This window comes from Marmota monax, unplaced genomic scaffold, assembly GCF_021218885.2.
Source record: "Marmota monax isolate L192 unplaced genomic scaffold, Marmota_monax_Labrador192_F-V1.1 WCK01_AAM20220418_F8-fsc00022, whole genome shotgun sequence".
Lineage (NCBI taxonomy): Eukaryota > Metazoa > Chordata > Mammalia > Rodentia > Sciuridae > Marmota > Marmota monax.
In genome coordinates this window covers 8277022-8349110 of record NW_026695215.1, presented here as the reverse complement: position 1 = coordinate 8349110, position 72089 = coordinate 8277022, and the positions used below count along the sequence as shown (strand labels likewise).

Sequence of the window (72089 nt, the reverse complement as noted above, 5' to 3'; positions counted from 1 at the left end):
GCTATTCTCAGCATCATGGAGAAGTCTTACCAATGTTATGTTGAGCAGAAGAAGTTAGATGGAGATAGATGTTAACAGTTTGCTCTTTGCATATGATGTTTAAAAACTATACTGCTTGGATATATCCATAGATAGAAAAAAATAGAAAAAACAGAAAACCAAGCATAAAGGCATCTCTATTTGGAATGCAGGGCGGGAGTTATAGAAAACAGGTATTTGGGAGGCATCAGATAGGGCAATGATTTTTTTTTAAACTTGGATGGTGTTTACATGGACACTTGTTTTATAAGTATTTAACACTGTGTGTATTTTATATACTCTTCTATATGCATGCAATATTTCACAATAAAAGTGGATTAAAATTATTACCCGAGTCTCTGTTATTCGAAAATTTTGAATTTTATAATGAGAATCCTTCTTGGTAATTAAATAGATAATCCCTTTCCAGGAAACTTTATACTTTGAAATGATTTCCTTTCGTTTCTAATCTTTAATTATAACATTCATCAGATCCAATAAATTAAGAGAAAAATTCAAAACATTTTGTTTCTGCAGTCTCCAAAACGTTCATCTTAGGTGTACTGTCACCGAAAAGACAAGGTGTCCCCAATTCACTCATGCCACACATTTGTTTTTTAAAGAAGAGGAAACAATCAAAAACATGACTGATGGTTTGATCTCAGAAGGGAATTATAGTATGAAAATACCATTAAATGATAATTAAAACAGCATCAGTTTGTTCAAGATAGATAGATAGATATAAAACTGGCTTCTGGGTGACTTCAGATTCAGGGGGAAGAGTAGGGTCAAGGTTAACAATGGGAGCAAGCAACCTCGGGGATCTCTGAGAGAAAGCCAGTCCAGGGCAAGAGGAAAAAGTCTTACCAAAATTAAATGTGAGTTGGATTAGAAGCCTAATTAAAGCTGTGAAATAATTTATTCACAGAATAAAGTATTCTTCATACAACATATTTGACTCCTAGTCCTTGAAATCTGGAAAAATGCTATTACATCTTGACATTAACTTTCCTTTAATAACTAAGCATATTAGAGAGGTGCTTACCATCATAGGGTAATAAGAAAAATTTTGATAATAATTTATCGATCTTGAGTGAAATCCTCCTCTGTCACTTGCCTTAACTTTTTATTGTTATACAGGATGCACTCTGAAACTCTGCTAAGGTTTCCTTCCCCCAACACTTTTCTTATGACCTAAAAATGTTTGCACATGCATTTTTATACCTGCTTACTTTTTCTTGTTAGCTAACAAAAGGGCCCATGCCCTTGAAGGGCTTAGTCGTTGTTGTACTGAGGGGTTAGGGCAGCTCAGTAAGGATGCAAGGGTCACTTGCTTCTTGGCACATTAGGCAAACTCTCCAAACTGCTCTGATGGATGGATGCCTAGCCATATTCAAACTGCAGGTAGAATTTAGTTTTCAACACCATGGCTTGTATTCCCTTATTATTTTGGGATTATTTCTCTATGACAGTGTTCAATGGTTTTGCAAATAGAGGGGAAAAAAGAATGCTTGGTGTGGTTAATATTAACAAATCTTTCAGCATGGATTTTAAAAAGCTCTCTTCGTTATACTTCAACTACTTGCAACATTCCTAACTCTCAGGCAAGTTCTTTTTGTTTGTTTTGTTTTGTTTTGTTTTGTTTTGTTTTACACTCTCAGGACTATTCCATTTGCCAAAGCAGCTTGGGAGCTAGAAAGGGATAGCCGAGTCAAGACACTGATCTTACTAATGATATCACCAAAGCAGGTCCTTGTGTGTGCATAAGTAGGAATTAACCTAAACACAGGGAGTGGCTAAGAGATGGAATTTAATTTTCAACTTGAAACTCATCTGTCAGGCAGGATGATTGTAAGGATCCAATTGAATTCCTCTTAACCTTCCGAGAAGATTAATTTTAATTCCCATTAAAATTCCAATAATGTTCTTCATGGAAATAGAAAAAAAAAACAGTCATGAAATTCGTTTGGAAAAATAAGAAGTCCAGAAGACCCAAATCCTTAGCAAGAAAAGTAATGCAGGAGGCTTCACAGTACCTGAATTTAAATTATACTACAGAGCTATAGTAACAAAAATGGCATGGTATTAGCACCCCCCCCCAAAAAAAAAAGATATAAAGACAATGGAACAGAATACAAGACTTAGAGACATACCCAAATCAATACAGTTATCTCACTAGACAAAGGCACCACAAATATACACTGGAAAAAAGATATCCTCTTTAACGAATGGTGCTGGGATAACTGGATATCCATATGTAGTAGGTTGACATTGAACCCCTATCTCTGTACAAAACTCAAGTCAAAGTAGATTAAGGACCTAGACATTTGACCAGAGATCCGGTACCTACTAGAAGAAAATGTAAGCCCAACTTTCCATCACATTGGCTTAGGAACCAAATTCCTCAACAAGACTCCTAAAGCACAAGAAATAAAATCAGGAATCAGTAAGTGGGATGGCATCAAAATAAAAAGCTTCTTCACAACAAACAATCAAGAACGTGAAAAGACAGCATACAGATGGGAGAAAAACTTTACCACCTGCACCTCAGATGGAGCATTAATCTCCAGGATATATAAAGAATTTTTAAAAAAATAACCCCCAAAAAACAAATAACCCAATCATTAAATAGGCAAAGAAACTGAACAGACACTTCACAGGAGAAGAAATATGAATGATAAAAAATATGCTAGAAAATCACTAGCAATTAGAGAAATGCAAATTAAAACTACATAGAGATTCCATCTCACTCTAGTCAGAATGGCAATTATCAAGAATACAAGTAACAATAAATGTTGGCAAGGACGTGGGGGAAAAGGTACACTCATACATTACTGGTAGGATGGCAAATTGGTGTCAGGATCATGGAAAGCAGTATGCAGATTCCTTAGAAAACTTGGAGGAAACCACGATTTGATCCACCTATCCCACTCTCAGCTAATAAAAAAGGACTTAAGATCAGCACACTACAGTGACACAGCCACATCAATGTTTATAGCAGCTCAATTCACAATAGCCAAGTTATGTAACCAACAAAAGGGCCCTACAACAGATGAATGGTTAAAGAAAAATGTGGTATATATACACAATGGAATATTACTCAGCCATAAAGAACAATGAAATTGTGACATTTGACGCTAAATGGATGGAACTAGAGAATATCATGCTAAGTGAAATAAATCAGTTCCAAATAATCAAGGGGTGAATGTTCTCTCTGATATATGGATGCTAACCTATAACAAAGGAAAGTAGGGAGGGGAAATATAGAAGTTCATTGGATTAGAGAAAGGGGAATAAAGGGAAAGGAGGAGGAATGGGATTAGGAAAGACAGTAAAATGACACATGCTATGCTCATGTATGAATACACTAACCAGTGTAACTCTACATCATGTACAACCACAAAAATGGGATCCAAATTGGAGGGTTGCACTCCATGTATGTATAATGTATCAAAATATACCCTGCTATCATATATACCTTAAAACACCAAATAAAAAAGAAGATCCTTTAGCTAAAAAACATAACAATAATAATAAGCCTTAATCCTCAATAAACAGGATTAATTTGTTTGAATAAACAAAAAGCCCTTTCCCTTCAATTGTTTCCTTAATTCTCTCTTTTTCCTTCCCTGTTAAACTTCAGAAAGTATATTTATTCTGCTAACCCCCTAATTACTCTCTGATTACCATGGGGCATCTGCCCCTCAGCCTTACTGAAACCACTTTTTCTGGGTCACCAACTATTTGCAAGACACAAGCAATATTTTGGGAGGCTCATATGTTTGAATCGGACACATAACAGCCCTGTTTAAAGCCAGAAGCAAGCCACAGCCCACTCCCTGATTTTGTATGGCCCAGGAGATTAGAATAGTTTTCACATTTTTAAATGGTTAAAGCAATAAAAAATAATAATAATACTGGATGTAGCTCAGTGGTTAAGGACCACAGGGTTCAATCCCCTGGACCAGAAAAGAAAAAATAATAATACTTTATGACATATGAAAATGATATGAATTCAATTTCAGTGTCCACAAATGAAGCTGGATTGGAACCTAGCCAATTTGTCCCTCAATGGCTACACCCTGCATGCACAGTTGAGTGGCTACCACAGCGACAGGGAAGTCACAAAGTCTGAACGATTGACTCTCTGGGCCTTTGCAGAAAGTGTGTACCACTGCCAACTTAGACTCCCTCCAGCTGGGTTTGGGGATGCCTTTTCTGTAAAAGTTCCTACTTTTCTGACCAGTCTTGCCTCAGTTGCTGGGATGATGAAAGAATGTCACATGTGCGAAGCCCCCCAGGAAGGATCTGTGTCCCAGTTCACATGTGAATCCATGTTCACTGGCATCTCGACATTTCCTTCGCTGCCCACCCCTTGGGTGCGTGTGGTCCCCAGGGTCCCTCCTTCATTCCAGCTCTCGCCTTCCCTCACACTCTAATCTCAATCCCTGCCATACCCTCAAGCATCCTCTGCTTGCTGAGATCTAATGTCTTTCAGGGAAAAACAAATAGCACACCCAAAATTAAACCTGTCCTACCTTGAAAATTGGCTCCATGTTTTGCATTGCTGAGCTCAGTGAACAGCATTATCATCTAGGCAACCTCACAACCCCAGTCCCACATCCACTTCCTTTCTCTCTCCTTCACCCTTCACAGCCAACCAGTCCAGGAATCACTTCCACCGCATTTCTGACACTGTCCCACCATCCATAGAGCCACCCCTTGAAGCCCTCTGCATTTGCCTTCTAGAATAGCTAACCCACCTTTCTGGCAGCAATCTGATGGTTTTTCAATCTATCCTCCGTGTTTCCTCCAGAGCTGCTGCCACCTTCCTATATAACAAGTGGGATCACAGAACTCTTTCAATGACCCCCGTGATTCTCACTGCCCCCTCAGGATATGGTCCAAACACTAGGTCCCACCCTTTCAAAACCCATTCATTCCCTCAGCCAGTGTTTATTGAGCATGTGTTTTATGCTCAGCATTGTGCCAGAGGATGAGTGGAGCAGTGAAGAAGAACAGCACATTCTCTCTTCTATGGGGATTCCAGCCCATCAGAGGTGATCAATACTAAAGTCATAGATAATGCAGAAAGTAGAGAACAAAGGACGGGGTGCAGAAAAAGTCAGAAAAATAACTATTCTAATCTTCGCAATATACCAAAAGAGAAGTCCAGGAAATTACCAAGCAGCCAACATTAAGGATCATTCCACGCACATTGCAAAGGTAGATTTTCACTGTGTCATCTGCCAATGTAGTGGTCTCTCTCTGGAGGACCCTCCCCTTCTGGGCATGGCCAAAATCCTTCCTCCTCTAGTGTGGGAGGCTGCCCCAACTCATGTCTGCCGTGGTTGGTTCCAGCCTCCCTCCTCATCCCTCTTATTCCAACAGCATCATAAACTCTCACTTACTTGCCACATGGATTATGACCTTCTTATATCCAGGTGCTATGTCTTACTGATGCCCCCATGACTAACCCAGTAAAAACTACAGTTTGTTTAATTAACTAATTAATTGTGTCTTTTCTGTGACTCAAGGTCATAAATTGATTTATATCCACACTATGATAATAACAAGTGGTTGATAAAAGAAAATAGTAAAGAGATACTTAAAGAAGATAACAAGCTGCTCTTGGATACTAACATGAAGAACATATCCTTTAGTAATTTGCATTTTTAAGCAACTAATTTTAATATCATGACTTTTCTCATTTTATTCACAAAAAAACACATGATTTGCCTAAAAGCCTTATTGAGCTATTAAAGCACAATTTTTAGGCAATATTTTTTTTTTAATTTTAGCATACTCAAAGTATACTTTAGTAACCAAAAATTTCTTTGCTAATAAATATCAAGAATAATGTCCTCAAAATAAAATATTTGAGGGGCTGGGTTAGCAGCTCAGTGGGTAGCATGCATGAGACACTGGATTTAAATAATCCTCAGCACCACATAAAAATAAATAAAATATGTGTCAATCTACAACTAAAAATAAATAAATAAAATATTTTATTTATATGAATAATATGTTTACATCTTATAGATATTAAAGTCATACACAATGCAAAAAATAAAGAATATAGGATGGGGTGCAAAAAAAAAGAGTCAGAAAATAATTATTATGATAACTATTCCAATCTTCACAATATGCCAAAGGGAAGATCCAGGAAATTACCAAGCAACAAACATCAATACTAGGTAAGAATAAGAACAAACAATAATAGAAGCGATCAGGAAGTACTTAGGCAAGAACAATTTAATGAGCAGTTAGCAGCATGAGTTCACATAGATTGTGGAATCCAAACCAGTCAGGAAGGGTGAGTACTAGGAGTGTAAGCCACAGGAACATGAGTTTGTCTATTTTAAATTATACCAATGGCAATGTGAAAAAGTGTCAGGAATTAAAATAGTCCTGAGAGGATAAAGATAAAACTAACTCTTGGCTAATACACTAGAAGAAACTGTCCTTTGGCCACACGCGGCTCTTTAGAAGACTCCTTGAACCCAGGTAGGCCTCCATCATGGGACTCCAAGTAGCGGATATGAGTGTTGAATATCTCAACCCCTCTCCCCACTGACAGGTGCTCAATCCTGCTATGGAGTGGTTTTCAGGCCAGCCACCCAGACCATCTCTGTGTTGAAAACTAGACTGGGTGAAGCTCTGAAAGCATGGCAGCTGTTAGCCACCAGGGCCACAGATGAGTGTCATAAGTTTTACTCCTCTAAAGAGGTCTTGCCTGCGTGTAAGGTTTCAAAGCAAAGAAAAGACTTTAAACTTGACTCTGGAGTCAAGTTGAAAATTTTAAATGGTAAGAAGAATGAAATGCTGGCATTTGCTGCTAAATGAATAAAACTGGAAAACATCATGCTAAGTGAAGTAAGCCAGTTCCAAAAAACCAAAGGTAGAATATTGTCTCTGATATGTGGATGCTAACCTATAACACGGGAGGCTAGAGAGGGGATGTATAGAAGTTCATTGTGTTGGACAAAGGGGAATGAGGAGAAGGGGGGGTGGGAATAGGAAAAATAGTAAAATGACTCAGACATAACTTTCCTATGTTCACATATGAATACACGACCAGTACATGTACAAGCATAAAAAATGGGATCCAAATTGTAATAGAATGCACCCCGTGTATGTATAATATATCAAAATACACCCTACTGTCATGTCTATCTAAAAACAGCAAACTATAAAAACATTTTAATGGGCCTTAGGCAATTCAAGAGGAGCTATCTAACCTAGCAGAGCGCAGGCCAGCCACAAGAGCTCTTCTCTAGAGAGACCTGCTTTCCATGGATCCTGATGAACTTCTGCTGGGAGGAAGAATGGGAAAGCCAACCAGTGGGGACATAAGTGTGCTCTGTCCAACTGGGGCACTCTCAAGGTGGCCAGATGCCAAAGTACTGTCGCCCAAGCGGACAGTCTGATAACATGACCTCCAGAATGGGTAAAGGACAGCCAGCACTCTTGTCTGAACAAACTATTAGACAGTACAGAAGGCACTGCCCACCAAAACTGAACCAAAGAAAGAAATATGGTGGAGAAATTCCTGGATTGTATCATGAAGACGCAGTGGAAATATAACTAAAACTGGGACAGACTGCCCTCCTACCTTTCCTCAGCCAACTAAATTCAAGCACAATTCTACAAATGTCACTCGTTTTTCAGAATTTTTCATCTGAAAGTCTGTTGATTTTTTTTTACATGGGTCAAAATATATATGCATCACCATCCTAAATTTGTAGCTTATTCTTCCCTGGTACTTCATTTTTCAGTACCTTCTCTTCCTATGTAAGACTTTCTTCTTTTATAGTTAAGTGTTTCAGTAATTTATACAACTCTGATAAACGTCAGTTCCTCTGTGCAGAGTACGATGCATTTATTTAGTGATTATCAGTAATGATGCTCATAGTTTGAAAACATTCACATGTAACAATTCTGCAGGGAATTTTATTTCTGTCATTTTTTTTTCATTCTTTCCTATCATCTATCAACATTTCAATTGGGGAATATAGTGTCCTTGACATTTTTAGAAAGTGAAAGTAATTTAGTACTAAAGTGATCCATCTTTTACTACATTTTATGTCCTCTTTTAAAGTTAAAATAGTTTCATTTCTATTAGATTTCTCCTCTTTCCTCATGAACATTTAAATAATTTTAATACAGTTAATTAACTCATATGTATTACAACATATAACTTAGACAAAAACATTTTCTCTTAAGAATTTTTTTTCCTAAATTCTATATATCCTCTCACCTTTACCAGAATATTGGATAATAGTTAAAATAGTCTCAAGTTCTGGTGAATTACAGAACCTTACAAATGTTCATTCCATATGTCTATAAATAAAGCTGATAAGAAATAGAAATCCTATCTGATCAATGATCTCTGAAGTTTATAATTTTTTTTAAAGTTTATATTTGTAAAAGGTAAAAAAGAAGGATAAAGCTATCATTTGCTCATCCTACATAATCCTTTCTGATAGTACACTGTATTGATAATTGAAATAAATCACTTGGTAAGTAGACTTTCCTCATACATACCATATGTAAAACTCAGCTATATTAATGAGGTTTGCTACATTACCCCATTCAAGAATATTCAGTAATTCTGTGTTTTGGTCAAATTCCTCTCTTTCTCCACATTTTTGTAAAACAACTTAAAGCAGAGATATGAATTTTAGTAATGTTATTAAGTGGATTTCTATCTGATCAAAAAGAATCCTTAGTGACTATTTGAATTTGGATGACATGTCTGTGTAAAATCACGAGAGTTAATTTGAAAATAGCTAATATTTATTTATCCCTAACTAAAGACCAGGCACACTTATATTTTTGTTTTACCTGTATTAATTCATTAATCCTCATTCACACTAAGTGGTATTATTACTCACATTTTACTGATAACTGAAGAACAGTTTAAATAACTTGCCCAAGTTCACACACTAGCAAACAGGATTTAGGAAATTCTTATTTTAAGTGACAGAAACTATCAAGACACCAGCAGGCTTGGCCAAGCTATACTGGTGTCTCTTGACAGAAGGGAAATGGATACTAGGTCTCTGGCCTCTTGGTTAACATTTCAGCTCATGAACTCATGCTATTCTTATATTTTCAAAAACAGAGCATAATGTTCAAAGGAGAAAGTAGTAACATTGAGCAAATATGAAAAGTAAAATCAAGAAACTGGAATTTGATCTGAGTCTTTGCGGACAGGCAAGTTTTCACATAGCAAAGATTGAAAGGTGTCTGTAAGAGGGTCAGTATGGACAACGGATGACAGTGGAAAGCTGAAGAGACCCAAGAAGCACAGAGAAGGAACCTAGTGACATGGGAGGAATGTGTCAAAGCAGCACAGGTGAAAGAAACTCAAATAAAAATGAGGCTGTTCTTGTAAATTTAAAGTTGATAAACCTTAAGAATATTTTTTGAGGAAAATAAATTCAGGGCAAGGGAAATATGGGAAAGTCCTCTATTTTTTTTCTTTGTGTTAGTAAAAGTGGCTCCTAGGTGTGTTCCATTTTGTGATCTCTAGTAGCTGTGCAGTGAGCTCACCAGAAGCTGCCTGGGATACACTAATGTGATCCCTCAAGCCCAGTGCTCTGAGACAGTAAACTAAAATCCATGCAGGAGTGGACTAGGTCAATGTGCCAGAGGACGCAGCTCAAACGTTAGGCTCAATTCTCTCAGCATCTCCTCAGGAGGATGGACTTCCATTTAGGAACTTTCCTGAACTCGGTGAACTCTTACACGTTTTACCATCCTTCATCAAGCCAATACTAGCTGCGGAGAGGCCATAAAATATGGGAGAGCCAATTATACATTTGAAATCAGACAAATGCCCTAAAATACACACATGAGTGCCACCTCTCAGGGCTGAAGCCATAGGGCCTTCAGATGTAGTGTCAACCAAAACTGTCCACAAAACTCCAGCCAATGACCTGTTTTCCAAGCAGTTCCTTCCTAACCCCTGCCTTATTATTCATCGTGCTCATTTTCTATAGTGACACAATTGTCTTTAAAAAATTCTGGGCAGGGCTGGGGATGTGGCTCAAGCGGTAATGCGCTCACCTGGCATGCGCAGGGCACTGGGTTCGATCCTCAGCACCACATAAAAATAAAATAAAGATGTTGTGTCCACCGAAAACTGAAAAATAAATATTAAAAAATCTCTCTCTCTCTTTAAAAAAAATCCTGGGCAATATAGATTAACAGAAAAAGAGACATATATTCAGAAATAGCAACTTTTAGCATTTTAGTGCATTTAGTCTTCTTCTCTACATATGTGTATGGGTATAAACACACACATATATATATTTGTTCTACATAATTTGGATAATACTATACATATTGTTTCATTATCTAAATTTTCTTTTTTTTAATATTTATTTTTTTAATTATAGATGGACACAATATTTTATTTTTATATGGTGCTGAGGATCAAACCCAGTGCCTCATGCATGGTAGGCAAGCACTCTACCTCTGGGCCATAACTCCAGCCCTCATTAGCTAATTTTTCATTAATTAACATATCATAAGCATTTTCCACATCATTATGTCTTTTCACCTTATTTTTAATGGCTAAAGTCTATTCTGGAAGTAGAATGACTTACTTAAACAGAACTCCATGGCAGAGACGTTAAAGTTGCTTTCAATTTTGTTCTATTATGTATAACAATATGTATAATATCCTTGTGTGTAAATCTTTGTATACATCCATGATTGCCTTTAGAATGATTTCCCAATTCATGAGGACCCAACAACAATATATATGAGAGAGCTGACTTCCTCCCATCCCAGCAAAAACTCAACTCTGTGATCATCTTTACTTTTTCATCTTTGCTAACTTTATAGATAACAAAGCATGCTTTAAATTACATTTTTATTGTTGGAAAGACTAAACTTTTTTCATGTTTATTAGGCATTGCATTCCTTCTTTTGCATGTCCTGTTGAGTCATTTGCAGATGATCCAGAATCTGACCACAGCCCTGGCCTCAGCACAAGTAGGGTCTGGGAATGCCTCTACACCTTTAGCATTTACAGGTCAGGTTTCTTCTTCAGTTGGGTTCACACTTCCAGCTAAATAATTACAGTGCCATTGGATTCCACCTCACAGGGCACAACCAGAAAGCAAAGAAAGAAGGAACAAGATTAACTGGACTCTGTTTATATCAGAATTTCAAAATTTAAATACTAGAAACACATTAATCAGAAAGATTTCAAGTTTTATTCATTTTGTAATGGCATCAATGTTATGGTTTGGATGTGAGGTGTCCCCCAAAAAGCTCACATGTGAGACAATGGGTTCAGAGGGGAAGTGACTGGATTGTGAGAGCCTTAGCCCAATCAGTGAATTAATCCCTGGTGGGCTTAATTAAGAGGTGACTGGAGGCAGGTGGGGAGTGACTCCATTGGAGGCGTGGCTTTGGGGTATATATTTGTTTCTGGCGAGTGGAACTTCTCTCTGCTTCCTGATCATCACATGAGCAGCTTCCCTCTGCCACACTCTTCCCCCCATGATGTTCACAATCACTTTGAGCTCTGAGGAATGGAGCCAGCTGTCTATGGACTGAGACCTCTGAAACCGTGAGCCCCCCAATAAACTTTTCCTCCTCTAAAATTGTTCTGGTCAGGTCTTTTAATCACAGCAGCAAAAAAAAAAATTGACTAAAATAATCAACAAGCCAGTATGTCCCTGAATAGCATGAAAAACTGCATGCTTCTCACTAAAAATAGCTGTGATCCATTAAGCACTTACTGTGTACAAAGCACAGTATCTAGAACTTTTGCTTATACTCATTTTCTTAACAGTGGCAAAAATTTAAGGAATTAATCACTCTACGTGTTAAAAATCAATATCAAGTATCCAGGACTAATAAGTAGCAGAATTGGGGTTCAAACCTCTGCCTCTGGTCACAACTCTAAGTATCTTTTTACCAAAGAATTGATCTATAATTATATAGCTTGAGTATCCCTTATCTGAAATATTTGGACCAGAAGTGTTTCCAATGTTTGAATTTTGGAATATTTTATATACATAATGAAATATCTTGGGGATGAGACTCAAATCTGAACAGGAAATTCATTTATATCTCATATGCACCTCACCTAGCTAGAACATAATTCTAGACAAGATTTTTAATACCTTTTGCACATGAAAGTTTCATGTTGAAGAAATTTCACGTGTTATCACATCAAAAAGTACCAGATTTTGGAGCATTTCAGATTCTGGATTTTCAGATTAGGTATGCTTGACTTATCATAGAAAAACCCAGAGTTTTAGCTACAGCTTTGTTGGGCCAATTCATCACAGTAATGATGATTTCTTGGAAGCTTTTCTTTCTCATCTGTTTCCTTCTGTTGCCATAATATCCCTGGGAACAAACCCCACCCTTTTGGAAGATTCCTCCAACGCAGCACTAACTCTCTAAGAAATCTCCAGCTCTCAAAACTATAATCAGTTCTCAAACTAAGTTGGAATTTAGTGCAGGAGTGACTATGGTTAATGATTCACAGAATTAAATAGATTCAAAAATACAACCACTCCTGAAACTTAGACCATGACCACAGAGACATTTCCTATTTACATCCTCAGACACTGAATGCTGCTTGTCATCCACTTTCTGGCTTTTCTACAAAAGCCGTATTGGTAAACGGTCCCAAACATCTCTGATGCTCTGAAGTCAGTCTCCAAGAGGGTCTGTGAGCCTTGAGCAGAACAATCAATGCATACTTAGGAGAAGCTTGACACCAAACAGAAGAGGTAGATATTCAGGATCTCTTCTCTCCACCCACAGTCCTGGTACATGGACCACCCAACCAGGGGTTCCCAGGCTTCTTCCTCCAGCCCACTCCTCCTGCAAGAGGAAGATAAAACCAAAGTTTTTATCTGTTTTCCCATCACTTAGCAGAGCAGAAAACACAAAGAAGCTCAATAAACATTTGCTAAATAAATATGTCAGGAGAGGCAAGAGAAAGCTGCTAGTCACAGGAAGGTGTTACATAACATAAAAATGTATTATCAGCCATTCACATTTTTGACTTCTGATAGGCATGGGGTGTCACCTCCAAGGCAGTGTTGTCAATTTAAAATAGGAGCTGCTCAAGCTTGGGAATCGGGGCTGAAGGAAAGAAGAAGAAAAGTAGCCAGAATCCTACAAAAAGTTCTAGAATCTCACTGTACCTTACCCTTTCTCTTTTATCTTCAAACTGCTCTCTCTGAAAGTCCCTTGCCTTACTATGCCCCAGGGGCGAGGTAGTCTTACACTGTGCTAGATGCCAAAGGGATAAACTGTTCAAGCCCAGCCCTGTCCCAGAGGCTCAGTCTAGTGGAGAAGATAATGCTGTCCCTTCCTGGGTCAGCACTGCTAGGGCCCAGGGATCATGACTTCCTCAGCTTTGCATTATGACCCAGTCTTACTGCAGAAATCTGTGTTCATTATATGCTCAATGATTAGAGTTGTCTGCCATTGCAGAGAAGGAGTGGTGGCTGGGACTGAGCTCCCCTGCTGTCTGCAGAAACTTGGAAGCAAGATACCAAAGTCAGAAATCCATGCCTTGACTTCTCTACACAGATTTCATAGTTTACATTTGTAAAAATTTTTATTCATGTGTAGTCCACATACAATCCAGCCACTCAAAGTGTACAGTTCAAAGGGTTTTAGTCTATTTGTTAAATTGGGCATCCACCACAAAACCTAACATATTTTCATCACCCCAAGAAGAAACCCTGAACTCACTAGCAGTCATCACCATTCCCTCCTACCCTCTCATCCTCAGTCCTAGGCAAACAAAATTCTAATCTACACATGCGTTAAAATCATCTCCATTCTACAAAATGCCTTTCCTGGACATTTCACCTACATGGAATCATTCACATGGTAGTCTTTTGTGACCGGTTTCTTTGATTTAGGGCGATGTTTTCAAGGTTCATCCAGGTCCTAACAAGTACTTATATCTTTTATCGCCAAGTAAAATTCTGTGGTATGGACATTTCACATTCTGTCTATTCTGATTAGTTTCTGCCTTGAGGTTATTATGAAGAATGGTGCTATGAATTTTCATATGTATGTTTTTGTGAAGGCTTACAATTTCATTTCTCAAGGGTATTTCTGTCGGAATGGAATTGCTGAGCGATATGGCAACTCTGTGCTTAAACTTTGAGAGGTTGTCAGAGTGTTTTCCAAAGGGGTTACACCATTTTTGATTTCCACCAACAGTATATGTGAGCTCCAATTTCTCCACATCCTGCCAAGTACTTTAGCCATCCCAGTCTGCACAAAGCGGTATCTCATTGTAGTTTTGATCTCATTGTTCTGATGGCTAATGATATTGAGTCTTTTTATGTGCTCGTTGTCCTTTTATCTATCTTCTTTGGAGAAATGTCTAATCAGATTTTTACATATCTTTCTACTGATTATTTATGTTGTTGCTACTATTGAGTTGAAAAAATTTTTGTATGTTCTGAATGCAAGTTCTTATCAGATGTATTATTTGCAAATATCTTCTTATATTCTGTGGGTTTTTCCTTTGAACTTTGTTATTACCTATTGAAGTACAGAAGCTTTTAGTATTGATGAAACCCAACACCTATTTTCCTTCTGTTTCTTACACTTAATCCTCAACGATCATTAAATCAAGGTATAGTTTTTGCTGTATATCTGAAAAGACTAGCATAATCCAAGGTCACAAAGATTTATTCCTATGCTTTCTATTAAGAGTTTATAATTTTAGTTCTGACATTTAGGTCTATGATCCACTTTGAATTCATTTTTATGTATGTTGCAAGAGATCTAACTTCATTCTTTCAAAGAATTTCATTCTTTCAGTTGTTCTGATACCACTATTTTTTTTAATTCTGCTATTTAATGTTAGTTTATGTGCTCGACTCTATATTCTTTTTTTTTTTTAATGTCTAGATCCCAATGTCAGTACCAACACTGACTTGGTTATTGTAGCTTTGTAGTGAACTCTGAAGCTGGGAAGTGTGAATCCTCTAAATTTGTTCTTTACTCGAATTATTTTCACTTTTCTTCTGTGGCTTGCACTATCCCATGAAATTTAGGACAACCTTGCCAACTTGTGTAAAAAAAAATTTAAAAATGAAAAACTAAAAATTTTGTTTTGGATTGTGTAGATCATTTGGGGTAACCACACTTTTATAATATTAAATCTTCCAATATGTGAAAATGGAATGTCATTTCCATTTATTTAGATCTAATATTATCCATTTCAACAACGCTTTTCATACATGGTGTGAGGTACGTATTTTGTACATTGTGTGTTGTTGTTGTTTAGAACTGGGGACTGAATTTAGGGCCTTGCCTATGTTCAATGTATACATAAGTTCACTATGTACCACTGAGCTACATTCCCAGCTACTTCTATCCTTTTTGTTAAATTTATTCCTAAGCACTTTTATTTTCTTGGTCTATTATACATGGGATTGTTTCCTTCATTTCATTTTTTGATTGTTCATTGCTAGTGTATAGAAATACCACTGATTTTTCTGTATTGATCTTATATTCTGAAACCTTGCTTATTTATTAGCTCTAAAGTCACGGCTATTTTTCTGTTTTGTTTTGTTGTCTTGGTTGCTTAGAGTTTTCTAATTGCAACATCATGTCATGTACAAACACAAATAATTTTGCTTTGTTTCTTATCTGAATGCCTTTCATGTCTTTTTTTTTTTTTTTGCTCTGGTTATCGTAGCACATGCCTGTAATCCCAGCAATGCTGCGGGAGGCTGAGGCAGGAGGAATGAGTTCAAAGTCAGCCTCAGCCGCAGCAAGGCACTAAGCAAAAATGCTTTTTTATTTTATCTTATTGATGTGATGATACAAGTTTTGTCCTTTATTGTATTGATATGGTTTATCATACTAATTCATTTTTGGTAAACTAATCTTTTTTTCCTGGAATAAATCTCACTTGGTATATAGTCCTTTTTATATATTACTGAATTCTAATTCTCAGTATTTCATAGAGGATTTTTAAGTTTGCATCCATAAAAAATGATAAGAGCCTGTAGCATTTTGTTTATTTGTTGTGATGTCTTCATCTGGTTTGGGTCCAAGAGTAGTACTGCCCTCATGACATACAATAGGATATATTCCTTACCCTTCTTTTTTATTTATTTATTTTTTTGTAAGACTTTGTGAAGACTTGATATTAACTTGTTGGCAAATATTTAGTGATATTTCATTTAATATCTTTGTCTATTTTTATATTAAAACATGCTACTCGGGGAGTGTGTCCAATGAGGAAATGAAAATCCACCGTTTCATTTTATAACTCTGAAATAAATCTCTGTGATCCATGATCCACACCAGTATTGTCAAATTTTGAGTTACTCACAGGAAAGACAAGGAAGTTCCCTAATTCTTCCTTAACAATTTTCCAAGATGAGAGAGAGAGAGAGAGAGAGAGAGAGAGAGAGAGAGAGAGAGAGAGAGAGAGAGAGAGAATATTTATCTCCGTGGAAACCGAGTTTACCCCCAGCCCTTGGAGACCCCTCACCCTGAGACCCTGGATTCCAGGGCAGGTGCGCCAGCGGATCGGGGATCGCGATTGCGGTAGATGACAGGGGACGCCTGTGGCATCATCCCCGATGCCGTCAGAATCTGGAGAGGGCGGGGTTGGCCCGGGAGGGTCTCCTGGGGCGGGGCGGAGGAGGGAACGCAAAACAGTCTGGTCTCTGGAACCCACAGAGCAACAACACCCCTTGCTATAAATTTGGAACGGACTCTTCGCGGCTGATTAGAGAGCCTAACAGCTGGACCCCAGGCAGTAGCCAGTGACAAGACGTCTGGACGGGTACAGAGCTGGCAGCTCTGCCCGGCCTTGGTGACGATCGATCGATGGCCATCGGCTGTCTCAGCGAGTGAAGGCGCACAGCCCGGACGCTGGGACGGTGGGAGCCCCGCACCTTTGTAGCCAGCTCGCGCTGGACTTGGCGCAGCGCCCCGGACTGCGAGTGCCCCTGACCTCCTGGCCTGCTTGGGGACTGCAGGGGCGGGAGTGGTAAGTTTCATGTCACCCTGGGTTAACTCCGGATGCCGCGCTGGGAGGCTCCCAGAGACCCAGGAGAGCCACCACACTTCCCTTCAGCGCGCACCCCGGCGCCAGCCGCGGGTCCCCAGGTCAGGTGAGGGGCTTCTGGCACCGGAGGCCAAGCGCTTTCCAAAAGGATTTCATTTGGTTTTGACCTAGCTTTGGCGAGTACAGGCTAGAATTCAGCAGAAACGGGAGGCAACGGAGTCAACTTTCTTGGAGGCGTTTAGATTAGTCTTTAACTGAGAGCTGAGTGGCAGGCCTGCGTGACCCCGCGGGCGATCCTTTTGAAAGTTGTGCGCTGTTAAGGTAAAGTTAAGTGTTCTCTACCTAAACCTCTTCTTCCCAGGCAATGTCCCCGCACCGCTCATCTGGCCTTCCCCAGTCCCAGCAATCCCTACCATGGGTAAGTGTCCTTGGACACAGTCCCCACCGGCGCCAACCCGCTGGTGCTCTCAGGAGAGTCATCAAATAGGGAGCAAGGGAGCAGGGCTTCTCCACGCCCCCACAACCCTGACCTGTGCGCTTTTGTAACTAAGGCTGGATTTTAGTGAAAGACGGATTTCTGTATCCAGGGCCTATTGTGGGGTCCTCTGCTCCACTAACACCCCGTTTTCCAGTTCTCCTCAATGTCCACTTCTGCAGCCTGCTGTGGTCAGCCTGCTGTGGTCTTCAAAGAGCTCAACAAATCTAACCCAGAGTGTCTCTCTCACATTTTCTTTGGGCAGCCTCTAGAGAGACCTGGCCATTGACTCTTCCCTGGGGGCCATCTCTTTACCTAATCTTTGTTCGCTAATGACCTCATTAAGTATCAAAACTCTACTTGCTTCTCAGTGTAAGTTTGGGTGCTTGCTTTCCCCTGGGGTCACTTTTGGAACTTGGCTACATTTATTTCCTGTGTCATTCTGGGAAGAGAGAGTAACAGGGAGGGAGGCGAGAAGCCCCACACCCTAGGGTTCTTGTTTATAAATATTGAGCAACTGTGTCCTCTTGAAGGTGCTTCCTCCCCTTAACAAGATTCTCTTGGCAATTACCACCAGAGGGGTCTATGGCCCCAGGTGTTTATCTTAGCACAAGCTTTAACCCTTTTATGATCTTCTCTAAAACTGAAACCTTGGGATCTGGGAGTATAGCTCAGTGGTAGACTGCTTGCCTAGTATGTACCCTGGGTTAAAAAAACAAATAACAACAAAAAAAAAAAAAAAAATATATATATATATATATATATATATATATATATATATATATATATATATATATATATCTTCTGTAGTGTTTCCCTAGCTGTAAAGGCCCCATGTAGATAATCCCCCCTTGGTCTGCGATGGATGCCTCTTGATGTTGGCCTGGGACCCTCTTTCTCTCCACCACTCTTCCTGGCAGCAGTGCAGGACAGAGAAGCACAGGGAAAAGGGACTAGGAACTAGCTGTTCACTCGCTGTTCAACTAGCTGAGTGCCATATAACAACTGTGAACATTAGGTCTCTGCCCATAAGTTTCCCTCCAGTGATAAAAGCTCTTGAGTCTTTTAGTTTCTTGGTTGTTGCTTAAAAAATAAAAGCCTGAAAAAAACTACCCTGCTAAATTTTCTGATCTGGACAAACATTAAGTGTCCAGTGATGAGTCCAAGTGTCCATTTCCTAAATTATGGTTGGCAGTTCCTGTAAGGTAGCTTAGGGTTCAGGGAGGAGCCCAACTTGCTAAAATTTCGTGATAATTAGTTTCAAAACTGTTACTATTCTGGGTCCTTTTATCCCCCCCCCCCCCTTGACTTCATTGTTCTCTGTTCTCATCCTGAGGCCTTAAATTCTGGTTCTGCTCTTCTTTGACCATAAACAGAATCAACTGCCCATCATCTTACTTGGAAGAAAACAGATAACAGATTTTCTTCCCCTGGCCCTACTGATGGCCCTCCTGAGATGTACAGAACGTCTCTTGGTCACTGTTGCTCCGGAATAGCTCTGAGCTTAAATCTTTCCTCTCTCTCTATTCCCCTGGGTCATGTTCAAAAAAGTACCAGTTGTGGACTGTCCAGGTTATCTAAATTTTCTTTGCCATCTTCCTAGTTTAGAATGGAATTGTGTGAATATATGTTTATAATTTTGTTTTAGTTTGTTTTGTTGTTGCTGCAACTTATTACTCTTGTCACTTTAGGCTAATTAATAGCAATGAATTCTAGAAGGGAAATGAGGAAAGTATAATCTGCTCCTTAATTGAAGCCCAGGTAAAATACCTAATTGAGGAGGAATTTGAAACTCACAGTTTAAATGCATGATACATGATACATAGCTCTTCTTTGCTGTCACAGTGCCCTGTTCAAGCAGATAACTGAGAGTTGCTGTATTTTGCTGTCAAACCTGTTCCAGGAATAGAATCCCGTTACATCTACATGTGTCAGCTGCCTATGCTTCACCCTTGGGGTTTATCTACTCCTCTTCCTACCCAGTCATAAATGGGGAACTCCAAAGATGCTCCCAAGCAGGCTAGTAAATTAAGAATTTTGCTTAGAAATGTATATCCAATGTAAAGATTAAGCAGCTACTTCAAGGGTACCCTATGGCAATAGTCAAATGTGGGCCTGGAGCAGCAGATGTGAAGAAGTATCCGAGCCCAGATTAGGAACACTTTTTTCTTATGTTTATCAAACTGGAGAAGTCATCTTTTCAATGCATCACCACAGAAAAGTGCTATGATTTTCCTTCAAAAAGTTCTAAGAGTTTTCTTTCCAAATTACCCCAAGTAATTGGATTAACATGACTTGCATTTCATTTCATGTAGGTGCTTATTCAAGTAATATGCTCTATCTCTGATAAATTATGTTCAATTTATATCCTAAGTTTAGCCATCACGTTTTATCTTATTCGTGATAATGATTTTTAGCTTCCAAAAAAACAATCACTTAACATGTAAAATCATCTTAAATCAGGGAGTACCTATAGAGATTTGAAGTAATATTTAACTGATTTGGCAAGTAACTATCATTATCCTAGTAGAGTTCTAAATCACAGTGTTTCAATCACAGCCTATATATATATATTCTAAAGAGCTATACATTTTCCACATTTTATTAGCTAGTCCTAAGTCTAATGTCAATAGAAAACTAAGTATCTGTTTAGACTGGTCATGGAAATGATAAGTGAATGTAACTGCTACCTTTAACATTAAAGATTTGCTATCCAAGTTTAATTTCTTTTCATAGCAGATGTTCATGAGGGGGAAAAATTCCTTGCATATGAAAACTAAAACTGTCTTTCAAAATATTTTGCTAACAGAGAATTGATAATATAGTGCAAATGCTGCAAGATTGCTTCATTTGACATTATTCTTCCAGATGAATTGGGAAGGGTTTGCTTTTGGTTTTGTTTGATTTGTTTGGTTCCTCAATAGGTGTATCATCTGAACATCTTTAGTAGAAATTAATGTCTAGAATCTGTTAGTGATTGTCAGAGTGTCCTTCTCATACCCAATATTTTCTATTGTGTTGCTATTCTCACAATTGATTACTTTTTTCTGACATTTAAAAGTTTAGAAAATGGGTCAGCAATGAGTTCGCTTTGTTTTTCATGATCACGAAGTTCTTTCCTATTTCAAGTTCGAGCTCTAGATGTGCTTAAAATTTAAAATCATGAAATTAATAACCCTTTGACTTGGATCAACTTCTAAGTGGTTTCTTATTAATTTTATATGCATATAAAATGCCTTGATCTTTGCCAAATGGTATAAAATCTTATTTAGATCAATAGATCTAAGTCCTCTGGTTAAATGCAGAGGAAGAATATTGGAAAATGCATCTATGGCTGTGTGCTCTTAAAGAGAATTTCTGATGGCTTAATTCACTCCCTCCGTTTCTTGCGATATTTTCTCATCTTGTATTAATCAAAGCTCTTCTTATCTGCTTTGGAAAGTGAAAATTTATGTCTGTGAAATGTATCAACAACAGTAGCAGCTTCTTGCAGAGGGAATACTACCAACCTGAACTATTAGGCCCTAAGGACACATAAAGTATCAAAATGGTCTTTGCCAGAGAGAGAAGTGTTGGTGAAGCTGAGCAGGTATTTAGAAAGGCCAGACATTTAAAAATGGCCCCTCCTTCTGTCCTGCCTCCCAAACCAGGAGGTTGCTTCATTGGGTTCCAGTCATTCCTGTAGTGTAATTATTGGCTCTTTAACAGCTCGGAGCACATCCAGTGTGTTCTTAAGTTCTGTTAGTTAACACTTCACAAGTTGCTTCCTTGCTGGTTGGTTGATGTTTTCAGTTAATGCTAAAGAAAATGTTAAAGGTATTTTCAGATCCCTACATTTTAGAAGAGAAATGTTAGAGGCTATTTGTCTAATCTCATCTAGGTGTATTGTCCTCTTACTTACAATAAAATGAAAGCCATGCTTCAGTCTTACTAACTGGGGAACCCGGTGCTAATACCATTTTTCAATCTGAAGTAGCAGTGTCAAGAAGAAAGTAAAGACTAAGAAAAGGAAACATTAAAAAATAATAAAAGGTTGAAATGCCAAACCAGTGGTTCTGTAGTTGTTGAGAGACTTTGACTAAAGAAAGACCACCAGACATACCTAGGAAGCTAATTAAAGCTATGTACCTCTTCCATACCTTCCTTCTTACCCCTCCTCCTTTCTCCTTGTGGAGTCCCATGATGGCAAACGAGGAGCAACCAACCCTCCACAGTGACCTCAGGTATTGCAGTCCACAGAGTGGCATCCTCAGAATCACCTGAGAGGTTGTTAGAAATTCTGACTCTCAGATGTTATCCAGACCCCCTGAATAAGAATCTGTATTTTTCAAGAGCCCCAAGAGATTCAAAAACACATGAAAGTTAGAGAAGCCCCATGCACAGGCTTGTTTAAAATGATTACCTAGAAGTAATTTTCTTGGCCTTGTAACCAACCCACATGTTAATAAAGCTAACATTTCTTGAGCTCATATCGTGTATCAAATGCAGTGTCCAGTTTTAAAATGTGGTCTTTGACTTAATCTTCATAACAATCCTACGAGAGAATCACTACTGTATCCCCATTTTATAGGTTGTGGTACTGAGTAATGGTGGGGAAACTAGCTCACCCAGATGTGGTAACCGAGAGAGTTGAGATTCAAACACAGGCATTGTGATCCCAAAGCCCCTAAGCTTGCTCCTGCCTGCACTGCTCGAAACTATGCTGCCTACTTTTGAATTGTTTGAAATTTTATTCAAAGTTATAATTGAAATCTGGTCCCATTTTCTTCATCTGAAAATTAAGATCAATTGTATTTAAGTGTGATAATGAAGAATTCTAGAAACTCCTGTTTTAGGTGGCCAAAAAATACTAAAACTATGAAAGCCCACCCAAAGTTGTCAAAATGTATTCACTTAATGTGTGTGTATGAGTGGGGAAGGGGTTATATAGCATTTACTTCAATCAAGCTTTAAAAAAAAAATGATAGCTGTGCTTGGTGCTGTACCTGTTGTCCCATCAACTTGGGAGGGTAAGGGAGGAGATCCTTTGAGCCCAGGGGTATAGGGCCAGCCTGAGTAGCCTAAGCAAGACCCTGATGGCTTAAGGAAGAAAGAGGCGGAAGGAGGGAGGAGGAGGGAAAGGAGGGAGTAGATAACATAATGTCAAAAATTAACTCTTGATATATTCCCGTAATTCACTGTTGAACTTTTGGTGTTTTGATGTTAGAAAAAAAAAAATGTTATCTTTTGAACCAGTTAGATACACTGTTCAGGATTCCAACTCAAATATGTATTGCTTTTTCAGTCTTTGATATAAATGCTTATTTACCACAAGCATGGTTTATAAAACCAGAGTTGACTATAGCTTGGAAGCAAACTATCCCCAGGCAAGTGGGGACTTATTTGAAACCAGTGACTCCCCACATAATTTAGTCCCTAAACTATAGATCCCAGTGCATGCAGATTGACAGTTGTCAGATGGGTCCCACCAAATGTCGCTTGTTTTGACAGGGGCTCATTGCTGTTTGTCAGAAGACTGAGCTAAGTCTGGGTTCCCTAAGATTGTGTTTGAGTTTAAAGGGGTGCCAATAGGAGCTATGGCTTTCTCAATGAAGAAGGTGCATCTCTGGGAGACAGAATCTCACCAGCTGCTTGGATCTAGAACTCTAGACATTTGAATGACATTAACCGTAATGTCTAAATTTTAAGTTACAGGTTAGGGCAAAATCAACCCAGGGCTACTCTCATTCCCTATGGTCAGGGCTGCAGAGGGGAAATAGTACCCAGGAGATATCTTACAGAGTATCATAGTGCTGACAAAGGAAAAGTACAAATGGTCATTCCCAATGGCCATTTAGAATCCCACTGGTTTCACCAAGCCCAAACATTTGTGGTTGTGGCTTCATATAATCTGCACCAGCATTTTTTTCCTAAACGGACTGAAAAATCTCATAGAATTTCTTCTAGTAAATTTCATACATTTGCAATCTTATCACTAATCATTTTCCCTACATTTTGACCCAAATGCTTCTTTTTTTCTGATTCCCATGCATTTTGATATGCTTCTAAATCTGCACAGTAGCCTCTAGAACAAGAATGCTTCATTAGCCCAAATGTAATAAACTCTTTCCATTCGAATGAGGTCACTTCACGTAAAACACATTGCACAGTGATGTCTCCCAGCCCGTAACCTTCACATGTCTTGTCACTGCCATTTTATCAGGATGGGGAGAATCTGTGATAATTTTTTTCAATCTGCCCTGCCCTTTGATGTGCTGACAGAAAAAGTACACCAACAGGACTAAGCAGCCACGTTTTTAAGCCACATGGTAGAAAATTATACAGTCAGCATATATTTTATATAAGTACATTCTGCATAAGTATATAATATTTTATGTATTTAATAATTTAGTGGCAAGGTAAATATAAGTAAACAAAGCAATGTACAGAACATAAATCATAAGTATTACCGTGGGGGGGGGAGTTCTTATCAAGTTGTCTTTAAAGTCTGACATGGAGCCAGGTGTGGTGGCACACACCTCTATTCTCAGCAGCTCCAGAGGCTAAGACAGGAGGATCAGGAATTCAAAGGCAGTCTCAGCTAAAGTGAGGTATTAAGCAACTCAGTGAGACCCTGTCTCTAAATAAATAAAACATAGGGCTGTGATATGGTTCAGTAGCTGAGTGCCCCTGAGTTCAATCCCCAGTACAGCCCCCGCCCCCCCCAAAAAAGTCTAACATTAGTTCTTGGTGTTGTAATGAAAGTAATTTTGTTATATATATATATAACAACAACAACAACAACAACAACAATATATATATATTTTTTCCAAATGCCTGCATATTTGTGGACCAGAAAAGAAAGATTAGCAAAATATACAGTAAATCTTAAAAATGATTGAGGGTTATTAATTTCAGGTTTGATTTCTTTCTTTCTTCCTTTTTTTTCCACATGACTTCTGAATTTCCTATAATGAATCCCTTTTACTTTCATACTTCTCACTATGTATCTTATAATTTCTGTTACTTTCCTTGTAACTCACTCTGGATTTCTGATTAACTCTCTGGAGAATGGTACTGTAAATCAGCCCCTTTCTGTAATTTTTTTCCTAAGGTATATTATAGTCTTACAAAACAGCCCATAGTTGTTTTTACTTTTTTATATTCTTTTTTTATTTATTTATTTATATATGACAGCAGAATGCATTAAAATTCTTATTGCATATATACAGCACAATTTTCCATATCTCTGATTGTATACACAGTATATTCACACCAATTCATATCTTCATAACTGTACTTTGGATAATAATGATCATCACATTCTACCATCATTAATAACCCCATGTCCCCTCCCTTCCCCTCTAACCCCTCTGCCCTATCTAGAGTTCATCTATTCCTCCCATGTTCCCCCTCCCTATCCCACTAAGAATCAGCCTCCTTATATCAAAGAAAACATTTGCCATTTGTTTTTTTTTTTTTTTTGGAAATGGCTAACTTCACTTAGCATTATCTTCTCTTGGTTCCACAGAACTGCCCATAGTTTTTATAACACCTTGGTATTTTATGGAAGAAGCCACCTTACAGACAATGCCTTTTGCTAGTAGGTCCTTCTAATGCCAAAATTCATCTATCTTACCATACTACAGTAAAGCTTGAATATATGGTTGCTCAAAACCAAACAAAAAAAAAATATTTTTGTAGCAGCCAAAAGGAAAATTGAGGGGTGGGGGAGCCTTTAAGGCTCATGAATAACAGAATAGCTAAGTAAAGTATCATGTAGTCATCAAATGAATGAGGTAGATTTATAAATGCTGATATAGGAAGTTCTGTTAGCCATAGTTGTTAAGCAAAATTAACAAATGAAAACAGCAAAAAGCAAAGTAATATGCATAAAAAGAAACAACATAAATATACACATTTACATGTATCTGCATTCATTTTTTATAGTCCTAAAGGATATACAATTTCTTAGTTGGCCTTATCTCTAGGAAGTGATTCCAGGGACAAAATTAGAGAGAATAAGGAGATAGATGCTTACTTTTATTTTATATTCTTCTATAACTCAACATTTAAACTACAGACAAGTGTTATATCTGTGAAAAAGAAAAACAGAACAAAAGTTCTTTTACAATGGTGTTTTTTAAATTATGGTTAAATAACACTTGTATAAACTTTGTACTAGAAAGATCACATAGCTAAGCTTAACTCTAAATTCATAAGCAAAAATCAAAATCATTATAGAATTTTTATTTAGTAGTCATGTCTATAGAAACCATCTTAGAATAAGATTATATTGTTTCACCAGAAAGTATTCTGTTTTTCTTTGTCTGGTGTGTGTCCACGAGCAATTGAGAAAGCTGCTGTTGACCATGAGCAGACAGAAAAATGGGATCCCTTGATAGCTGCCTGGTACCACCTAACTCTAAATAAAGAAAAATATGTTCTTGAGGTGGAACAGATGATTTCATTCCCTTCCAAAACATTCTTAATATGCAGTGTTAATACTTACTTTGTAAATTAAAAAATAAAAAGCTGACCACATTCATGAATCACTTTAATCTTTTTCTTTTCTTTCCAGATTTATTACAAGAGAGATTGGCCCCAAGTGAATGGGATTTTATCTGAATAAGTCACTGAAGCCATCCCAAGAAAGAGGCCATCAGGTAAGCATCCAGCATCTACAGCTTGTATCATCAGTAGGTTTCTTAAGAAGTTAACAAGAATCCACACAACATGGTTCTGTGAAAGAAATAGATAAAGTCTTCTTCCATCCCTTCCAACATACAGATTAAGATTATATGTATTTATGTGACTTTAAATGTAAACAGTCTGAATTACCAAGGTATTTCCACATGTGCTGATAAATCATGTGAGAGATTTGCAACTCCTTGGCAAAGACACTTTATGGCTACAGGTAATTGTTTGGATCAGTAATGTCCTTGCTGGTTAGAACTCCAAAGGCCAGCAGGAAAATGATTGTGCTCTCTTATCAGCTGCCTAGTGGAGTATCTGTGCTGGAATGCACCAGTCCTCACGTCCAGAAGTCTAAAGATGTGACCTGCTTAAGCCTGTTCACCTTCAGCAAAGCCTCATGTCTCAAAGTCTCATTCTTACAAACTTCTCTCTTACTCCAATGAGAGGATGGTGGGGCTGGGCAGGGGGGGATATGAAATTGGAGTTGGAGGACCCTCCTTAAGCCCCTGCTGTTGAGCCCCACTCTGTGACAGGCAGGGATGACATGGGGTCCCATAGCAGAAGGCAGATTTCTCAGAACTTGCACAGAGACTACTAGCTCAGTTGGCTGGGTCTGCCCTTTTCTGCCCAACTCCTGTCTCATGGACCTGTCTGGTGTTTTCCCCATTTTTAAAAAGAGTCCTTAATTTATCCAAGTAATGGGGTGGGGGCCCAAAATCCTCAACTCAAAGAGCAAGCTTTCAGCTTCCCCACCCCCCTCTATAGGGAAATTGAAAAAGTAGCTTGTACCATTCTGAATATGCTGTGATTCTGTTTCATCAAAATAGAAGTTGGGTAGATAAATATTAGAAGTGGCTGTATTCTTTGCCAGGTTGGCATGTAGGAAACACTTTTTGGAAGGCACTCCATGGTAGTAGTGTTAGGAAACTATTTAGGACTGCTTTAATCTTGGAGATAAAAATAGTCACTTCTACACAGTTCCATCACTGGGTATCTTTAGGTTTTTGTGGTGTGTTTGTGTGCAGGTGTGTGCTTTTTTTTTTTTTTTTTTAATAGATAAGCTTGGGGTTTGGGCTGTGTCTTTTTTCAGACAAAATTCAATTCTGGAAGCAGTGCAGTAAAACTACATTATTGGGGAGATTATAAGACAACATGTTTTTAACAGTACTGGACAGAAGTAGCTTTTTCTACAAGACACCTGATCAGCCCTATTGTCATAGAAGCCAGAGGGTTAATCCAGGGAGTGATTCTTGGACCTGCCTCCCTTCTCCTATATTTTCAAAGTCTTCTGTTTCCAAGTCACACATCTGTGGCAAAACCTCCAAAAAAAAAATCATTATGTTTTGCTTAAGAAAAACAAAACACTGAAGAAAACATATTTCAAATTTTTTAACTTCTTCAAACCTTTGAGTTTCAGATGAGTAAGCAAAACATACTTCATTCTAAAAAGCTGGATTTTTGTTTGTTTAAAAACCCATGTTATACCAATCCTACCACTAACTAGCAACTGTGTCCTCCACTTCCTGTGACGTACTCTCCAAGGCCCCATCCCCTGTACTGAAACAGTGTTAGTGGAAAGCTGTGCTGAGCTCTCTGACATCCCTTTAAAACTTTCACCAGTTTTATGAGTACCGAACTCTGATCTCTCATTGATTTAAGCCAGGGATGTGCAAACAGCATTTCAGACCTTGTTTTATAGGTCCAAAGAATTTATGTTGAAATCTAGTTACAGTAAATGGAGAAAACCTGACTACTACATTTAAAAGAATAAGAACCATACTTGATGGCTTAACATCTATGTATTTGTACCATCTGATATGGGAGCCATTTAGCCATAGGTGGTTATTTAAGTGTAAATATCAATTAGTTACAATTAAATAAAATTAGAAATACAGTTCTTCAGTTGCACCAACCACATCTCAAATGCCCAGTAGACACAGGGAGCTAGTGGATAGTGGAGAAGTAGAACTTTTTCTATCCTCCTAGAAAGCTCTATTGCAAGGACTGCCCTAAGCAGATTTATTAACATGGTGGACTTTCGCTGCCACTTGGTGGGAAAGTTGCATACTCGTATTAACTTACTTGGAAATTTTAAAATATTTCTGAAATTCTGATTTCCTAGGTATGTTGTTTCCTAGATATTTATTACCTAAGACATAATTCTCCTAGGCCTCTTTTACCTTTTCTTATCCGTATGCATATTTAAATATAAGGGAGTTAGTATTTTATGTACTCTTCTAAAGTTCTCCATTTCTTCAATATTTGAAAAGAGGCACCTACAGTTACAGGGAGCTGAAGACTGGGGTACATGGCAGTTATCTTGTTTACCTATGTCCGTGTCACCTCCAAGTAAGCAAAACTTCCAGAAAATTTGTTTTCCTACAATGACAGATGGGTCTCAATTGTATCAACTTAAATAAAGTGTGTTTTTTAAACAGTTTGGAGAGCCAAACAAAATAAGTGCTGTAACACTTCTTTTTTTGATGGACATGTACATGAGATTAGAAGTCTTTGTTTTTATGTGGAATAGAGAGAGATAGATAGATAGACGAATGGATGGATGGATGGATGATAGATACATACAGTAGTGTTACAAATTCTAATTATTAAAATCACCTTCTATTATGGTCTATCTTGAAGTTCATAGTCATCGTCTTTCCACTAACGTGATCCCATTCATGAAACAGCAATGTCAGACTCTTTCCAGTCACCTCGACCCAGCAAATCAGTTAAGTTTGTTTCCTAGAGTAATGGTTACACAAGGCAAAAAAATTAGAAACATATTTGTCTTTGAGTTTTTGATGCATAAGGGGGTTTGAAATAACTAGAGAGATAGCTATATATTTATATATCCAGCCAATATTCCCTTTATCCATTTCCTTTTATTTCATTTTCAATGAAAACATACATGGTAGAAGTTTGGGCACAGCTTAGGGTTTTAAAATATGAGTACCAGAATCTTACCAATGGTGGGGGAGGGCAGGGGGAAGCAAGGTAAAGGTTAGCCATTTGTGTTTAATAAACAAAAATATAATTTGTTTTAAGGATAAACAAGTTTACTCTAAATAAACTATTCCACACAGTTTATCTATGGTCAAATTGTTCTTTTGCTTAAATAATGTGTCTAGGAGATACCACTTCCAGATAGATTGCTATTACTACTTTTTAACAATTAGTAGAGCTCAGAGCAATGAGCCTCTGAGTGTAGAGGCTGTGATTTGCTGACAGGAAGGACAGTTAGCTGGTACCAGCAGTGAGGTCATCCTCTCCTTCCTACTTCTTAGTCCTTTCCTTGAAGACTTAAAGTTTAGAAGATTTACAGGAGTCATTTTTTTTAATTCTAGAAAAGTCTAAAATATCTTACAAATGTAATAGTACAATTCAAACCTGGTAGGAGGAAACTGGTTATCTGGAAGTAGTCCTTTGATGTCTTTCCTGAATGTAAATATGTGCTTGACTCACCCAGGGAGCCCTAGGTTACCTAGAACAATGTGATATGCAAGCCCCAAATCCAGCCAAAAGCGGGTTTCTTCCTCCTGGAGTTCAGGCAAGGCAGGATGCTTCTGCACACAGCATGGGCTCCAGGAACAGTGGGGCCATAGTAGATAAAATGTACCAGAGGGTAAGAGCTATCTTTTGATCAAGAGTCTGTAGCTTGCTACTCAGTGATGCTCCCAGGTCAAAGAGGAATAGGCAGGCATTTTGCTGCCTCCGGGTCCTTCAAGGGGATTAGCATGCAGAACAGGTAGAAGTGGGATGTCTTCCTTAACAATGCAAGCAAGGACTCTGCCTGGGCAAAGTGAAAACAAGGCCCATGTTGGTCATTCATGATAGATGGCCACAAGGCTCCTGTGATGGACAACATCTTTGTACACCATCAGAGGGCCAGCCACATCCTACTTAACGCTTGCCAGTAAGGAATACCAGTCTTTGTTTTGCATAGAGTGTGTTTATACACAGCTTAACACACAAAGAACATTGCAAAGCATCCTTTGGAAATTGGCCTGCAGTGTACCAGCTATTGAAGGAGTAGGAGACTCCCCCTGGACTTCCGCCAAAACAGAGATTTAATTAGATGGATGAATCAGACAAAACAAACCATCTGAATTAAAGAGTGAAAAATACAACATGTACGTACCAGTGAAATGAAAGGAAATCTGCACTATGAATAAAACAATGAATGAAAATAAATTTTTAATTTAGGTTCCTTCAGGTAATGTGACCAATTTAATAGACCTAATTTAACGTGAAGAAGATCCATATAGAGATCCACGTGATCTATTTTGTCTTCGGAGAAAGATGCTTCAATTCCTTCAACTTTCACATTTAATCAATTTTTTTTCAAGCTTTTGTGATATCACTGTCCATCAATCCAAATTAGTTGGGGGGAAAATGTATATCTCTATTTCCCAAGAGAAAGTAATTCTGTGATCTTTCTGAGCAATTCATTCTAACAATTAAGAACCCTTAAGCTAAATAGAAAAATTCATTTCAGAGGAAACTTTTATTCAATATGTATAATTAGTTTTAGTTAACTTTATTAATGAAATGTCGCAAATCAATTAGGTTTTCAATAATCAGATGCTGAGGACCCAAGAGGGGCCATTTCTCTCACAAGAGGGGAAGGTGATATACAATTTAGTCGGGAAGCAAATGTAATTAGATTTGATCAGTTGAGTATTCCTGTCCTGATGTGGCGTTAGGCACATACCCAAGCCTGAGCATACAGTTGAAAAAGAAGTCAGAAAAAACACTGTGACTTAGAAAATGTCTTCTCGGTCCTCTTAGCCATAGCTGGCCACTCAGAGGGCCTTTGAAGCTGGAGATAGATGGGTTTTCTTCAGAGAGGCTGTTTTAAGTTGCTTTGTCAAATCCAAATGCCTTTAAGCAGGGCAGGATGTGGACTCTCTGCTTGCCACAGACTCCTCCACTCCCTAATGCCTCATGCCCAATGTTTCACACATTACTTAGCTGCTCAACTCCAAATCGCATTTCAGTTTTCCACTCTCATGACCCAGTCATTAACTACTGAACAGATGTGAAGCAGCCCTAAAGTTTCCTTTCAAAGTAGGAGTTATCCAGGAAATGACATGACAGTAAGACTCCTTCTGAATGAAGGTGTTGTTAAACAAAATGTTTTCCTTGATAGGACTGCATCCTGAAATAGATCACTCAACAGTCAGCCAGTCAGTACTTTTGGACCTTGGCATGCCAGTGACTGTTGTCAGCTCTGAGCACAAAGTTGTAAATAAAGCAAATATCGCTGTCCTCATAGAATTTATAGTCTGGTGCATGAAGAGAGAAAAAAAAAAGTAAGTAAAATGTTTAATATGTTGAATGACATAAGGAGTGGGAATACTGTGTAGAAACAGTAGGAGGGCATGCTGCCATTTTAAAAGGAAGTTTAGAGAAAGTCTCCTTAGTAAGAAAAAAAAAAAACTTTGTGGATATCCAGGAGAAGATTGCTCTAGGCAGAGGAGCAGATGCAAAGGCCCTAAGGCATGAAATTATGGACATATCCAAGGCTCAGCAAGTAGGCCAGTATACTTAGGAACCTCAAGGGAAGAGCAAGTAACAAGTGACAATATATTGAAGGATATGAACGGACAAACTAGAAGCATATTTAGAATAGACACAAACAAGGAAATGGATGGAATTTAAATACCCAAGTGGTTTTAAAACTTAAAATGCTTTGAAAGATGGTGAGATCTTCCCCAAACTGGATAAAAATTTAAGAGAGGTGAGGTCTACAACTCGGCTAAGTTCGTGGCAGCAATTCTACTGATCTTTAAACACTTGTCCTCCCGCACACTTATGTCTCTTGCTTGGCATGTTGTATACTTCAAAAACAATTTACTGGAGATCCTGATCTGTGTTCCTGTATCTCTTAAGTGATGGAGTTAGAACTGCATGCTATTGCCACTAGATTACTTTTAATGAAGACTTTGCCTTTTTAGACACACACAGCAATGAGCTCAGTAAAGGGATACCACTGGACGTGGAATAATTTCATAGACTGTGCCCAGATACATTTGGGATTAGGGGTGCATCCACCATCCACATAAGTAGAAATAAAATTATATAGTGGAGAATTTCAAAACCGCTAATAAAAAATATATAGAGTCTCTGAGCGAGAAGAAAAGATTCAACTTGGTCTCTATTTTATTGGTATTGTCTTTTTTCAATCCTTGTGTCTTTTTCCTGTCCTGCTATTCTTCAAGATTTCCTAATGAGGATTAGGGAACAAGGGTATTTAACAATCTGTGTTTGCAGGTTGGAAACAAGAAAATGAAGACGAATCACTTCTCTTCTGCTAATTTGATTCTCTATGGCTCCTCTCCTACCAGCTTGGGCGCAGGAGTTAGTTACTCTTTCCAGCAGATGGAGCCAAGGAAAAGGCACACATCTGTGGTCTCGTGCCTGCAGTGGTCTCGCCATTGCATGACCTCACTAGGGACTTCCCCAAGAGGGAGAAAAGAGAAGTGTAACCTCAAACCCCAGAGGGAAGCAGCAGCTCAATGTCTGGGAAGTGCTGGGACCCAAAAGGTTTTAAAAATAATGTGATTTCTGATCCAACAAGTGCCATTATCCTTACTTTATTTTAAGAAATGGTCACTGTTCTAATCAGAAAGGTATATTTCAAATTGTTCTAAACTTGGATAAATCAATAACTAAATACTATTATTAGGAAGTATTTTAATGTCAGAAAAATTAAGCCATAGATGTTTTCTAGTTGACCCTTGAATTTGCCATATGTACCTGTCCTTTCCACTAAAATAGTTGCTAAATGAAAAGCTGTGCTTTTTCCCGCTCTTTATGTCTGATGGCTTATTTAATTGAGGGTGCACACATCTCTGAGCCTTAGAATGTCTGTGATGACATGGAAAGAGTTCACACGACTATTATGCTAATTTGAATTCAGAACTTTTAAAGCCTGGATCAAGTCCACACTGTGTCTCTGTGCAGCGATGGCTCTTAACCCCTACTGCATTGTCAAATGCTCTTCCAGGAAATCAACGGAGATGTAGTCGGAGAGCCCTCTGGGCTAAGCAAAGCTAGAGAGGCAGAATCCAGCAGGGCCACATCCCTGGTAGAGCTCCATCCTGGACCTAGTCCTCTTCTCTAGAGTCACGCAGTGGTGCCCTCTTTGGTCTCCTCCCTGAGGCCACAGTGGAATCCTACTCACTGGTCTCAGAGAATTAAAAAGGAAGCTATAGAAATGGTGCTGAGTTAACAGGACAATGTGGGGTTCAGTTCTGAACAGCTGGTGAGTGGCTGGCTCTAGAATATAATCCAAAAAGAACCTTCCTGGTATTTTTCCAGGTCCTCGGGCCAGTTAATAGTACAAAGTGGTTATTTATTTATAACTATTCAGGAATTTGTTTCCCAGCCCTGCCAGTGTGACTGACATGCCTTGAAAGCAGCCGCGAGCGAGCTCTGGGACGTTAAGAGAACATACAATACATCACCTCAAACCAGGAGTTTCCCTCTCCTTGCACAAAGGCATGACAACTGGTTCAAATGGACCTGAACTTCTACGCGGGAGAGTGAGCACTTCTGATTTCAGGGGCCATGTGCCTCTTTTGTAACTCCCGTGTGTCCTTGGAAATTGGTGCTCAAAGGCCAAACTGCCAAAGTCTAGTCCTTTTCCTCTGAATAAAAACCCTTTTAGTTGTACGTCAGGACCTGTTCTCTTCAGTGCTCATTGCAAAATAAGGCAATTCTAACTTGAAATGCCAGCAGCACTGGGAAGACCAGGTGAGTTAAAAGAATGCCTAACCCTCAGGCAGGATTCCGGCCGCAGGAAAAGGCCAATGAGTCCCAACTTCCTCCAAGTGCCTCTCCCACAGATTTCTCTTCTGAAAAAGAAGATGCTATAAAACCTTCTAGAGAAAACAAACTTCTCTAAATGACCAGAGGTGGGATAAGGAAGGGCTGAAACCAGCCTTCTAAGCAGACTCAATTTTTTTTTTCTTTCCATTTCTGAATTTGAACAGATTCTTGAGTCTTTTAACTGCCTTGGAAAATGGTTCCTATCTCTAGTTAGCTCTTTATCGATGCAAGGTTTTGTCGGCACAGAGGCACTAATGTAAATCATCATCATCCAGATCAGAAAACAATAAGTGAGACATAAAGTAATCTAAAGGTCACCGTATTAAAAAAAGAAGAAGAAGAAAAATCTCCAGTCCAGGAATGAATCATCTTTGAAACTCTCCCAACGGGTGATCTAGTTTTAAGGGTGCAAACTTTTGGAGAAGAGTTGGGGGAGCAGCTGGGGCCAGTCACTGTTTCAGATTGTCTTATGTTTCTCATACCAGTGCCAGAAGGTCACATGACTGGGACCATCCCAGTGTATTGCTGCTTATAAATGAAGACAGGAAGGATAGAGAAAGCAGTAGTAAATGCTAACTGGATATTTCCTGGTATTGGGCACTGTGTCCTTTACTCTAACTCAACGCCCCCCTCCTTTTTTTAAGTCCAACAACAAAAATTAAACATCTAGACTAAGTTCTCTTATTGGACCCAAAAGAAACCAAGTGGAAATTGGCCTCATTGCTAACCAGTGTCAGCATCAGGTCCCAGATTTGAGACTCTAGTGCTCTGCTTCTAACCATTGCTCTCCCAGAAATAACCCACCAAGTTTGTCAATGCCTGAGATCCTGCTGTTGTTGTTTAACTGCTACAATAGCAGCATTTTTTTTAATGCAAGTGAACACTGTGCTAGTATTTAATTACAGGTTTATACTGATATTGGGTACGAGTATAATCGAGCATCATTTGAATAATAGAAGAGTCATGAGCTTTGAAAGAGATCTTCAGAATAGAGTAAAGCAGATATTTTTTCTGTCACATTTCAGTGAGGAAAATTGCTAATTCATATGCCACCAGCCATAGGCAGAAATGCAACAGGAAATGAAGAAAAACTTAACTACTTTAAATGATGTGGTCTGTAGTACAAATTGTGGCACTATGAATTCGTTCCCTTCTGCTGTCGAACCGATCATCTGGGTTACATAGATGAGTGGTGCAAGACCTTACTAAAATTATTCTTGAATGTAGCTTTCAGGTCTATCTAAAACACAAAGCAATTTGCCTGCAAATACATAGAAAACACTTTTTTAAAGGGTTGGGATTGGTGGTTTTCCCCCTCTGTTAAATATTAGCCTTTGAAAGGAACTTGGCTGATCTGCCAAATAACACTTACAAATTATTGTGTTTTAATCAAGTGACAGAGTGAGAGGGAAGCCACACTAGACCTGTGTATGCTTCTGGAGGCATCGTGGACCAGGAACATTATGCAATAATGCCTGGAAGAGAGGGGAACCTCATAGCCTTGTGCCTGGCAACAAATGTAGCCACTTATCCCAAAAGCAGGCAAAATTAGAATCTGTGAAAATCTAGCATCAGAATCCAAACCCCTGGTGCAGTGCTCAGTAAATTGTAGCTTTTATGGTCTATGATATTTTCAACCATTTTGTTTAAATATGTGAATATATGAGTGTGTGAGGCTTTAGGAGGCCTGTTCCATATGCTATGGGGAAAAAAAATCATCATTTCTATTCAGGATAGTCCTGTAAATAGGAAACTTCTTTTTCAGTATTCTGGAAGGCTCAGACCCTGTGCTGATGCTGGCAGAGAACAGACCCAAATGGGCTACTCTATTGAAATGTCCACATGGTCAGGGAGCACAGTGAAAACTTGGGGGGCCCTTTTTGCAGTAGGTAGCACTAGCAAGCAATGCCTCTATAATAACTTGAACTAGGAAAACTCAGGCTCATACATTAGTTTACAAAACTGTAGCAAAGCCTTATAAAACAAGCCTGAAAGGACATTAATTTTTAAACTGATGTAGTATGAAAAATAAAAGAAAGTTTTATTTAAAAACTCCCATAAAATTTGTCAAGTTGGTGTCCTAATGGATCTAAATGAGAATTTGATTACTTAATTTTTCTTTCATTGCAATAGAAAAATAAATGCTTTTTAATTTTTAAAATTAAAAACAGATCTTACGGATCCACAAGGACTATTTTGGCATAGGCATTTTGCAGAAAATAAATGTTCCCCTGATTTGCAACTGACCACCGATCTGTTTGAAGGTGTGCTCTCTGTCCACCAGAAATAGCAGGGGAGACTTGGTCTCTTTCCAAATGGAAGGCTGTGTGTTATGTTTTCTTCCTTTCTAAGAGTGTCATGATTTTTATCTTCTGGTGTTAGGTCATGAACAGATTTTTAAGTCTGAAAACATAGAAATAGGTATTTAAATGGAGAGGCGAAAGTCTTAGCCAGTGAGCTATAATTTTTAAAAATAGGTAATACAGACCTCTAGTGGTCGAACAGTTTGAAAGTCCCTGTAAGAAAAGGCAATAATGCAGAAGGTGGCTGCATTGTAAGTGGAACATCTGTTAGTTAGAATTATTTACGTGGAAAAATTAACATGGTTCATAGTGAGAAAAAGTAAAAAAGAAAAAAAAAAAAAAACGTGCTTTAAGGACAGGTGTGACCACCTTCTTAGATGCTCTTTCCTCTAAAACAATCAAAGACCCTCTGACCCAACACCCAGCAAAGAAGTCTGAGTCTGTATAATTTTTCCTCTGAAAATTATATGAATAGAGTTGACAAATGGCAGCTTTACGTGACATACATTTTTTTCCCCTTTGCCTTATTTGGAGCCTTTCTTCCTCACTATTCCACAAGCTCCTCCTGAAAGTGGTATCTCCAGCAGCTCTACTTTGCCTGCCCCAACCTCAGTTCTCTTGCCTGGCAGCCACTCTCTGGTGGTGTGGGCTGTGGGCTCTTCAGCTACTGAAGGGAAAACTATTTGGTCCAAGTACGAGTGTAAGTGACAACCTCTAGACAGTGCTTCTCAAATTTTAAGGGACATCCAGATCGCCTGGGGAATCTTACTAAAATGCAGATTCAGATTCAGTAGGTATGACATGGGGTCTGAGAGTACTTTGCTAGTAAAGTCCCAGATGATTCTAAGGCTGGTCATGCAGGGCCACCTTGGGAGCAGCATTAATTAATTAATTAATTAATTAATTATAGCGCCTCTGTAAGTGCTCGAAGTTACTGGGCACTTGTAGCCACAATTAAGAATCTGATTAGCTAGTTGGGAAAAATGAGTAAGATCAGATTTTGTACATGTCATAGGTGTGTAGAAAAATTACCGAGGACCCAAAAGAGATATATATCAGATAATCAAGCAGAATTTAAAAAGCATAAGCTGAAACCTTAAAAGTCAATAGACCAGAATACACCATAGGAGAATATATATTTCAGATCATATCTATTATAATTTTCCATCGTTGAAATAACTTGCTATCATAGCATGTTGTCAACCTTAATTTCAAAATCCATAATTTCAGAACTTATGTCATGGGGTAGTCCTTAAAAGCCTCTTGCAAACTTTTAACATCCAGTTTTGAATCAAAAATAATATATTAACAGGCTGTAGCATGGAGGGAGTACATAAATTATCGTGGTTGCCCTGCATGAATAGCAATTCACAGGTTTGGCTCAGACACGATTTGGATGAAATAATTAACTATGTACAGTACTTAACAGTATAAAAGTAATTAATCTAGCCGCCTCATACTGGTTTGGCCTAAATAAACATGCAATAAAAAAAGCCATAGGATTTTATTATTTTTTCACTCATGTTTCTACATTAGTAAGTTGGAATTTTTATACATCAGAAAGAAGATATCTTTCCTTTGATAAAAAAAAATTCATTTTCTTTTCAAATGTTAATGTACTGCTTAGAAACTGAGTGAGTTCCATGGATTTATGATAGTGGGCAGATGTTCCCCATTAATAGTTTTACGCATCCTTTCTACTTCATGGTTTAGAGAAAATGATTATTTTAAATTAAGGTATAAATAAGAAAAATGGGATTTTTATTGCTATAAAATCACAGAGGCCCTGTCGATGGGTCCACAATGCTGTATTGGTGTAGCTTTGGCAAAATATTTGAAAATATTTCTTGTTTTTTGCCCTATGGGTTCTGGACAGAGACAGATTTTTCTCTTTGGCCTAGAGACCCTTTACCAGCAAATTCAAAGGCCAAGGGCAAGGTTGTCAGTTGGCAAGAGGGCAATTAATATGGAAAGCACCTCTGTTTGGGTAAAGGAAAGGATTTGGGTGATTCCCATCAAGGAGAGAAGAGTTCATTAAGCTCAGTCTTATTTTTCAAAGCCCATTTTTGAATTTGGGTGTTCTTATGATTCTAGCATGTTTTCCCATGCAGAATTCCACTGACTAATCATTCCCCACTTCATAAATTGGCTTATGAGGATGAGGCTTAGCAGTTCTTCCAAAATCAAATAGCACATAAGATCAAATCTCAAATTCCAGGACTTCTGCTTCCAGCCAAAGTGGAACACCAAGAACTGGACCTCCCTGCCCACCCAAAACAACTAAAGACTGGACATATGTATGAAACGAAGGTTTTTCAAGACAATGGACAGCACAGCAGATAACAAAGGGCAGTGATCTCCAAAGGATAGGAAACTAGTGAGGGGAACCCCAGAATCACCCCAGTTTACTGTCTGGAAGAACCTCCAGCAGTAGTTCAGGGCAGGCAGATGCTGGTGAAGCCCAACAGCCTCCTGATTTGAGGAGAAGGAACTGGGAGTCAGTAAAGGCCAAGGAGGCTAGAGTTCACAGGTTAGATTACCAAAGAGGAGAGAGTGCCCCTATTAAAGGTCCTGGGTATCTGCAAAGGGTCCCCTGGGTGAGAAATTGCCCAAAAGGATTAGAAGGAATGAGCCCCAGAGATTAGCTAGACCAGAAAACAGAGCCTGCTCACACCAGCCAAAGCAGAAAATCTCATACTTCATGGGCATCTGGTAGCATATTCAGAAGGGTTTGCCTCAGGAATAGAAAAAAAAAAAAAAAGTCACTCCTAGTTTAAATGATGCTCTTATCCCACCTAACAAAACCCCAAAGAGGGAAATTCTGCATGTAACTCAGCAGTCCCCAGGACAAATAGGGAGAGTTTTTATTTTTTTTTAAAAAAAAAAAAACATCAAATGTCCAACAAAGTAAAATTCATACTGTTGAACATTCATGATAAAACTACCAGCATGCAAAGAAGTGGAAATTTACAATCCATGAAATGAAAAATAATCAATAGAAACAGACCTAATAATGACAGATAATGGGATTTTTATACAAGGACATTAAATGGTTATTGTAACTATATTTCATGTGTTTAAGGAACTAGACAAAAGTTTGAATATATTAAGTGAGGCATGGAAGATATAAAAAGGATTGAAATTGAATTTCTAGAGATGAAAACTACAGTGTCTGAAATGAACAGTCAAATGGGACTTCAGATGCTAAGATCAAATTTTTTGTTCTAATGCTCCCAAAATATTCTTCGCTAGATGCCGAGTTTGTCCCCAGCAGCCTAATACATAATATTAGCTTAATACTGAAACTCTCAGGTAAAAGTTTCCTTTTCATCAGGGGTGTAGTCCCTACGGAGGCCCATATTTCCTTCTCATTTTGGCCCTCCTGGCCTGTCTGAGGCTCACGGAGCAGTTCTGCCACCTTCCACAGACTGGTGCTCCTTACCTTCAGAGCAGACTTCCCAGGAAAGAGGCACTCACAGCCCTCAACATGGTGCTGTCTGAATCAGTTAGAAGAAATTTCATATCATCAGGCCACTACTTTCCATCTGAGTTTTCTGTCTCACAATGGAAACCCTAGTTTCAAAAAGCATCCAAAGTTGTGTTTACATGAAATGCAATTAATGTAGACATGAGCACCCCTGCAGCCCCCAGCCATGGCATGCAAGGCACTGTGAATGAAATCATGAGCTATGTTCTTCCAGCCAACCAAGCTCTGAACTAAATAACACCATATTCTTTTTATGGAATTTAAAATATGCTAATAATATATACCCTGCTTTTTTTTTCTTTTTCTAACAAAGGGGGGAAAATCAACTTTGTTGTTTAGGAAGTTTTATTAGGGCTAGAATCCTAAACAATGTATATTCTAGTCAAGTGTCACTATAGTCAGAAGCACTCCATATACACCCTGTAGTAATTCTGTATAACTCCTCAATGTGTCTGCCCCACCCATAGCAGGTATCTTCTCTCTGAAATTTTTTTGATTTGCATTCTTGAGCCAGCAGTGAATTAATCTAGAAAATATGTTACTATTAAAAGCACAAAGATAGACTAGTGTTATGGTTAGGATATGAGGTGTCCCCAAAAATCTCCTGTTTTAGTGCAGCAGTATTCAGAGGTCAATTGTGACATCTGTGAGCTAATCAGTACATCCTAATTTGAAAGGACTGTGTGGTAACTGTAGCAGGAGGGTTTGAGATGGGTCTATCCCTAGGGTAATCCCTTGGCAAGTTCATTTTCCCTAAGGTCCCTTCCCTTTCCCTCTTTCTGCTTCCTGAATGCCATGAGCTGAGAAGTTTTTCTCTGCCATCCCCTTCTGCCATGATGTGCTGCCTCACCTGGGCTCAGAGTAATGGAATCAACCAACTGGGGACTAAATGTCTTAAACTGTGAGCCACATTCAATTTTCTCTCCTCTTAAGTTGTTCTTATCAGGTATCTTGGTCCCAATAATGAAAAGCTGAATAACACACCTGGTGTAACATAAATGCGTAGATAATTTCATGCTTGGAGCATCAAAATTCACTTTAGAAACACTTTTCTTGGTCATAAAACATTCAAAAATAAATATTTTAGTGTTTATTTAAAATTTCTAAAATTTCACCTTCTCATCAGTTATGTAACCAGGCCCCACAAATCCACGTGGCTCTGTGAAATAGCAACACTCCATCTCAGTCCCAGGATCTTTTTAGCAAGGGGTGATATTTGTTGAATAAGTGTTAACTATGTAAGAACACCCAGATTTCATTGGTTCTATGCTGTATACAACCACGTGGAGACTTAATGGAATGTAGCTCTAAGAGACATAATAGCATCCTTTATGATACAGAAAAAATAAAAAGGGAAAAATAAGTTGCTGGCAGGAGCTATGCCTCCTGCCATCACGGGCTCTGTGTCTCCCCTGCCTCTAACTCCTGGGCCACAATTGCTGCTTCTTGTGGAAATGGGAGAGGAGATGTCTGACTAGCAGAGGTATACTGCAAGTCTTTAGTGTCACATAGACACATTGGAATGGGGTCTGCAGCATCATGCAGGGCTAGGAGTTTGTTTTCTCAGTTGAAAAATTAGGGGGTTGGCTTGGATCCTAAGTTGCAAATTGGCAGGACTAAGACCAAATCTGAACTGCAGAAGAGTTCAATTCAGTTCCCTGGTGCTGTATTTTTCATTTGCATTAATTGAAAACTTCTCAGAATGAGTTATTTCACATAAGATTTGAAATTTCTAACTTATCTTTAAAAATCAGCTGTATCCCACTCTGATCACCATGATCACAATTGACTAAAGCTAGGGAATATATTCCTCGACCTTCTCGAATAAAGGGGAGGCCCTCCCTTCACCACCAGGCCACTTCATTCATCTCTGTTCCTCCCAGTCCCTGAAGGATTTGAGCATGTGAATGCTGACACATATAATCTCTGATGTCCATTCCAACAATAAAATTCTGTGGTTCTCGGTCTTAAGTTATTTCAAGGGTAACAGAAGATTAAAGAATAATAGTTGCACTATATTATAAATTAAAATAGACTTCACTTGTATAACCTGATAACTAACACCACTGATAAAATAGAAATTGTGTATGTTTCCAGGGACAAAGGGCATACAAATTTATTCTTGGATGTCTTTGAAGAAGAACAATACATTTGATTCGTGAATTTCCTTGTATCACAGAAATTTCTGCGACTTCCTGATCCACATAAACTATTCTCTAAGACTAAATTGAAAATCCCCAAGTTGCAAAATGGCTTTTCATGTAAAAACATCACTTTCATTTTTGGTTGAACATAAATACATCATATAATTTATTTAGTTAATTACTTTAAGATGATCACTGACTTACATATGTATCCAAGAGGGACTATTGGAATTGTCTGATTTTTAGAACATATTTTCTCTGAATTGGAATCTTTTCACATGAAGATATCCAAAATTATTAGCATGTTACATTGTTCTCATAAAGATCTAATGAACTGTAAAAATATGCCTACCCTATTCTGAGTAAAAAAAATATTTAGCCTAATATGGTTTTCATTATTTTACATAATAATAAAATAATACCCAAAATGTTATTACCAGTTACATTACAGTGTTGTGTAATTGTTAGAAAGTGAACTTGTGAAGTCATATTAAGAAACAACTACCACCACATGTTAAGTCAGATAATTCAAGGAAGAGTCCTACATGAATACTAGGGAAGCTGCAGGCAAAGAAATTTGTTTTTCTCTTAATATCCTACATTTTTAAGGAGATCTTTATCATTTAATTAGGTTGAATTATGATCCACCAAGCAAAGGTCTATGGTATAATATTTTTTGACGCTCTACCTTAAAATAATCTAAAAATCATCTATACTTTAGATGTTCATTCTTTTTTTTGAAAACTGATTCTTTAAATTCATTTCTTTCAATTTGAAAATTGATTCTTTAAGTTGCTTTATGGGATTACTAACAGATTATATCATCACATCTTATTATATTAAAAGGGCTTCTAACCCAATTCCAATTGATTTGTTGTCCATAAGTAATAATGTGACCAATTTACATATAAGGTAAAGTTTATGGGGCAATTTAGTATATAGGTGATATTGATAATATATAGGATAGTAATAATAGATAATATCTATTGAGCGTGTAATACATCATAATCATTTTCGCCTGCCTCATTTAACCTTATCTTGACAGCATAGAGGTTTTTGGGGGGTTTTTTTCCATTTTAGATGGAAAAAAGACTGAGACCAAAAGAGAATGAGATGAGCTAATTGCATGATAAGTCAGAAATGAAGCCAGGAACCCTGACCCTGACTTTTTAACTGCTCAGTTTATGGTTGGTTCGTTTCCAGCAACACACTCTCTGCTAACAAAAATGTGTGTTCCCTTTAAGATTCGAAGTGCTGAATATATGGCTCTTGGTATGGAAATTAGCTTTCTACTCCAGCCGTTTATTAAACTGGTTTTTATTGTTACCTAATCTCTCTATATGGAATGTGTAGTATACACTGTCTTATGAAGAAATCAGTTCAGACACCTCCTCTTACAACATTCTTTCCAGGGCAGGGTAGAGGATCCACAGTTCCATTCCTACTTGTATGGTCAAAGTTCAAGGGTGGTTTAATGACTGGCCTGAGGTCTCAGTTTCTAGAGGGGAAAAGCAAAAGCCCCAAGACCCCCACTCCTAATTCTAGGCCAGTGTTTGTTCTAGGTCTTTTTATCCCTGCTAATCCTACAGTCCACTGATTCCCTCTCAACTTCTTAGATTACGTTGCTTTTTTCCTCTGTGCTTTTGGTTTTATATATTAAGATTCAGCGTCAGCATTCGCCATATCTTTTCACTCCCAATTTTGAGTGTTTCCATCTGATTGTTTCTTTATTTTTGGACTTTATAGGATTTTTCTTCATTTCTGTTTTACCCTGATTATCCAGGAAAGGCTGTGTACATCTTTGGAAAGCTCTGATGTTCTCAATGAAGAGACCTTGGGAGTGACCTTATTTGTCTCCCAGGGAGTTGTATATCATGACTTCAAATGCCCCACTAAAATGTTACCCATTTGGCAGCAGTATACAGAAAAAAGCTGCTCTCTCTGATAAGACATTCAGTGGGGGTTTCATAGCAAAAGAATAGACTTCTTAATGGGAAAGAGGGAGAAGTATAATTCCCTCTGATTTAGCTGGTCTTTCAAACTTCATGGTGCTTTTCTTCTTGAACTAGTCTATGAGAAATTTGAAAGGAAAATGCCTCAGGAATTGGTATCCATTAGTATGTGGCCAGAGAATTTTGGCCGTAGAAGTCTCTTCATATTGCTTTTTATAAAGCTCTTCTCTGCTATAAAAAAAAATATATTCTATGCCCTCATGGGGCAGATAAACAGTTTTGTAGAGAAGGCAAGCAACAGAAAAATGAGGCTAATGAACTAAACTCTTCAGATGCCAAATCTCCAGAAGGGCTCCTTTATTCCTAAATGTTCATCTTCTTTCTCTCTCACTTTCCCTCCTTGGCTTAATTCTAATGAGAGCTTTGGTGACATGTAATATTTCCTGTGCTGTTCCTCATGGAAGAAAGGCCTAGGTGAATGCAAAGCTGTATTTATATTCAAATATTGCAGAATCGGTTCAGACCCTAAGGGTGCAATGGATGCCCTCTGGCCCTCAGTCATGCCTGCCTTGCCTATGATGGCAGTGCCACCAGAGGGCAGGGTATGACTTCCCGACTGGGTGGCCTCCTCCTGGAAGTGGGGACCTGGGGCCAGAAAACAGCCGTCAACTCTTGAAGCTCATATGAAGAATGCACTCTTCTAGTGTATTTGTGCAGAATCCTGTACTCCCATAAAATGCTTAGAGAGGGTAATTTCTAAAATGACCTCACACGGCAGGTGTTCAGTCAGTTTCCAGGCTCAGAGCTCCTGCTGAGCACCCACCACCACCCAGGACTGCTCAGGGATAACCCGAGAGGGTTTTTATCTTTTGAGAAATCGATAGCTTTCCTGAGAAAATAAAATACAGAAAACCAAAGCCACCTATAAAATGCAACATATAGTTAACATTTCATAAAAGAGAGAAAAATTAGCAAAGTTAAAAAAAAAAAAAAGTAAGGCCCGGAAGAGCGTTTCCCTATAGCAACACTGTTGACATCTTAGACCAGATGGTTCTTTGCGGGTGGGGGGGGTGGAGGGGTCTGTCTCGTAATTGGTAAAATGGTCAGCATCAGGCTAATCTCTACCTACTAGATGCTGATACCCCCCCTATCCTACCCCTACCACTAGCTGTACAAATGAAGAATGTGTGTAGACACTGCCAGATGACCCTAGAAAGCAAAATATCCCCTGGTGGAGAAGCACTGGACAGATAACATTATCAATCATTCAAAATAATGGAGCCTCAATACCCTCCTAGAACATCAAAAATGTAAGGACCTGTTCTCTGAGCCTGCTTCCTCAGCTAAAAAATAGGAATGATAATGTCCCTCCTAGTGCTCTTTAAAGACTGAAACAACACCATACTTGGCACATAGCAAATATTCACTTAATCATAAATGATATACCTTGAGCTGTTATTTGTCAATTCTGTGAATCAGAGACCAGCAAAAATAGAGAATAAAATAGCTGTACATTAAATAAATTTAGCTGGACCTTTGTATATCACTTTGTGTTAAAGTTTTGTAGCTGACGGGATTAAATTGATATTTTTTTTTCCTCCCTGACATAACTAATCAATGATGCTCTGTCTTCCTTTATGTGAAGGTCAAAGGGCAGTATCTCCTGCATCTCTAACATCTGATGTGTAGCTAATGATCCAGAAATAAACTTTAAAGTGCTTTGGAGGGTTTCTATGTGTAGAGAAGTTCTGTGTAAATAGTTCTCTAAGAGGAGGCTTGAGAATGATGATACACTTTCACTCTTTAAATTTGCTTTATAAGCTTCACCTGTCTTAGGGGAGATAAGAGCCAAAATTAATTGGGGAGAAAAAAAAGTAAATGATTTCAAACAGCCACGATCCTCAGCTGGAACTGAGCAACTGTAAAGATTTTGAAATTGCAGAGGAACTAGGCCGGAGAAGTTCAGCCAAAAAAATGTTTGTTTATAAAAACTAGAGAGTGTTAGATATTTCCATCATTCCAGCTTATCATCTGAAATTTCTGCTGGCTCGAGTGGAATTGTGCTCTTCTGTTTCCTACTGTGGGCTTCCCTCCCTGACCACAATTGCCTTCAGATTGGAGACTGGTAACTGCAAGGACAGAGCAGCGTCGGGTTTAGCTAGCTGGAGGAACGAGAGGAGAGTTGTCATACCTGGTGGGGAAAGGTGAGCACTCCCAGGTTGCTGTCATGGCAGAGTTCAGGAAGAGTGGCATTGACGCTGACAGTTGCTGACTTGAACAGTTTTGTTGCTGGTGGTAAAAGGAGAGATCACCTACTGAACATGAAGGTGTGAAGGTGAGAAAAGATGAAATTGCTATAGCAGAGTTAAAAACCAGAGGGGCTGGTGGTCTTGGTATGGCACAGAACGTTCAAAAGTCTCCTCCTTGGCCTTATGCAGTTGGGCCTGCAGGATGACACGCTGCTTGCTCCTCAGCCCTAAGAAGAAATGCGTTGTGGTTTTGTTTTTTGTTTTTTTTTTTTTTTTCATTTTGCAAACCAAGGAATGCATTGCATTTTACATTTAGAAAGGGTCAAACTATCAGAAGGCAAAAATGGCGTGTTATCTTAGGCTGCTCTCTTGGGAAGAGTTCGTTTTCAACTCCTACTCAGACTGCACACAAATACTTGGAATAGATCTTAATTTTGAGTCTGATGTGTGACATCTGGTGACTCATTTATTGCTAATGACGTGTTCACAGGAAGCAGAAGTCACCGGCATCTTATTTTCCAGTTGGCAAAGTGTTGTTTACCTTTCATTGCCCCAGCCTCTGTGGCTCTGATCACAGGCTGTTTAGTTAGGAAGTTCAAGTAGCCAACACAAAGAAGGGGTGGAGCAGTAAATAATAGAAGATAGATCGTTCTAGATTTTTTAATGACAGTCAGTAGTGTAGTAACATTGTAATTTATGTATTAAAATGATATAGAATTCAAAGAGGACTTTTCAAAGCTGGCAAAACTGTCCAATCCAAGCAGATTCTTAGCAGTGTCTCTCAGCGCACCTCCCCCAAGTCCGTCCCTTGCTTCTTGTACCTTAGCTTCTTTCACTTCCAACACCGCATGCAATTTCCCAATCTCTCTTATCCACATTTGCTTGCAGGGTAAATATGAGCCATATACACGATAGTGTGAATTTAACACCAACAAAAGTCCTACAGTCTAGCACCTCTTAGACTCTCCACTTCTGTGATCTCATTTGATCTTCTCAATAGTACTGTGAGGCCAACTGAACAGATATTACTAATTCATTGTCATCCATCACAAATATCACGATATCATTTTCTAGACAGAGAAAAAGAGACAGAAGTTATATGAAAAGCCAGACTCTGCAGCACCTCTGAAGTAAAGCAGGTACTGGATTCAGATCCTTTGCTCTTTTCTGTCACTAACCTGAGTCAGGTTTTCCCTCCCCAGGTAATTCTTTGTTCTAATGATGATGTGGAGGTGGAGCTCTACCCCACCCACAGCTCAAGGATCATTTGACTAGACGGTGTCATGCTGGGCATACCCTAAGCCAGTCCGGAAGATGTAAAGGAAACAGAGTTTAATGGATATTTTTTTTTTTTTGACCAGGGAATGAATCCAGGGGTGCTCTACCACTGAGCCACCTGCCCAGCCCTTTTTTATATTTGATTTAGAGACAGGGCTTCACTGAGTTGTTTAGAACCTTACTAAGTTGCTGAGTCTGGCTTTGAATTTGCAATCCTCCTGCCTCAGCCTCCCAAGCCACTGAGAGTACAGGCATGTGCCACCACACCCAGCTAAATGCATAATTCTTAAACTATACTTAGGAGTCTCTTTTACTTGGTCAGTGAAGCCTCACAAAGACCCACTGAGCACATTTTAGCAGAGGGCACTTGAGTTGTTCATTGGATTTGATCTTGCCTGTTAATCATGATTATCATCATTTAAGCCAGAGTTGCAGATTAAGATGCCCACAGATCCAATATTAGCATGTACCTGATCTCCTGGAGGGCTTCTTACACATGACTTTCTGGTTCAGTAGGTCTGAGGTGGAGCCTAAGATTTGTACTTTTAACAAAAGTTTAAAAGTTCCTGAGTGATGCCGCTGCTGTTGTTCAGGGACCAGCACTCAGACCAGTTTCCAGAGGGATAGGGAGGACACTTGGGTGAGGGAAGCACCTACAGCAAACAGCAGCAGCCAGCCCTGTGAGCAGGAGCACGTGAGATGCAGCCCTGTGGGCGTGAGATGCAGCCGTCTCCACGGGGAGGTGCTGAGAGCATGAATTATACTCTGGATTTTGAAGAAATGGCTCAAAAAAATACAATATCTTAATATTTTCCATATCAATTACAGGTTGAAATAATAGTTTGTGTATATTGGATTAAATCAAACATATTATCAAACTTAATTTCACCTGTTCTGTTTACTTTTCTAATGTGGCTACTAGAAAAATTTAATGACATGTGTATCTCTTTTGGACTACACTGACCTAAAGAATCAGAAAATAGAGAGTGGTAAGTAAGGATTAGTAAACCACAGAGTATTCAAATTCTAAAAGCTCTAAACACTTTGGGGCCCAAAGAAAATACGCCTGTTGGTCAGATTTGGCCTAAAGGCCTCAATTTGTAGCCAAACACTTGGCATCACAAGCATTAATGTAGAAGCAATTCGGTATCTAGAATTTTGCCTTTCCATCAGCATTAAACAAATGCCTTGTTATAGTGTTTAAAGTCAAGGCTTGGATAATAATAATGGTAACTATTTCTTCTGAATTTCTGAATTAAAATTTCTTAATAGAATTATTAAAATCTTGATAGAACTATTAATGTCAATAATATCTTTTGAAGATCTGAGCTTTTTCACTAAATTCATTTCACTTACCCTTGTGTTATAAAAAGGTATTTTCCAAGTGTTTTTATGTCTTCCAAAGACTTTGCTTTTTACCTATATTGACCTGTAAAGTAGAGTTGAGAACAGGTGTGGGTATTCCCATTGCAAATATTTTGTAATATTTAAGGAATATCAAGGTAAGAGATTAAGTTTCCGGTGTAAGATTGTGTGGCTGTTGAGTGACAGGGCAGCCTCTGTGCCAGGAGTCCAGTCCTGTGCCTCTGCCAGATGGTTTGCCGTCCCCTGATTTAACAGCATTTATAGGTTAAAAAGGTAACAAATAAAGAATAATGCACACAAGACTGCGGTTTGAAAAATATAACTATGACAACATCAAATAAGCGTCACCCTCATAGCATTAGCTTTCAGAGGACAGAAATCTCTTAACTTTGTCATATTCTAACTATTGCGTGATACATTGTTGCGGGTTTCTTTTCTAATAATGTCCCTGCCACTGTGTTTTCACCTGGGCAACTGAACCATATTAACTATTGCTAAACTTTAACAAGTTGTATTTTGTCAGAGGCTAGGTTCCTTTTGTATGAGTTATTTTAACAATATTGCATTTGAGAGGATGGTGTCATCCTGACTCCCTAACTTCAGGGCATGCTTTTAATTTTGCTTTCCAACCATGAACCAATCTGTCTGTACCCTTTCACCTTATAGTGACAGTGAGCAAAGCAGAGATGCCTGAGAGTCTCAGCCCATGGCCACAAATGGAATGGAGCAAGCTAGTCCAGATAGGGCCCAGACCCATGACCTTGACTTCATTTTCCCGGGGCCACAGCCACAGGTTACATGGGAAGAGTTTCTTTGTGTGCTAGTTAACTTTTAGAAAGAAAGAAAAAGACCTATGACTGTAATAATCTCACATGGAGTTTTTTTATTCATCTTGAGCAAAAGGCAAAATTCTTTTCATTTTGTTGTTTTTAATATAAAGAGTTCTGGTGTTCAATATAGACTCTAATTAAATGAGTGTGGGACTAAAACTATCTGTACAGATTAATATAGACACATAACTATTTAATGATTTGTGATAGGTCACTTCTGTTTGTCAAGTTGTCCTTGCCTTCAAAAGAGGCACACCCATTTAGAAGAAAGATCTTGAAGTTGCAGGGCATTGGTGTGTGTGTGTGTGTGTGTGTGTGTGTGTGTGTGTGTGTAACTAACTCCCTGTAGAATACAGAAGTCTGGGGAAGCCCAGTGACTGGTTCACAGTCACCCAGCTACAGATCAAGGAAGCCAAAATGAGAATCACAGGCTCCTTCCACATCATCCAGGGCTGACTCACAGGCTGTCATTCAAACATTCCTAGTACAATCAGAACGTTCAGCGATTTGGAGAAACATGCACAGTATATTGAATACTCACTAGCCTCATTTAAAATTTAAGTGATGTGGTTTGTATGTTAAAAACTTTCATCTGAAATGAATTGTCATGCAGGCAATAAGCTCTAGCATAAAACTCATAATACATATAAATTCTAAATGTTATCATAGTTTCTTAGGAATTCAAATTAGTACTTCCTTTCCCACCCAATCACTTTCCTTATGCCCCTTAAAGTGGAATCAGAAATGAAACAGTTTCTTTTGCTAAACTAGAGTTTCAAAAAAGTAAAAATGGAGTGGTTCCACATAAGAATGCTGGGGCTTTGTTCATGAATTAGAGAAAGCAGCTGTCCCACTGACCGGAATCCCACATGGGTGGAGACAGGAAGGCTGTGAGAGTCTCCACGAGCCACATTTCTAAGATGATGTCTCCTCCCCGTTAGCCAAGAAGCTGATCAGCTGAAATCAGCGATGAGTCCAGTGGAGCAATTCCCTAAGTTCTAAGTTGAGAGAATTTGGGAGTGTAAGAGCACAGGGGTTCATTTAAGTCCACGCCTCCTTCCCAGCTAGTTCTTGGATCCTTCTTCTCCTGGTCAGTCTCTGGATCCCTCCTCTCTCCGGGCTCCCCAGACAGCCTTCCACGACCCTTCATATTTCAACATAAGAAGAATTCCCACTAACACCAGCACATCCAAGGATAATTTTTAAAGCACATGAATTAGACTTGATCACATATCTTTCATCCCTACTTGTTTCTTCATTGGGGGTGGGGGAGACAGCAGTCAGGAATTTGGAATAGTGGGGGACATAAGGGACGTGGGACATCCATTGTGGCTGAGTGGCTGTGACTGTGATTTATAATCATTTGGGATTTCTAGAGTGAAGTTTTATTATAGCATGGTGTTCCATTATTAGATACCTGTCTTGATTAATTCCCAAGAAGCTAAAGTATGGGATTAACATATTGCTTTCACTGAAATTCATATTATAAGCTGAAAGGAACTTCTGGATTTTTCTTGATAAAGCTGGGATCTTTGGGTTTGTGGGTTACTTTCAACAGGGATGATTGGGAATGATGGAAGATTTAACCACCATCACCATGATGGCATATCCTTGCAGAATGCAGAAAGCTGGGGCCCTGTTTGCATTTTGCATTTTCTGTGAGAAAACACACATCAGACCACAGTGGCTGATGGAAGTGGACCCACTATTTACCACTTAGAAATATCCCAGAGCCATTCATTAAGTTTGAGGAGGTTGGATCTTAAATACTTAATTAGTATGCTATTAATAATTTTAATAAAATATGTTTTGGGTGGAGAGAAACAATCACTCAGGAATTAACAAAGGTAAAGAAAATCATCCACAGGGAAAGCATTTAGTAAGAGAAGTTGGACTGTCATTGCCAGGCAAGAATGTGGCATTCAGCTGGGCACAGTGGCACATGCCTGTAATCCCAGCAGCTCAGGAGGCTGAAGCAGGAGGATCACAAGTTCAAAGCCAGCCTCAGCAACTGCAAGGTACTAAGCAACTCAGTGAGATCCTGTCTCTAAATAAAATATAAAATATAAAATGTGGCTCAAGGGTCAAGTGCCCCTGAGTTCAATCCCTGGTACCAAAAAAAAAAAAAAAAGACTGTGTGGCATTCTCCTGTGCATCTGACATGGAATCAGTTCTAGACACTGTCCCCATGGTGCCAGGTGTTCTGCCATGCTCCTCTCTCTATGGCAGCCAGCATTACCAACATGGATGCAACTGCAGCTCAAAACTAATAAGCTTTGTAATCCATAGCTTATGGTGTTCAAGTAAGTTAAGTGTTAGGTACAAAGAACATTAGGGCAACATCAGCCCAGATGAAGGTGATGGACTCAACAGGCATGGGAATGCTTCTTCCTGTTCCAAACTCAAAATATTGGACCATGGCTCTGTTTGAGTTAAGACCACAGGACCAGAGAAGGACTAATACAGCGTACACAGCTAGATTAAGTTCTAATGATTTTAACCCAAAACCCACTTTCAATTGCTTTCAGTATGTGAGTCTAGGGTCCCTGACTTCTACACCCTGTGCACCCAAGCAGAAATTTCACAGGCTCCCAAGATGAATTCATAGTCCAAGATTACTAATCCCAGAGGAAGGCAAATTCCAAGAAAGTAGATCCAAAGATGTGACACATAGAATTTATATCTGAGGAGCTGCAAGTAATGGAGCAATTTGGTAGGGGCTCTTAGCAAACAGAAATTCCAAATATGTGAGGAGATGAAGGAAAATATACAGCCCATAAAACACCGAATGCTAAGAAATAAGGACAAATAGATTTCTAAAAGAAACAAGTAGAAACTTTACAAATTTCAGTGCCAATATCTGAGTCGATGAATTTGCAAATGGATGGCTTACTAACAGCATTACTGAGGGTTGGGGGGGGGGGGGACATAGGAAGAGAAACAGATGCTTTTTAAAATCTGAATTATAAAATAAATGCAATAAAGAAAATGGTTTTTGAACAGGATGGTTTATTGAGCTGTCCAACCCTGCAAGTCAGTGACTTATGAACACTGGCCTGCTCTTTTTGATATTTGAGAGAGAGACTTTGATAGAAGATGATTCGAAAATATAATTAGTTGGTCTTTCCATTCTCTCTTTATTATCATAAGAACCCATGTAGTGTTTTTTTTTCCTTTAGATTGCAAACTCATTAGAAAAGATGCTTATAATGAACAATTCAATTAGATTGGCTTTGGCTTGCCTAAAAGCACAAGAAGGGATTAATATTCTAATCAAAAGTCTCAGGGAAATAGTATTAGAATAAAAAAGAAAGACAGACAGAAAATCTTCTTTGTCAAGCTTGTGTTCGAGAACCCAGGAAACTGTCAAGGAATATAAAGCAACTCCTCCAAAAGCAAGCAGTGAGTGCATGGATGTGCTTTGGGCACGGTGAATGAGCTTCTGTGTTTGCTGCAGGCTGAAGGTTCCCACCCGACTCGTGGAAAATTTGCTCAGCTGTTTAAGATTATTTTTACCCATCCTTCAGAAGAATAGCAGCCTGGAATTTTTAGCCTTTTATTGCTAACATAAAGAACTTACCAGTGATAAACTTTTTTTACTCTCTCATGCTTTCTCTACCATTGGCTATTCTGAGTCAGTGCTTGCCTTGCATTTGAAAATAATAGTAAAGATTGGAATAAAACATGTATTAAACACTATTTGAAACATATTCCCAGTACTTTCACATTATCTCATTTAATTCCCACAATAATAATATGCAATAAGAATCACCATTCTAATCTGACAGATGAGGAAACTGAGGCTCACAGTGAAATGAAGTGACTTACCCAGAGCTACATGGGTTTGTAAATGGCACAGGATGATTCCATTAGGATCTCTTAACTCCGAATACATATTTTTCCCCTAGGGGCAAAAGATTGCTATGGAATTCATGTACACCCACAGAGCCTGGATAAAAGCTATAGCAAGATCTGGAATAGGACAAATAGGAAGAGGTCACTCCTTTGTGGATTTTTAAATCATGGTTAGATTTTAGTTTTTAACTGATACATTAAAATCGTACACATTCATGGGGTACCATGTGATGTTTCAGCATATGTTTCTGTGGTGTAATGCTGAGATCAGGTGAAATATATCCATCTCCCCAAAGATTTCTCTTTTTTTCTGACAAAAACATTCAGAATCCTTTTAGCTTTCTGAGATGAACGTGATCATTATCGAATCACCCCCACCGTGCAGCAGCACCCCGGAACTGCTCTCTCCTACCTGACTGTAACTTGGTACCACTGACTCCTGTGTTTTCGTCAGTGTTCTGCCTGCTCACAGCCCTGTTAGGAAGAGAAGCAGGGGGTCTTTGTTTTCTGGGACTCACAATTGCAGTGTTCCTAACAAACCACATCTCCCTTCCTGCAGCTCTCACCAAAACAGCATCCTTTCAGCTTCAAGTGGGAATGAGCCCCACGCCTTGCCACTCACTTGTCCCCAATCTCAGACAGCTACCAATCTCAGCAGTTCCACTTTTCCCTCTTTCCTGAGGACTGGTTCCTCTGGGGAAGCTCATCAGTGGCAGCAGTGCACACTGCAGACCGGCCCATGTCACCTTCCCATCCAGAAAGTCCCAGGGCATGCTCACACCCAACAGTACCAGGAGGGTGACGCGAGATTTGTACATTTCAAAAGCAGTTTCCCTAGGTGACACTGCAGACATTGCTGTGGAGGTGAAAGTTCAAGAAGTGATAGTCTCGACTCCATCTGAACAGCTGGTTGGTTGCTTTTCAGTCATCACCTCACTTCAACTCTCTATATGCTCTCCAGAGTCAAAGTGCTCTCTCAATTCCTTTCCCCTTCCCACCAAGCTGGACAGAGCATCCCACATGCCTCGGGTATGGTGTAGCGTTCAACACTGGAGAGAGGAAGTGTCTTTAAGGCTTCTGTCCCCCCAGCCAGACTTGAACACTGCCAAGGAGGAGAAGGACTGTGACTTGATTCATTTTGCATCCTGGACACCCACACATAGTAGGTGTTCAGTGACTGTATGATGAATGGTCAATGCCTGCTGAATGCACTAATTACATTTGTGCTCTCTTGGTTTTGCTCTAGTGACAACCCCTAAAATTCCTCTCTCCCTTTCCTGCACTCTCAGATAGGAGAAAATGTATTTCCTTATTAGTTAGGGAATCTTGGTCATTCTACAAATTCTTATGTAAAATGTCCTTCTAATTAGTATATTCAGTTCTACGGGCAGAGTACCTCAAGTGATATGTTCATTACAATGATAAATACATCACTGAAGTTTCAGAGTAGACTCCAACACGTGACGTAGTGGTGAGTATGAATTAGCATGGACTGTGGAAGACACTCAGCCCCGCTTGGGAAGAAGCTGGAATCCAAAAACTCTGCTTTTAAATTTTAAATTTTAAATTGGTTCTCAAATGCAAACTTGATCCCTTCCTATTCCATTATATGTTTCAGGCTAGGCAATAAAATTTTATGTCCTCCAAATATAATGGATGCAATCTGATTTATGTCCCTCAAAGTAGGGTCAAAAGAGGAAACAGAGGGGAGAATGTCCTCCTTGCTCTAGAAGCTCAGGTACCCAGTGGACTCTCACGCAACGCATCCCATATATTCTGTATTTGGGGGGGGGTGCCTTTATGTCCAAGCTGAGCCAAATATTTACCTCTGACCATATTTGCAGTTCAGCCAGGCCCTTTTCAACCTTTGACACTCTTTAATATTTCTAATCCCCCCTCCCCAGGCAAAACCCAGCTGGTCACAACTAGATGTTAAGAGAAAAGCAAATCGTTAAAATTAATCCCTATTGAGGCATAAATGACTATTAGCCCACAAGCCTTTGGTGAAGTAATTAACTCTTAATAAAGAATAATTATCCAAGGAAATTATACTTCTAAGTTGGCATGAATTCAATAACTATATTGAAAGGAATGGAAAGAAAAGCAAGTAAGGAAGAACTAGTCATACCTCCTAAAAGCCTGGTTGGCTTCTATGAAATTATTCCTTCTTTGTATCTTCTGTTTCCTCCACATGGTGCCAAGGGTCTTTTGAAAGTTTGTTTTTGTTTGCTTGTCCCTCATGAGGCTCAGGTTGACACCGGGTGCTTTCTGCGATACTATGAGGAGCAGTATGTAAACTGGCTTCAGAAGCCCCGTAGAAACTGTTCTCCTCACTCTGTGCTCACAGCATCAAGTTTCAGCTAGTCACTCATTCCGTTTCCATGGTTCCTTTATCATCTACTCCTGGAATATACCAGAACCTGCAGTAGTAGACAGGATGATTCAAGCAGGGCCCTCTCCCACAGCTGACCAACCACTGGGAAGACAGAGATGTCAGGATGACTCAAGTGTCCCACCTGTATTCCAAAGTTCCAAAGAAACTTGGAAATGTTGGGAAGGCTGCATGTGATGTGATGAGGGGTTGATAGTGCTAGAGTGTGGCTGCTAATGAGTGAAAGGAGACAAAAAGAAAGATTTAGGTTGAACAAAGCCAAGTGCAAAAGAAAAAATTTTGAGGACATAGAACCAAATAGTTGGAGAGAACTTCACCTATTGAGGGAAGGTAAAAGGCTACTTGGGAACTCTTCTTCTCATGCATTATCTCTTTTGTTATTTGTTGTTATTTTTCCCATGGAACTTGAACATTTTCTTTGCATACATTGAAGAAAGGCAGAGGTACAAAATGATTTTTTTGAGGTATCATATTACAAAATAAAAAGGGGTGTCTATTAGTCAGTGTTCCAGATAATGATACTTCTCAGGCTTCAAATCATGCATTATTTCTTAAAAGCCAGCAACTGGGTCTTATCCTTTGCCTCACTCCTTTGTACCAGGATGAACACTCCCCTTAGAATGTGTGTCCAGCTTTTCTGGAAGCCAAGCACAGCCATGCTAGGCAGAACATGGGTGTCTTGATCTTGTTCCTCTTCTTCCCCAGGGCACGTTGCTATGGGGGATGCACAGCCACTCACATCTAGGGATCTGCTCCAGGTTTAGACATAGGATCTATGTGCCAGCACCACCAGCCTGCCTGCTTGTCCTTACCTGTGTCCAGTGCTGCCCTTCCCCTCAGAGCTCACCTGTAGCACACCCTGTGAGGTCACTTTCAGCCTCTTTGGCAGGACTTTCTGGTGGTTTAACACAGAAAGTGTTAGCATGGTGCTCCTCCCAAGAATCTGACTCTTCCTAAGATCTTACAGAACTGCTGCCATCTCTAGCTCCAGAAACAGCCATCAGGGATGAATGTGGGAAGATTCAGGATGTTTTGGAAGATCTAAGTTGGAAATTACAGAATAAGTAGTTATAGCCAGTAACAGCCTATAAAACCAGGAAAAAAATGCTCTTCCCAAGAGCTGAGCCCTCCCTCCAACCTCTCTTCAATATATTCTCACAATGACCAGTTTCTCAGTAACTTAAAAGCAGATATTCTGACCACTTAAGGGAAATTTTTATATCTAAGTAAAGATTGTGAGATGAAATACATGGTTTGAAGAATATGATACAGCTGTGCCATACTTCTGGGGTTAAAGATAAGTTAATTAGCCTTACTTACCTCAGGAGAAACTTTCAAGTTGTTCTGAATAACTAGATTAATTCAGCAGTGTTTTCTAATATTTAGATTGTTTTCAGTTCACTTAGAAGCTAGGACTTACTTGTAGGAAAAATATTAAAAGCAAAATCTTTAGGCAGTTTTAGTCACATTGGACTCTCACTTCCATATCTCTGGAGGATGCTTATGAATTCCTGCAAAAGCAGAATATTCTACAGTTAAAGATGCAATCCTAGACTTTTATCAGTTCACAGTCTTTCTTCAGGAAAATGTGATTTAACATGTATTATAAGACTCAGGTTGAGTATGATTGAAAAATAAAACTGCTGACAATGAGAAGTTAAAATATTTCCCATTGTTATTTCTGTTTTTTTTCCAGGAGCATTTGATATAGCATCTGACACTGTTTCAACTCAAGAAATCAAAATGAACCTCAACTCTTCCATAGATGATGGTATTAAAAGAATCCAAGACGACTGCCCCAAAGCTGGCAGGCACAATTACATATTTATCATGATTCCTACTCTATACAGCATCATCTTCGTGGTGGGAATATTTGGAAACAGCTTGGTGGTGATCGTCATTTACTTTTACATGAAAATGAAGACCGTGGCCAGTGTTTTCCTTTTGAATTTAGCGTTGGCTGACCTCTGCTTTTTGCTGACATTGCCGCTGTGGGCTGTCTACACTGCTATGGAATACCGCTGGCCCTTTGGCAACTACCTGTGTAAGATTGCTTCGGCCAGCGTCAGTTTCAACCTCTATGCCAGTGTGTTTCTGCTCACGTGTCTCAGTATCGACCGCTACCTGGCCATCGTCCACCCCATGAAATCTCGCCTCCGACGCACAATGCTTGTGGCCAAAGTCACCTGCATCATTATATGGCTGCTGGCCGGCTTGGCCAGTTTGCCATCTGTCATCCACAGAAATGTCTTTTTCATCGAGAACACCAATGTCACGGTTTGTGCTTTCCATTATGAGGCCAACAACTCAATTGTCCCCGTCGGGATGGGCCTGACCAAAAACGTCCTGGGTTTCATCTTTCCTTTTCTGATTATTCTGACAAGTTACACTCTTATTTGGAAGGCCCTCAAGAAGGCTTATGCCATCCAGAAGAACAAGCCGAGAAATGATGATATCTTTAAGATAATTATGGCAATTGTGCTTTTCTTTTTCTTCTCCTGGGTTCCCCACCAAATATTCACCTTCCTGGATGTGTTGATTCAGCTGGGCGTCATACGCAACTGTAAAATCTCAGATATTGTGGACACAGCCATGCCCATCACCATTTGCATTGCTTATTTTAACAATTGCCTCAATCCTCTTTTCTATGGCTTTCTGGGGAAAAAATTTAAAAAATATTTTCTCCAACTTCTGAAATACATTCCCCCAAAACCCAAGACCCACTCAAATCTATCAACAAAAATGAGCACGCTCTCCTACCGCCACTCCGATAATTTAAGCTCCTCCACCAAGAAGTCAGCGCCACCGCCTTTTGAGATCGAGTGACAAGTCTGTGAAGCAGTCTCGTGAAAGGAAGAGCCAGGGAAACATTCCTCTATAGCACTTCACTACCGAATGAGCACTCGCTACTTTTCCGAATGTAAGCAGATAGCTGATTAAGTGCACTGATGCTCCTTTTCTAAAGCTCTGAACAAAAGCTTTTCTTTCCCTTTGCCACAAAATGAAGCAAAGCCACGCTTTTCCATGGTTTGCATTAAACAGATCACCGATGCTCCCAGAACAATATCACAAACTGGATGGATGTGTTAATTAGGAAAATTTTACCGGCAGAAATGCAGTCTCCCATCTCCTCTTGTTCTGTCATTTTTTCCATATAAAGGTACTTAGAATATGTTCAACCTTCAGAAGAGCAACAGAAGATCCCTGGGAGTTCAAGGTTGCTCTGCTCAGTTTCTGCAGGGCAGTGAAGCTTTGGTGCCTGTTTAGCCATTAGCAACGGTGGTCACTCCTTCCTGCTACTACGCATTTGGAACAAGGATTAGCTAAGCAGTAGTTATCAAGTTTCAGAACCTTTCGTGAAATTCAGTCAGTGTCTTAGAGATCCACACTACCAAAACTGTGCCAGCAAGATGGCTTAGTTGTACAATATTGTCACTTAAGTCATTGCATAAAAGTTAAAACTACTTGTAAATCTGTTATCCAGATCCCTGGTGGCTCTGTCTTCCTAGTCCTGTTAGTTCTATTTCATATCTGAGAAATGTGTATAGTTTATGGTTAAAAGATTATATGTCATAAAGTATGCCTTACTGTTTTTTTAAAAAGTATATATTCTACATATATATGTACATCTCTAAACTGCTGTTATTTGATTAAAAGCTGGAAAAGTTATATTTACCTTGAAATAAAATAATTTTATTGTAATGTATCTAGTGTTCACTACTTAAAAGAGATGCTTATTTATTTTTAAAATAGGGTAAATGTGGATAAGAATGATTGTATTTTCACTTAAAGTTTCACTCAACTGATAGCTTAATTCCGCTAGGTATCAATTTTTGTATCCCACCATTGAAAAGACAAAGAAAGTTTTTCCCCTTACTGAACAACATGGAATAAACACATTGTGTTGAAATTTAGTTTTCCATACAATAGCAAAAATAATTCTTATTCCTTATAAAATTTAAATAATGCATTATTTAGGGCTGGGGATATAGCTCAATTGGTAAAGTGCCTGCCTTGCATGCACAAGGCCCTGAGGCCCTGAGTTCAATCCCCAGCCCTAAACACACAAAATAATAATAATATATAATTTTATTCATAAATTTTAAGTGGGATTTTTCTAATTACATGCCGCAGTCTGGCTGGGCACAAATCACGAGCCACTGAAGCAGGAACAAACTTTATTTCTGAACTCCACCAGCACACTCCACACACGTTCCCCCGGGAACTCTCTCGAATGCCACGCGGCTTCTCCAGGAACCACCAACCAGAAATCCCTCCTCTGGCACTTCCCCAACCAATGGGAACTCTCCGGGAATCCCCGAGAACTCCAAAGTAGCAGGCCGAGGCTACTTAGCATAACCATTATCATCTCAATGGCTTTCTGGCATTACCTCTCAACCACTCGTTCTGGCAAAAATGCCATGCTTCATTCAACTCGGCTATGGCTCTCAGCAATTACATACGTGATCATTGTGGGAAATTTAGAAGACAGAAAAGCATAAAAAAAAAGTCATCTTTAGTTTCCCAACTCAAAAATGATCATTTTAATGTTTTTGCCTACTTCCTTCTACTTTTTTTTTGTGTTCATACACATATACATATATAAATTATGACACTGGAGTCATAATGCATACAGAATTTTGTATACAAATTTTTTTTTGGATTAACATGATAGCATGGTAGTTTCCTAACCCATTAAATATTTGCTAAAACACTTTAGTATTTTCACAATGTTACAAAATACAGACACACCCTGATGTAGTTAGCTAGTCACCAAATTGGAACATTTAGCTTTTTTCAGTCTATTTTTCAGTGTCATAAATCACACTGAGATGAGCCCTTGAGCGATGAATCTGATAATTCCTCACCCTCCTCCACGTGGCCCAACTGAGTAGACACTCTGAACATTTTCATATTCTTTAATACACATTGCCAAATATTTCCCAGAAACTTGCAATAATTTATAATGCCACCAACTGTGTGTGAACAAATCTCACCACAGCTTCAGCACCATGGGGTGTTCGCTAAGTTTAAGCAAAAACAAGAAATTTACTGGAAGGATCCAGGTGTGGGCCACAAGGGCGGGGATGGAACTGGGCCTGAAGAAGCCCTGGTCACATAAGGTTGCCATGGGTGGCTGCTGCCTTCTCCACCTGTCTCTCTGTTCCTGTGTGGCCCATGGGGTCAGGGGTGGGGGTAGGCTGGTGTTCTCATTCTATTCTATAAAATGTAGCCAAAGGATTCAGGTGACCACAAAACAGCTGGCGGAGGCCAAGGGTGAGGAGGTCATTCAGAAAGGCCTATTATTTTTTAATTTCACTAACATATGCCTGCCACTCATTCCAAGTTTTCTTTATTTTCATAAAGAGATTAACTCCAAAATTTAAATTTCAGCTCATCCCAAATTATACTATAAACTTGTCCTATTTGAAATCCCTTCAGGTCAGCTTCTTAACAGTTTACCCTTTTTTCAATAATTATTTGAATCCAAGGGGGTGCAAGTACTTTAAACTTGCTGAACCATTTGATAGGTTATAGCTGAAGCGATTTCTGAAAGGTAGTTGTATTCAGATATCCTCCAGCTCATGTATTTAGTAACTGATATGAATTTCACATTGCATATCTCATTTTTGTTTTAATTTCATCAAATTATATTGTCATTTTACCCCCATCTCTTTTTGTGAAATATTTATAACCTTGAGGATTATTCTTGCTTTTTGTAATACCACTTAACATTGAAGTTGAGATTCACTTACCAAACTGTCAGGAGAGGATGACATGATTCATTCTTCATGAACATGTGTAGAGTTTAGGTACAGTCTTTATTTGTGGAATATTCTTCAAGTTTATGCAGAAAAGGCTATGTTCCATAAAGATCTAGATAGATGCCCAGCAGAATTCAAGTGGTATATCCTAAATTTTATTCCCTCATGAAGAAATCCATCTTTTCAGTCAATAGAATCATTCATAGGTTCAATCACTTTTATATGGTTTCCTACTTTGTGCTGGGGGAGTAGAGTTGTGTCACACATAGCATATAACGTGTGCAAGGCCTTTCAATCAGCTGCAGCAGGCAACATGAAAGAGAGCCAAGTGACAAGTACTTGATTGCCAAGCTAAGGAAAGACTGGCAGAGTTTGATAACACAGATTTTCAGTTTCATTACTCTGCATATTGCTGTAGTTTTTCTCCAGCAGATACATGCCAAACTGGAGATCCAGAGAAGAGAAAACCAATTTAAGGAGGTCATAAAAGTGGTAAATGAAAGAAAATAACCACCCTGAGATATTTGGAGATGAGATTCCCTAAGGTAGAAAAAAGGTAAATCAGGAGAAAGTGAGACAGAGAGACTGAGGAGTGGACAGGAGGTCTCCCAGGGTTCAGACCACGTGGGAGAGCTGCAGGGCCCTGGGGCCATGTTAGGTCTGAACCCAAACCAACCAGAGGTTGCATTAGCAGCTATGTCTCCCATGCATGGAAGAAGCAATCTGCATTGAGAGGGAAGTGAACAGAAAAGGCAGAAGAGCCCTAGTGATGCTTGATTTACTGATGCCCTTCTGTATCCCTGACCACCCCGTACTTTGGACCCAACCTCCACATCTTTAACTGAGGGATCCACAGCTAAGATCTACAGGCATTTCTTTCTGCTTATGATTGATAAGAATTCACATTTTCTAGTGTGCAGCACATCATTCAGTGGCCATGCAGGAGGAGTTATGTTGTCTAAGTCCCAAAACTTCTCCATCTCTACCCAAATAAGAGTCAGGAGGACTACTCCTCTTTCGTAGGTCTCCTTGTAAAAGAGTGAAAGCCAGGATATCTCACAGTATGTGTGTTACAGGGGAAGGGGTGTAATGATGTAGAAGGACAGATACCCAATTGGGACTGAAATTACCACAATACCTACTAGTATCTCCCCCTTAGTGAAATACTGTTCTGTTGCCTGCATATTATAGTAAAAATGATTTAGACTATGAAGTCATAAAATAAAGGAAATGAGTACCACACACCTTGCTGCCTGGACCCTCCTCACTAGACAGGGTTCTGGGAGTTCTCTGGATCTCATAGAACCAGCAAGCATAGCATTCTACCTTGCCAAATTCAATGGAAAAAGACATCCATTCATTAAGCCAAACCACCTTGCTTAGGAAATGATACAACTGAGGTTAAAACAATTTCCATAATCAAAAAGAACCAGAACCAGAAATCCTGTTAGGGCTCCCTACCACCTTTTTTTCAAAAGACAGTAGCTTAAAATGAGACAATTTAGCTCTAATAATAGTTCATTCTAAATCATTCATACACAAGGAAGCATTGAATAAATAAGCCTCTAAGAGTTTAAAGACCTTAAGATTTACCCTCCAAGCAGTGTGATAAGAAAATATTTATCTATACACACAAGAGATATAAATTTGGTGAATAAATGATGTTAATTTCGAACTATTAAAAGCTAGTTTGCTATTGTGATTACTTTGCTTCAAGAATCTAAATGATGATGAGACATGTATACCCCGAGGCCTAGGTCCTGATTCTTTCCAAGTCCCATAGAGCTTATTTTGAAAAACTAAACAAGATGAAAAATAGAGATTTGGGCTGAACCTCCAAATGAATTGGGATATATCTCGTGGGACTTCTTTGCCATGCCTGATAAAGCTCTGCTATGCCATATGGGCACATACTGTTGCTAAAAGATAATTTTCCAGAAATAAACAAATAAGGTTCAATCCTCCAAATGGCAGATGGAAAGCAGGATGGTGTTAGGCAACAGGGAGAAGCAGTGTCAGAGGTCACCAGAGCAGAGCATCCCCCACACTGAGTACTGAGCAGACCTGCTGGGGGTCAGCCAGCTCTGAGTGACACAAGACCCCCAGTGGAGGTCCCATTCTGACCCATGGCCACTGCTGCTGCAGAGAAGCTTCTGAGCAGTACCCATGCACATGAAGCAGAGTGCATTAGCCAGAGGCTATGCAGGCTATTCTTTTACCACGCCACTGCAATTCTTTTTTTTTTTTAGTTGTTCAAAACATTACAAAGTTCTTGACATATCATATTTCATACATTTGATTCAAGCGGATTATGAACTCCCATTTTTACCCTATATACATATTACAGATTCACATCGGTTACACAGCCACTTTTTTACCTACTGCCATACTAGTGTATGTTGTATTCTGCTGCCTTTCCTATCCTCTACTATCCCCCCTCACCTCCCTTTCCCTCCCCTCCCCTCCTGCAATTCTTTTTTTCTTCACATAGTAAGTGGAAAATAGGGGGAAAGACTTTTCCACTGACATCAACTTACAGCTATTCCTTGAGTCGTCCTGTTCCACCTTCTCTAGGAAATGTCCCCATATTTCCACATGGGTGCTTACTTTTAGTGCAGTTGAGGATGGGTTTCCTATCAAAATTACCCACCCAAACCCAATTTTCTTTGAATTTATGATAGCTATCCTTCACCAAATTCCTACCATAGGACAGGCATAGAAGTCTCTGCCTATAGGCATTCTATTATTCAGTCCTCACAACAACCCGTCATGTCCATTCAGTTGTTATTCAATGAGACAAAAAGAAGCTTAGAAATTGTGCATAATCTGTTCAATAGAATGTGACTGGTATATGTTAAAAGTTGAAATTTGAACCCAGGAATTGTGTCTGTAGAATTTGTGCTCTTAATTGCTATTCTTTTTATTTTGATTTGTTATATATGACAACAAAATGCATTATAATTCATATTACACATATACAGCACAATTTTTCATATCTCTGGTTGTACACAAAGTATAATCACAGCCTTCGTGTGTTCTTACATGTACTTAGGGTAATGATGACCATCGCATTCCACCATCTTTCCAACCCCCATTCCCCCTCCCTTCCCCTCCCTCCCCTTTTCCTCTTTGCCCTATCTAGAGTTCATTCAACCCTCCCATCCCCCCACCACACACAGTATATTATGTATCAGCATCCTTAAATCAGAGAAATCATTCAGCATTTGGTGTTTTGGGATTGGCTAATTTCACTTAGCATTATATTCTCCCGCTTTATCCATTTACCTGCAAATGCCATGATAAATTATATTGCCATATTCCACACCCTCCCTGCCCCAGAAGTGGCATCATGAGTTATGAATCATGTCAGTACCCCCCAAAATATAGTTTGTACCTATCCATTTGAAATCAATATAATATCTAACTTTGTCTTAGGCCACATTTACTGGATTTCAAGCTAGGATTTCTATAGTCTTTGTCCTTGAAAACAGCTCACTAATGGAAAACACCAATTGACCTTATACACCATTGTACTGGATTTTACATTTGTTGTAATTTTATTTTGGATGAGTTCATATTGGGTCTAGCAAATAAGCAGGCTACAACTGTTCACTGTCACAGTAATTAGTTAAATGCTCTGGTCTTCTTTGCAGCCAAGAATTTTGGATAGCATTTACTAAATGAGAGCAGGAAGGAAATTCCTAAATTAATTTTCATGTCAAAATTTTACCTTCTTATAGCCCAATGAAATGATGTTCTTTTGAAAAATTATATTGAAGAAAGACAAATTATATTCTGAGCTTTCCTTTTAAGAGACACGGTTCAGATTTGGCAGTAGATTTAGCTGAAGAAGGGGAATAATGAAAACGTACGTGAGATTTATTTCAACTGTGTGCAGAGGCCTGGAGGATGGAGGTGGTTAGATCAGCTGCTGAGGCCTGAGGACAGTTCTAGCAGCATAATTGAGAACCTCCTCAAAGTGGATGCTGTTCAATACAGTACAGGTAAGAAGAGTTGCAACAGGCAGAACATGCTGTTTGGCTTTTTTTTTTTTTCATGGCTGTAAAACATGCAGAGAAGAGCACTGCACATAAAATATTTAAAGCAAGGCCTTCCAGCCGCAGGTTGAGGGAAGGACCACAACATGACTCAAGCTCAGCAGCCACGAAGAAGCATTGGCCAGCAGGGATGTGGCTTGGAGATGGGTGGAACAGCAATTCTCAACCGGAAGCAATTGTGCCTTCCCAGGGGGATTTGGCAATGTTTGGATGTGTTTGCTTGTCTCTGTTTAGAGGAGGATATACAGGCATGCCGTGGGTACAGGCCAAGGGATGCTGCTAACTATCCCACAATGCACAGAACAGTCCCACCCAACAAGACTGTCTGGTCCAAAATGTCAATCATGGCAAGGTTGAGAATCCCTAGGGTAGAGGAAGAAGGAAAGACAGACTTAAGCTACATGGATTAGCTGCAGTGTATTGCAGCAAATAATGAAATGTTGGTCCCTCAATTTTTATAACCCATAATGCACCTCCTCCTTCTCTTACCTGTCTCTGTTCTTTCACCTTCTCAAACTGTATTGCATGTAAACCCTGTCCACATAGCCTACTCTGTGGGAAAAATGGCAGAAAAACAAACAGTGTCATTCCTGGGGCTAAGTACGCAGATCTATTAAGCTTGTGCAGAGTGATAGATTACAAAGTCACTTGCAAATATTAGGGGAAAGGCAGCTGGCAGCATGACATAAAGCTCCATGGTTAAACCCCCACTCCCATAGGGGTCAAAAAAAAGAAGGTGCAGCTCCCAGTGAGCAGCTAATCCTCAGAGAAGACAAGATGCCAAGTGCAGAAAGGACACTTGAGCCTGTGGTGCTACTGCCAGCTCCACCAGGCACTTGGGCAGAATCTTAGCATCTACATGATTCTAGTGAAAACTTTTCTTGAACAAAATCAAAGGTGTGTTTTATTTTTACTTCCAATGCTTCCATAGGTGATTGGAGTGGCTTTCAGTGAAGAGCCCCTTAAAGCAGGGAGATACAAAACAAATCTGACCAAAGAACCACAGAAAGGGGAAGCACAATCACTGGCTGCTTGGGCGAAATAGTTGCTGTGATGGAGAAAAACATTGGATTCTGGGCTTCTTGTAGCTGGTAGGAAAAGATGGTGTCACTAAATTCATGACCCTTTTTATCAAAGCAAGAGCAGACCAGGGCCCCAGCAATGGGCTCAGCGCTGGAATTCCCTATGAACTTTCCCACATGGTATTGAGGATGGAGACAGAGAGTCACATAATGGATAATTTTAAGCACAATTTTTCATGTAGGCCAGATTCAGGTGTGGTTCTTTTGCAATATTCTTCTGTAAATGACAAGAACATGACACCAAGATGGAAGGACATCCAGTACCATGGCATGAGTCATCCAGCAGGGCACTTCACAGGGGTAATGATGTCATTATTTTGTGAGTGGGAACCTTTGAGTCCACTGAAACCTTAGATGAGATCTGCTCAGATTCCCTGAGAAAGCCCAAGATCTCTGATAATCATTGCAGAAGCCTGAGGAGCTGATGTTACTTTGATCTCTCCTAGTTTCAACCATCTGCCTTCTGTTCAGTTTAGAGATGACCTCATCCTTCCAAACAGGCTGAAGACACCCCTGTTCTATGTGACACAGACAGGGAACACCTCCATGTTGGACACACCTGCACACACACACAAACAGGCAGACATAGCACATGGCATGCTGTGTCATAAGAGACACCCTTGATTCAAAAAAATCTTGTGTCCTTCTGGACAATTCTCCTGGAGACTCCATGGAAGTACCAAACTGCACTCTCATCTCATACATCACCCTCTTTACCCACATTCTTCCTTAATCACCACTTCTCTTGGGGAAGCCAGATCCTATATCCAGTTTCTCACACAATGCATCCCAGCCTTTCATCCCAGGAGTAGTCCTTGTTGAATGTCAACCATGCAGAGATTCATTTTCTCCCCCAAGCAGACGTCAGGCTTTTTCCTTAGAGAAATTCTGCAGGAGACATTCCATACTGCTAAGGTAAAGAATTGTTCCCCTATCACTGACAAGTCATGCTTCCCAGATAGTAATGTCCATGGGCTGGGGATATAGCTCAGCTGGTAGAGTGCTTGCCTTGCATGCACAAGGGTCTGGGTTCAATTTCCAGCACCACCAAAAAAAAAAAAAAAAAACACTTCACCAAATAGTAATGTCCGGTCCTAATGGTGAGAAGCACAGAAGTTCCTCCATGGAGTAGAGAGCACCTTCATAATTTGATTTTTTTCAAAATTCATGCTTCATGAGCGCTCCTGATTTTCCTGCTAGTCTGATGTGTTGTTTCTGCTGTTCTCACTTGCCCTGGACCATCCAGTTCTTCCTGTGTCGCAGTGTCTGTGCTGTGTGGGCAGCCCCTTGTGAAGGCACACTCAGGGATCCATCCAGCAGATGCCTAAGTCCAGCCACTTTCTCACCTATTCCCTGTTATATTCATTTAACACATCATTGGGCTTACCTTTTATGAAGTTCTCATGTTCCACCGTTTTTGCAGAATTTTTACACATATTAAAACAATGCCTTTTTTTCAAAATGCAAATCATTATGTAGCTAATACATAGAAGTACCCGTTTTAATGAACGATTTTCTCCATTGACCTACACGTAAGCATGGAAATTATCAGTGTTATTAATATAACCTCATACTCTTTAAAATATTGGTAGCAGGTGGTTAATTTTACAGAAATTAGAGATTGATTTTTGCTCCCTTGAATACTATGTTCTTTCATAATTTTCTGATTATTAAGGGCCATATCTGGACCTTGGCAGGACAATTATACTAAGGTTGCAACTCCTTCCCTGTCTGTTTTTTTTTAACTGAAGTATATTAATACAAGAGAGAAAAACCAGAAACATTCATAAAGGGTGTTTTTATGATATCATTTGCATTCTGCCATTCTAAGAGCTCAGAATCCACTTTTTAAGTCAGGACCAAATGAAACCATCCTCTGAATACTTTTTCCAGAAAGTAAAAATGTTGTCTTATAAGTTACAACTTACTTCAGGTAAAATCTGCAGTTTTTCTATCTGAGCCCAGCACCATGGAATCTGGTGAGTCTATTAAAGATTCCAGAATATCGCTACCAGAAAATTCAGAATAAGTGTAGGATATAATACCTAGATACATTTGGAGCTCATTTATGTTGTCTGGAGCCAAACAGTAAGTTGCATAATTATGTGAAAGAAAAGAAGCAGGCCTGGGAAGAAGAGGAGGTTGGGATGCAGAAATACAGTCTCAATGAAGCTCTCAGATAATCCCTCAGGGAGTTCTGAAGCTCGAATAGCCTTGCACAGTTACACTAAACTGGGGCAAAGGACCTGACCTTTAAGGCCCCACACTGGCCAGTTGTTGGTTGTGCTCTGTCCTCTGGAAGACCTAGGTGGCTCTCTGCAGCAAAGAACCACTGGCCAGAGAAACAAACTCAGCTGAGAGGTTTTGACAGCCAAGCATCCTAGGCCCTGGAGGACTAGGTCTCAGCCTTGAAGTAAGGGTCTGGGCAGAGCTCCCTGGTGTCCTCCTCAGGGGGAAGGAGTGCTTGGCACCTTCCTACCTCCTTCTCTTCCCATTCCTATTCCCCCTGCTCCTCCTGGGCTCCTCCTTAAGCACAAACTGCATCCATGCTATATACCACCTTGGCAAAACAAAGCTTACCTTCGTAAGAAATTCATTCAGAAGCACTTTTTCTGTTTCATTCAATCAGTTCGAGAAGGACAAAAGGGCTGAAACTTCTTGGAGCGCAAGGTCCTCTTTATAATTTTTCCTCTCACCCTCCATACTTCTCACCTCCATCCTGGATGCCCACAGAAGCCCCAGGTGCCCTCTTAAGCAGCTTAACTTGGCTTTTGTTCGATTCTTCTCTGAAACTTAAAAACCAGGCCGTCCACGAGAAAACACAGGACACAGGGTACAATAGAAAGCAGTTGAAACTAAAAGAGGTGGAGTGGTTTTCCTGTTTCCTACAGACTCAAGAAACAAAAGAAGGAGGAGGAAGAGGAGGAGGAGGGGGAAGAGGAGGAGAAGACAAGGAAGGAGGAAGAAGAGGAGGGGGAAAGGAAGGAGGAAGAGGAGGGGGAGGGGGGAAGGAAAGGAGAGGGGAGGGGGATTCTAATGATCTCAGTCCAATCCCTGGCCTTCATTCCTGCAGCCTTTGTCCCCACATTCCCAACCCTCTTCACCAGCCAAAATGGCAGGACTTGGCTAACTTCTTACTTAAGGTATAATTTACCTTCATAAGTCTCCACCCCTCATTCCTTATCAAATTAGGCTTTCTTCTGAAAGGCTCTAAAAAAAATGTTTTACACATTATAAGTTTTAGGAAAGGAAAAGGACATGGTCTTCACCAACCCCCACCCCCACACCGCCATCCCTGGCCCCACCATTCTGGAGCTCCGAAAGGTGAACTAAGCCCAAGACAGAGTCTTTGTGTTTTAACACAGGACCCCACCCCACAAAGACTGGAGGTGGAATCACAACTCCTAAAAATCAGACAAGGGAGAAAGATTTGGAGCCAAAGATATTTCTAGGGCTCTGAAACTCACATTGTACTCCAGCCCTGAGAATAGCAAAGGCAATTAGAAGAAATGACAGTGACCCGCGGGGATATGGCCAAGGGGAAAAGGGGAAGGTGGGTTTGCAGGTGATTAGGAGAGAGCCTGGGATTTCATGTATGAGCTGCTCTGATAAGCTGAATCCAGCTCAGTAGCAGCTTGTTCTTTTCAGTTCTTCATAGTGATAACTTCCATAGCCCCAGGGATCACACCTCCCAGCCAGAGGGACACTGAGCCTGTAATGCAAAGGACCTGTGGCAGGAGGAAGTCACCCCCTCTTTGGCACTGTGCTGCTAGAACACTGCTCCCCATAGTCCTAAAGCATTATGTCACTTCACCTGGAAATAGATGTGGGTGAGAGCCTGACCGGTGGATCTGGGGTGGGGCTTTAGAGGCTATGTGGCCCAGTGGTTCCTCTCAACTCTGCTACTTGGTCCCCGCTTTGAGTAATGAGATCTGGTACCTGAGGTCAGACTTCAAGCCAGAGTTGGAACTCACATCTTCCCCTTCCAGGCAGGTCAGATGGAGAGCTCCCTCTTGTTACACGTTCACCTAGGAAGCATTTCCTAGATGGGAGAGTTGTACTAAAATAAAATGTGGGGAGCTTCCGCTCAAAACATGACTTGTATTATTTTTGGCTTAGTAGCTATTTTCAAAATATCAGTTAAGCTGCTCGAGAGCAATAACAGAAATTCAAAACACTAAAAGCATTCAAACCAGAAAGTACTTCCAAGCCACAAGCCAAGGTTACCACCGCTATTCTAGCACTGGTTCTAGGGTTTTTCTGATCGTTCAGAGTCAGCAGACACCCCTGACGTGTCCATGTTCTTGCCCTTGCCTTTTAATTTGGTATTTGCTTGGAGACACAAGTCGCAATTTCTTGCCCGTTTAAATGAAATTGCTGAGGCTTGGAGTAGATTCTAAAATTCGGTGGGTACAGCCATCTCTGGCAGACTACATTTAAAGATGGATGGAGAGGGCTGTTCTCTCTCTTTCAGGGTTTTATCTTCTCTCGAATGCATATGGACGCACAGCAAGCAAACAGCGATACCACACTTCCCTGGTCATTGAACATCCTGCAGTGTACTCCTTAATTAAAACCAGCATAGCCAAGATGATTGCTTAAGTACCCAAAACCTGGCCGCTTAATGGCCAATCAGAGAACTACATGATCATTAAATCCATTTGGAACCACTCTCTTCTTCTCTTTCTCTCTCTCTTTTTTTTTTCCCCCTGAGATGAATACAATTAAGCTCTAAATATTCTTATTGTTTTCCTTCAAGTGTATTTTTTTTAAATACTGCTTCCTTTTTTTATCATCACAACTTCCGTTTCACTTTCTCCATCAGAAATTAACCCTCTAATAGTTCATTAGGATTCTTTTAAGCTCGAATTGACATCGATGCTGGGGATTAAGGAATAATTTGAGTGAGCGACACATAGGGGGTTGCCTAGTAACACAGGCTTATCTGTACAAAGCCATAAATTGCAAAATTTCATAGCAGCATAAAAACTTTTACTGGCACTTAAGCATATTTTGCCCTGATTGAAGCGGAATTCATGCAACAATTACAACCACACGACAAAAGAGGGTAATGATTAGCCTTCAAGAGCTGCTGTTATTTCTGACAGTTCCAAAGCTGTTTGTGTTTGTTTCAGGAAAGAAAGCATTCAATCCTTTATGGACCAGCCTCACAGAAAAGGCAGAATCAAGCCTGTTAATTAGCCAGTGCCAGCTCTTTAACTACAGCTCCCAATGAAGAATAGAAGAGTTATGTAATAATTTATAATTGTAATTAATTTGTGTCAA

General features: G+C 39.4%; 1 protein-coding gene and 1 long non-coding RNA gene across 5 annotated transcripts; one reads left to right on the top strand and one right to left on the bottom strand.

The window, feature by feature from the left end:
- The first annotated feature begins 16692 nt into the window (after positions 1 to 16692).
- Positions 16693 to 59604, top strand: Agtr1 (angiotensin II receptor type 1). Of its 4 annotated transcripts, none has more exons than XM_046431898.2 (3): positions 16693 to 17041; positions 26095 to 26179; positions 57595 to 59604. In XM_046431898.2, exon 3 carries the CDS (start codon positions 57642 to 57644, stop codon positions 58722 to 58724), a length of 1083 nt encoding a protein of 360 aa, XP_046287854.1. In that variant the 5' UTR covers positions 16693 to 17041; positions 26095 to 26179; positions 57595 to 57641; the 3' UTR covers positions 58725 to 59604. The 4 variants fall into 4 exon arrangements, with proteins under 4 accessions (XP_046287854.1, XP_046287857.1, XP_046287858.1 ...); XM_046431901.2 differs by having other exon boundaries at positions 17039 to 17165; XM_046431902.2 differs by lacking the exon at positions 16693 to 17041 and adding an exon at positions 17184 to 17380.
- On the bottom strand, positions 24989 to 49127 carry LOC124084571 (uncharacterized). Its single transcript, XR_006849139.2, has 4 exons — positions 48813 to 49127; positions 46121 to 47248; positions 28827 to 28952; positions 24989 to 26255 (listed from the first exon to the last, which is right to left on the bottom strand). It is a non-coding gene; the product is annotated as an uncharacterized LOC124084571 (long non-coding RNA).
- Positions 59605 to 72089: the final 12485 nt, after the last annotated feature.

Coding starts and splice junctions, on each gene's coding strand:
- Agtr1 (XM_046431898.2), top strand. CDS start 57,642: ATGAACCTCAACTCTTCCATAGATGATGGTATTAAAAGAATCCAAGAC.